The 72089-nt window shown below is 33.2% G+C and overlaps 2 pseudogenes; both read left to right on the forward strand.

Annotated features, from left to right (window-relative positions):
* Positions 1–2263: 2263 nt before the first annotated feature.
* LOC149563493 (putative disease resistance protein At5g04720) lies at positions 2264–38520 on the forward strand (annotated as a pseudogene).
* Positions 38521–38533: 13 nt separating this feature from the next.
* LOC149563494 (putative disease resistance protein At4g33300) lies at positions 38534–39524 on the forward strand (annotated as a pseudogene).
* The last annotated feature ends 32565 nt before the right edge of the window (positions 39525–72089 follow it).

Here is a 72089-nt window from a genome sequence, read left to right on the forward strand (position 1 = left end):
ATTTGTTTGATAACTGATATGACATTTGTCTAACATCAAAGACAACACACAATTAGACAATTGTATCCAATAGGAACGTGGATAGTATCTGACGTATTACTTTGCCCATTAAGGATATTTTTTCCATCCCTAACTGGTATGGCTTAGAATATGCCATATTATGACTGTGTTGAATGATTTTTGTTTCATTATTAAACCATTGACATGGGACTGGATAGGCAATGCTAAATTCTACTTAGCAATTGGGTTTTAAATGTTATGACGTTGAGATATTTGGACACATGACCTTTTTTCCAACTCTGTAGTTAATCTGATCACGGTATGGTCTTATCGAAAAAGTTTAGACTAATCTTATTTAATTAAAATCATTCTAGCATAAGCTCACATCCAGTTCACAAAGTAATTGAGTTTTTACTGTCAAAAGAAAGGTGATTTAGATTGTAGTAAGGATGTAGTTCCTACCCTCCTTCTCATCTTTTCTAGACTTATTGTTGCTATTATTAACAAACTATGTAGACTAGTTTTATGTTGATGGTTTAGTGGTGTTGTTTTGACACTATCAGATATTATGATAGGGATTCAATTGATATATGATGAGATCATTTAGACTTTACATTTCATGATCATTACATTGTTTTCAGTTATTAATGATGATTAGTTAGATGGTTTATTATCTCATGTGTTTTATTATGGTTACTTACCCCATACTTGCATGTGTATGGTGTGTGTGTTTTCTTATTGTATGGCATATCTGATGTGGTTAAAGAAGGGAGTCGTAGTCACCTGCTTAGTCGGGATCTACACGATGCACCACTTCCTGCCATTGTCTGTTTAGCTTAGCATTATATATTGTATGTACATGCATGGTTTTTCTGCAGGTTGTAGGCATCGGGTATCGACTTCCCTGAATTGCCAGGATGAGCGTACCCTATTATACTATCTCGATGATAAGAGAAGGGAGATAAATTCTCAAGTCCAAATCCCAAACCTAAAAACCATTTGTCCTAGTGAGTTAGGACAAGTATCAGAGTTGAATACCCACGAAATGTGTCAGATGACATATTTCGTGATTTTTAACCCTTTAGATTTATTTTGTATGATTTGTTCTATGATGGGTTTTCATATTTTATCTTGAAGGTCTATGGTGAATTTTCTATTAATTAAGTCTTAATAAATAGATTTAATTAATAAATTAATTATTTGAGAAAATTAATAAAATATCATGGTCTTTGATATTTTGATTGTGATTAATTAAATGTGAATTATTGAGGAAAGGAATTAAATAAAAGAAAACTAGAAATTAAAATTAATAATAATTATAAAATAATAATAAAGTAATAAATAAAATAATAATAATAAAAGTTATAAAAATTAAAATGAAAGTTATAAAATTTAAATAGAAATTATTTGAAAAGTAAATTGGAGTTACAAGCTTGCATGGGAATTAACATGTGTCAACAACACGGGGGTTAGTGCATCAATTAAGCACAAGGTGTCTACAATTCTCTGACTCATCAAAAAGAATTGGAAAAGACCCATGCTTAGTTGGTGACACCTTTCAGCGGTTTCAAGAAGCATTCCAAAGGTTTCTTGAGAGTTCTTTATATTCAAGCATTCATAGCAGCTTAGAGAGAGAGGGCAGAGAGCAATTAGAGCATTGGAGGACTCAAAAACTTTGAAGAAGGGAGCTTGCTCTGCGGGTTTTCTAAGGAAAAGTGAATTAGCATCAGAATCCAGGTAGATTCTTGTGATTTTTCTTATGCTATTTTCGCATCATGCATTCATGTCTTCTTCGTGTCTTCCATATGTCTTTTGAAGAATTTCATATTTTTATTCTATGCATTCTCAATATGTGCAATGGAATGTATGTGGAAATCTTTATATGCATAGATCTGCAAAAAAAAAAAAAAAAAATGGGGCTAGGGTTTAAATTCATAGCCAAACCCATTAGATTATTTATTGGAAAAAAAAATTTGGTATTAAAAGTTTATAAGAAAATTTTGAGAATTAGAATTTATATATATTGTGCATATGTATGTTTATATCTGCACACACACACACACACACACACACACACACATATGTATGTTCATACATACATACATATATATATATATATATATATATATACATGTGTATATATTTAATTAAGGAATCAAATTTAATAATCGCAGTGAAAATATATATATATACAAAATCGCATTGCGATTTGTATTTGTGTTTTTGAAAAATGCTATAAAACTAAACATTATATGTATTGACCATGGGTCGGGCGGACATACCAGCCCGTCTGTCCATCGTATGCAGACCCGTGCGCACGACACCTGCACTTGACAGAGTGTCGACGTTGCAGGCTGCACGGCTTATGTGTGGCGACAGTGTATTAACCATTGAGTATGGTCACCGCTGGTTGTAATATGTGAAGCGCTTAACTTATAATATATGTCATCCATCGAATTTGAATAATTCAATTTTTATATTTCGCTTTTTTTTAAAAATGCGATAATTATTATTATTTATATATATGTATATATATATATATATATATATATATATATATATATATATATATATATATATATATATATATATATATATATATATATATATATATGTAATATGTAAATATGTAATTAATAAATCTGAATTATTATTATTTGATAAAAGATTTAAGAATTCATCTTTTATAATGATGAATAATTTTATAATTTTATAATTTAACTATTAAGATTTAATTAATAGTTTTAAATTATAAAATATATAAAGTATATGAAATTTAATTAAAATATTGGTGGGGAACGATTTCAATAAAATATTGTAATTGAAAATTGGATTTATAAAGGAAAACTTTTTATCCATCCAAAAACAATACATGGAAAAACGTACAAAATGTTCCTTCAAATTCTTTCTCTAAACTTGGAAACGTAAACCGTGCACTTAGTTAATTATGTTTGATCTTTATGATGGATGTATATGTATTCTATGATGATGTATCATGTGATTATCTCTACTTTGATGTATCATGGATTAGAATAGGATGATGTACCTTATTTCACCTATGTATATTCTTTTAAGCCTTCATACCCTATGACATGTACAGTGGATGAATGAGCATTTGGAATGTAATATTTAAACATTGGACTTATCATTATTATTTCATGTGGATCTTTTACTAGATGGACTCATGTATGTTAGTTAATTTCGATGTAACTCAACATTAAGGGATTCTTAAAGAATGAAATCGGTTATGTATGTTATGTTTACTTTTAGATGGACATTGCTATTACTTCCGTTATTATGTACAAGTTATATGTGGTATTTACTTTCATGTTATTTAAAAAAAAGAAAAGGTTACCAAACTTAGTCAAATTCTAGGTTAATTCTTTGGATCCCTTGGTGGGGCATTACAAAGGAAGGCACACTTCACTAATTGCCAAAGTCACCTAGCCTAAGTGATGGGTGTGTATGTCCTATTAAAACCATTTATGCAACCAAGCTTTGAACTCTAGCAACTTCATAAGCATGGATTAGCAATCAAGCCCCAAAAGTCAACAAGTCAAATCAAAACCAATAGTCGCAGTCCCCAATATAAAGGATTTCCCCCTCTTCCATCGTGAGCTCAAACTAATGCCCAATATGAGTGTAGTTAGAAATGACCGACGCAATATAATTTTAGTGAATATTCTTCCCAGTTTTTGGACATTGAATATTTAATGTAGGTAGAGAAATTGAGCTAAGATAATCAGTTTTCTTTTCTTATGTAATTTGTAGTGATGCCTTTGCTATTTGAAAAAGACCAAAAGTTTCTTTCAAATGGGATTAGAATACTACATAGTTGTCATGTTATACAATAGGAATAATGTTGACATAGTTATGCAAAGATCTACAGTTAGTCTTTTACACATATCATATACACCAATGTTAGTGTGGGCCTTGGAGAACATAATAATAGTGGTGTGTGAAGGAACTTCAATAATTTAGGTGGATATAACTATAGAATCCAATATGTGTACAAAAAGATGATGTGATGGAAGTATAAGCTATGTCACTTGGGAAACTCACATTATCAAAGATATTGAATGAATTGATAGAAGTTGTAGAAGAGAGTAGAAGCATAAACATGTGGGAGGGTGATGAAGATCACATGGGCTTGGTGTTGACATGTTATTTGATTGATATAATAGGGTGGTATCAAGTGGACAATGTATTGCAATAGTTTATGATTGAGATACCCCCATCAAAATTGGAAATATTTTAATTTCACAATAATGAGGCACTTTCACTTCTAAAAGAGAGGTTTATGCAATTGAAAACTTTATAGTTGTATTTTATGACTTTATAGACGAAACATAGAGGCCCTCATATGATGCATAATCAAACACTGATAATCATATTTATTGCTTTTAGTTGAATCATCCAGTGTTATGATTCAAGAGAAAACTTTAGACAAGATACTAATTTTAATTTGTTGCTTATTTGAATTATGATACCTATTTAAGATGTCTTTAAAATGGTTTTCACTATATAGAAAAAGAAAAATTAAATTAATTTTTCCTCTTTAGATATTATTTTTAGATTTTTATATCAATTTTTTTGAAATTTTATAATTAGTTTTTATTTTCCTAATTCACATTTAGGAATGTTACACAAAGATCCAACAAAATTAACTCACTTTCTTCTTTTTAATTATAATTTTTTTTAAAGTTACCAACCCCTAGATCTAATGTGCATATCATAGTTGCAATATTACCAATTTCAATACTAATTAACTTAAAATGGAGTCATCACAGATTTCACTTAGAAATAAGTCTTAATGTTGAAGAAGACAAGGGAATAGGGAGTGGGACCAATATATTCATAGGGTACAATTGAAATAAAGATGTTGATCATAATCATATTTCATGTCATTGACAATATTTTCCTTAGATACTTATGCAAATTTTAATTCATAGCCCCATGTAAAGTGGTATCCATTGATGTCCAATGATTTTTAGCAAGAATCATTTCTGCCAATCTATCAATAAAAGAACATTTCCCACTTAAGAACTTTCTTATTATATTTTCCATCATTAGAATATCTCATTGGTAAAAAAATAATTTTGATTTATTTATTAAAAAAAACTTTCTCCAAATTCCTTTAAAAATAATAATAATAAAAATTCTAATGCCGACTATTATTTTTTTGAAAGTAAACCTATGAGCTCATATTTTCATGTTAATGATAATATGTACTACATCTTGAAAGTTTATTTATTTCTATAATAAATAAAACATAACAAAACAACACAAAACTAAAGATTATTATTGGACATCTTCTTGATTCTTCTCAATCATGAAAACTTGTGCTATAGAAAATACTTGCGACATTTTTGAGCAATTACTTCCTCTACTAAGAGAATTGTGCTAGTGACTAATATAACTAGCTTTATAAATTTCAAAGACTTTAGAATCTAACAATTAGAAAGTTGATAACAAGCTTTACAACTTGAAAATGGATAAGTATGTATTCCAAGGCCGTAGTGGGACTGTCCCATTATAGGACCAATTGAATCAACTACAATGTGGCATATCTTCATATGTGACTATTCATGTGTTGAGTAATCTCTAAGGACACTGATAGGTGAAGACTTTTTGAAAAATGCTTCATGAACAATCTTCTATGCTGATATTATTTCATGATTCTTATCGAATTATATGGACTTGGTACAAGAAGCAACAATCATTGAGAAACTAGCAAATTCTTATGTACGAGAGTACTTTGTGCCACAGACAGGATACCATGAAGCAATTTGTGCATATTGAGGAACTCAACGTGCATTTATTGCTGGTGGCCTCTTTTCCCATAAAGCACTTGAGAAGTGTGAGGCTGCATCATGTGTTTATAGTGTTGTGCATTTAGCTATTACTAATGAATGTGATCTTGTTTTAGTTCATGCATTAAATGCACACATTGCTCACTTGGGTGAACATCGTGTAACAAGAGTGACAAATGTGTACAATGCATTCATGTCTTTGTACATAGATCTACCCAAGGGAACTAGTGTTCCATGTGAACAAAATCATCCAAGTGAGAAATAACTCCCAACTGAAGCAGATCTGACTACTCCAACTCCTTCAACTACAAGCTCTTCATGAACTATTTGATTGTCTAGTAGTACTATAAATTGACTTCTACTCATAAATTGAAAATACTAATGTCCTAGTTCAATTATCACATTGTCCTTTTCCTATGGTTACATGTATGTATGAAGTGTGAAAAATAGCATAGAGACTATTGTCCTTTGCCTATTGTTACATGTATCTACAAAATATGTAGAATGCTACATAGACTAGGTGCTCTATCTAGGAACTTTATGCTATCAATAAACAAGTATGCATAAGTAATATGAGTATTGTATCGATATATATGAATAAAAAGATTATGAAAGTAATGTATCTTCTAGCTTTGCTATGAATCTAATTGGTTGTAAACTTAGGATACTATAATTACTATAGAGAACTTTTGAACTTGAATACTAATTATACTATTAGCATGTAATGAATAGTGGAATGCATTATCATTTAATAAATGCATTGATGCAAAATTAAACACTATAAATGATAGCCATCTGTTGCACATTTATTGAATAGTACGTATGGAATCATTTATATTAATGATATTTGTATGATTATTGCCATAAAAAATATATTGACAAAATAATGACACTAAGTTGAAGATATATCTTAGAACTGACTGATGCTTGGTAAATTCTAAAAAATGTTCCTCATTGCAAATAGGTTTTTCATTTCCACATTACACAAGTATGGATTTTCTTGATGCATTTGTTTCATTAGATTGTAATACAGATCACCTCTCTAAAAAGTCAAGAATCTAGTATTCTTGAAAAACTTCTAGAACTTCCAGATGAATGCCAAAGAAAAATATTGGAAAGATATTTTTATGATAAGCATGTTGTCATGTTCATATATAATGGATGGGGAGACATTCAGCCAATACCAAACACCAATCAAATTCGTGTTCTATCCCCATTCATCACTAATGGTGAATTAATTTACCTAAAACATTTGGTGCAACAATATTGGGAAGCCCATATCAAATTTCATTGTCAAGATATAATAAGACATTTCCCTCTTGGAAATCACACTCTTGAAGAATTGAAAATCATTTTTAATCCAGCATGCAAGACATTATTTTGTGAACTATCACCATTTAGCACGATTGTTGAAGATAAAACACTTTTATCCATAATAAACCTTGTGGTAACATATCCAACCTTTTCGCTCAAATGGATTATAAGACATGACAACACAAAGATTATTGGGCGATGGTATGATAATGATACAAGAGCCTTGGTAGCTAAGACCATAAAGCACCATTACTCATGTCATTTTTTGTTTGTATTTGAAAATAATTTCATGCCATTTGGCATTCATCTTGTAGTAGATATTGGGAGATGACACTTCCTTTAGTGATGAACTAATGATTACAAGATGACAACTGCCACAAGAATATAGTGATGATGTATAAGCTTATGCTTACTGTGAATGAAAGTTCGTAACTTGCATGTAAAAGCTATAATATTTTCCACTATGACATAGTATAATATGTATCTAGTCATTTCTATGTCATTTTTTTCTTAGTAAAGTATCTCTTTAGGCTTCAACAAATGTACTACAATATGTATCTAGTAATCTCCATCTCACTTTATAATATATTAGAAGTTGTTTTTAACTTTGACTATTGCAAATGTGTAGATAGCTTTGTTTAGCTAACCATGTTTTTGCAAAGTTTGCTAAGAACTAGTAATAGTTTGATCTACTACAGTTAATATGTGCACAATGATTATGCTACACAATAGATTATTTTGGCATATGTAAAATAAGAACTAGTGACCTAATTAATTACATCTAATGTTGTGAAGGTTTGATTATGTTTTTATTAATATGATACTTTGATTGCAAACTAGGAAAATCAACAAGGATCAAATACACAAGCTTGGCAATTCACAAAATAGTAAGTAAAGTTATACATTTGATTAGAATCTAGAAATGTCAAAGTTACAAGTTTCCAAAATCTACTTGTTTCCTTCTATATTATTTCCTTAACATCCATGTTAGAATTTCATAAGATCTCTATTGACATAAGTTTCTATGTTCAAAATAATGATTGCTAACGAAAAAAGTCAAAGAAGTGGTGTCCTTGAATAGATCTTAGACATGCAAACTTACTAATTGTATTGTCTTCTTGAAAAGCTTACAAAATCTACAATTAGAACCTCATAGAATAGATTAGAATGTATATATACATTTGTAGGTCGAGACCACCTATAATCTAGGAATTTGTTTTAAGTTTTTGAATTGTCTCTGGATTGGTGACCCCTTACAGTGAATGGAGCATATCCATAGAACATGATGACTAAGTTGGCTGAGAACAAAACTAAGCATGTGCCTACCTATGATGAACTTGTAACAAAGGCATGGATGGTACTAATATTGATAATATTGATAAATTATACATTATTCCTCATAGTAAATAATACTTTGTGGTTTGTAACGTTAATTGTAGTGAGTATGGTAATCATTTTGAATGCATTTGGTACATAACCTAGCAACGTACAATGATAGTAATGTCACTAGTCATGACAATAGTAATGACACTTGGTATTTATTAGCTAGTAGTGTTGTGATTGATCATAGTACGAAAATAATGTTTATAATGAATATAAGCTACAAGTACTTATTGACAAAAGATGATTATGAAGAATATGCTACTATTTTTTGGAATTGCATATGGTTTTCATTTAACTTTATAATTGAAATTATTGTTTGAAAGGATTGTTCATTTGTAGTAAATATGTGCATATTGCAACATGTCTTAACAAAAGTTTAATTGTGATATAGAAACACAAAAGAAGAAATGAAGAAGACATATAGGGGTGTTTGCAAGAAAACATATGATATTCTTGCATTCTCTCATCCTGATGATGGATCATAGAGTGTGATCCGAAATGTTGATGCTAAAAATTATGCACACAATCAAATCCAAAAATAGATTACATGTAGAAAGAATCTGGTCGATTTTCAGCAAAGATAACATTGCCCAAGCTATGAAGACAAAAATGACAACAATTTAAGCAACCTTTGCATATGACATGGCCAACATGTCAATGAGAGGAAGTAATGCATACACCAACTTTTTACATGTCAACTGTACACCTCATAATCAACACTGCAATGTGCAAAGCACTCAGATCTCAACTGTAATGAGATCAAATAGGAAGAAAACTAAATTCATGAAGTTGTCTGAATTGCAAGAATGTACTGAAAAAGTTGAAGAAAGAAAAGGATATATGTCATTTAGCAATGGATCTAAAAATTTTCCAAAAGAAAAGTCATATCAAGGTGTTTGGAAACGTTCAAGTGGTCATTATGTTGCACAAGTGTGGAATCCTATACAAAAAAATAAAAAATGGCTAGGAACATTTGATACCAAAGAGGAAGCTACTATCACATATGATATGGCTATAATTTCCTTCAATGGATACAAAGTCATTACAAATATTTTGTGTCCAGATACAAAGATCATGAAACAAAAAGTATCTCTCACTTAGAGAAAGATCAACTTGGATTGACCCTTCAAGTTGAATGATGTCCAATAGAAATAGAAAGAAATGTTCCATTGTGAATTGTCTATACAAATGATCATTTTGGTCATACAATACCTATTACTAAGAAGCAACACTTTCTAACTATGATGCACATGAAACCTAACATCCTTGAAAGTTTTCATAGAAATCTAATACAAGATCTTTCATGGAAAGACCATATCAATTCCATATATGCTGCTACCATAGATAACATGTGTTCTTTAGAAAGTGACAAAAATTCACTATCCATTATCTGAATCAACTTATCCTTGTGCAACTAGACTACCCAATTTTTAAATGAGTTATCAGAATATACATTCCTCAAATTTTGTAAAATCATGCCCATTCCAACTATTGCAACAAGATGTTTCCCCATGCACCTATCTCATGAAAAATGGAATGTTGTAGTTCTTAACATGGATTCATTTATAGAAAAATATGCTAGTAATGTTTCCACTGAAAATGTTCCTTCATTTCTAAACAATCTTGCTACCAATCTGAATAATATAGACATGTATGGTGTTAACCATGACACATTTGACTTCTCCAATTTCCATGTGACATCATAATATACATGCCATGAATGTCATGGTCTAAGTGATAATAATGTCATTGAGCTTCATCATTGAATTTATGATTCAAATGGTATAGACATAGAGCAATCTCAACATTATTTCTATTGCTTGATGACATAGTCAGCATATCGTATTTGATGTAGAGATATGAAGAGAAGGTGAAAAAAACATAAAGATAACATGGATACATGATCAAATAAAATAATAGTAGCAATTTTCGTATTTTCTACTTGTGTTTTGTATTAGCATTTTTCTTTTTTGAATATTTCATCGATGACTGTTTAATATTGTGGTGGTGATGTGAAGAGGAAAGGTGAAAAAAACATAAAGATAACATGGAGACATGACCAAAGAACAAGAGTATTAATTTTTGTATTCAATACTTGTGTTTTCTATTCGCATTTTGTTTTTTAAATACTTCATCAATGAATTCTAATGATGTGACATGTTATGTGTTTTTTAGTCTAGTATCATAATCTATCTTTTTCTAATATGCGATAGTAGAAGAAATAAGAAGTATAAGTTTGTGTACAGCCTACATGTCTTCAGGTTAACATTTATCATTGTGAAATGGTGTATGCAATTATTCCTCAATAAAAATATCAATGTGGAAGTACACTTTTCTTGTCATGATGACCATAGTGCGAATCTAAATCATTCTATGAAAGTTGAATTGTGTCATACTAGATACTTGTGAATAAATGAGACTAAATATTGTAATGTATAGTATAGTTTCTTATGGAATGTGTAATTTTAAAGAATAGAAAAATCAAACTAAATAATCTAAGATAACTAAAAATAGTATATTGAAAAGATGCATCTTGTCATATAGGAAAGAAATCCCACATGTAGAAAAGAAACATTGCGTAAGTATATAAGTGACAAGAAAACTAAGGTGGTACTAGTCCTTCCTGAAACATAAAATGATACAAAATTAAATAGAAATCATAGACCTAGAGCATTACAAGCGAACAGGTCAAGATAAAACTTGCAGTATTGACATTGTACTAAAGAACAAAGGACTATGCAGAGTACCAACATTTAAGTACAACATAGGAGACTGCTTATTTGACTCCTTGGAATTCCTACTAAATTATAGATATACATCACTTGAGCTAAGAAATGGGACCATTGATTTCTTCTTATGATAATCTATCACTTTTTTATCGAACCCGATGCCTCCCTTGCTCCTTGTTTTCGGTGCACATGATTTGTCCTCTTTTTCTAGGAAACCCGACGATTATCCCTCTTAAATATCATGCTCATTACTTTGATAAGACACGATCTCTCACTCATGTCAGTAGTGATGTTATTCATTTCGTGTTTTAATGGTGTCAATTTAGTAATCAATTTATTTATTGTGTTTGATATAATAATTAGTGATTCCAATAGAAAATTACTATGTATTTATGTAATTAGGTCAAAATCTTTATATTCTAATAATAGATGTCTATGTATTGGATTAATATTTAAATAAGTGTCTACAATAGTAATGCAATCGGTTTAGGCATTATAATGATGGGTCTATATACAAGATATATATTATTAATAATACTTATAATTATGATTATTATAAATTTATGAATGGATTATAAATATTTATCTATATAGTTATCAATAATGTTTCTTTTGTGAAATAATTAATGATAGTATATATTGTAATCATATAATTTTATTCAATTATACTTATAGGATTCCCTTTTAGAAGGGGTCATGATAGTCTCCCCTTATCAAAATTTCTTGTCCTCAAGCAATACAAAACTCCTTCATAGACACACAATATATCTGCACACAAAAGTCCTAGAAGATTTATGAGATATACATCTTTAATAAATGAAAACATGAAGCAGACAAAAGTAGTCCTATGAATGCATGAACACACAAAGCATACATGATGTAGATAGATGAAAACATGAAGCGGACACATCATATATCTTTGATTGATTCTTTATAATTTATTTCTCACAATGAAATAGAGAAAAGGGAACGATTTACAAAATATATTTCCCTAGTACGTCTTATTGATCATGAATCCTGCAAGAACAAGTAATCATTAGCATGCACATGTATATAATATCTCGAAAGAAAAGATAAGTCATGATAAATTAGTTCTAAAATAATATCCTACCAAGCCTAAGAGCAAAACTGTGGCCCCCTTGGCCTCAATGGAAGACATCAATCATCCAATGAGTTGGTCTACTTGGTAGATTCTTAATTGAATTAAGTTGACATGATGTCAATTTTTTCTTAACTTGACCAATCTAAGCCTAAGAGTGAAACTTTGGCCCTCCTAGCCTTGATGAAAATATTCTACCATTCCATCAAGGTAGTCTACTTAGATGTCCATCTTAACATTATTTTCCCAATCTAAGTCCAAGAGCAAAACTTTGGCCCTCTTGGCCTTGATGGCAGCACTTTGGCATCCATCAAGATGATTTACTTAGATGGTAATCATATTCTCCTTAAATATCCTACCTAAGCCTAAGAGCAAAACTTTGCCCCTCTTGGCCTTGATGGCAACACTTTGACATCCATCAAGGTAGTCTACTTAGGAGGTAATTTGATTCACTAATTATTATAATTATATATATATATATATATATATATATATATCACTACTAAAATTGTAGCTCATCTAATTCTTGTCAGTCCTTCGCATCTTCATTACTTTCCTGATTATATTTAGGCCCCTTATTCATCTTTCCCTTTGCTCCCCCATCAAGCGTGGTGTCCATTTTTTGAACTTGGCTTCCCTTTCCATATATGTGTCCTGGTTCCCAACTCTCTTTGCAATGAAAGCATACATTTTTTCTTTTTAGTTTGTCACGATAGTTGTTGAGCTCTCTTTTGCATTTATCATGAATCTCTAAGTAGGAAGGGGGGTCTCGTGGGTCTATGTAGTTGATTTAATATCTTCATAGTGGTGAGAGTTTGTATCTCCCACATTTTTGTTTATATTACCAAGGGCTTCTAAGAGGAGTCAGTTCGTTTCACTTTGCTCAGTTATAGCTCAAGCATTTCTTTCAGTTTGTTCCATGAGTCGGTTCATTTGTTCCATGAAAGCTTTTAATTCATTACTTATTTGATTGTTCATTTTGGTGGACTATTTCCTTCCTTACCTTTCCAATGCTCTCTGATCCCTTTGGTGTTTTTGCATTAACTTCTTTCCATGGGTTGGCAAGAAAGAGGCTCTGATACCACTTGTAATGTCCCATTTTGGATGACCTTTAAATCATTCTTCGTTTCCAATTTATAGTCTTATAAATGACTTCAAGTACCCATTCTATACTCGGACATATATGAAATTGTATTTTATATATATAATACATATATATAATAAATATTTTGTTATAAAATTAATATTTTTGTATATAAGATAAAATATAATTGAAATTAGGAATCTATTCTAATAACATATCATTTCAGGCCTCTTAATATATTGGTAATTCAATTTATAAATTGTTTATCAATTCTTCTTTACTCGCGGCCTTCCTTAATACATTATCCACTAACGTTCTATCAATAGTACTTTGCTCCATGGTTTCAGCTCAAGGATGGTTGGGCTTTAATGCAACCGCATGTTTCAAGTTCCACACTTTGCCAACAATATCGACGTGGAATTGAGTTGGATGTCGTACCTCCTTGTGGTTCAATGAGTGTGATTTGATCAATGTCGTTTTGATTGATATCGTTGTGAAATCAAGGTTAGACGCTTTGGCTGATGTAGTTCAGTGATAAACTACCACTTTTTTATCGAACCCGATGCCTCCCTTGCTCCACATTTTTTATGCACGTGATCTGTCCTCCTCCTTTTCTAGGAAACTTGATGATTATCCCTCTTAAATATGATCCTCATTAATTCGATAAGACATGATCTCTCACTCATTTCGGCAGTGACATTATTTGTTTCATGTTTTAATGGTGTTGATTTAGTAATCAATTTATTTATTGTGTTTGATTTAATAATTAGTGATTCCAATAGACAATTATTATGTATTTATCTAATTAAGTCAAAATCTTTTTATTCTAATAATAGATGTCTATGTATTGGATTAATATTTAAATAAGTTTCTACAATATTAATGCAATCAACTTAGGCATTATAATGATGGGTCTATAGATAAGATATATATTATTAATAATACTTATAATTATGATTATTATAAATTTATAAATGGATTATAAATATTTATCTATATAGTTATCAATAATGTTTCTTTTTTGAAATAATTAATGATAGTATATATTTTAATCATATAATGAACTATCATCATATAATTTTATTCAATTATACTTATAGGATTCCCTTTTAGAAGGGGTCATGACATCATAATTGGTTTGGCACCCTCCTTGAGTTCAATAACATGCTCTATCCCTCTGTCAGGAGGAACACTATGCAGAATCTTGCCAAAAAAATTTAGCATGCCTATCAAGTATCTCCTAAATATCTACTAGATGACTCTTCACCTATGGTTCCTGTGAGACTGGTATAGTAAAATATTCTATCACCCACTCTACATCATCATGCAGAAATAGTCTCTGCATTCTCCTCGAGGAGATTACTTTGTAACTCCCATCTAAAAGTCCTCTAAGTACAATATTTCTTCCCTCACGTTGAAACCTCATCTCCAATTTTTCTAGGTTGAGTGTGAACTCGACTAGCGAAGCCATCCATGTCATGCCAAGGATGACATCATAGTCTCCCATTTCTACTACATAGAACTCATCCTCCAACTCATAGCCATATCCAAACCTGATGTGAAGATTATATATCTTTTGAGTGCATAATAATTTGTCACCGTCAGCTACCATGACTCTAAACCCAGTGTGCTCCTCGGTCTGTAAACCTCTCTTGGATACCAATCTTGCATCTATGAAATTATGTGTAGCCCTAGTGTTAATTAGTGAGATTACTTTTTGCCCTTGGATAGTACCCCTAACCTTAAATGTGATTGCCTTCTGAGCCTCCGTTAATCACCAATGACTTCTCATCCTTAGGAATGTTGCTCTCCTCACTAGTGTTATCTGAATCAGAGTGTTGATCCTCCCTCTTTGACTGTGACTCCTCTATTGAGAAATGCTCCATTTGATTTACCTTAGCCTTGAGAGGACACTTATGAGATAAGTCCAAAGGCTCTGTGTAATGAAAACATAGCTTCTTCTTCCTCAACTCATTCAGCGTGTCATTATCCAACTTATTATCCCTTTTTAGCTGAGCATCCTTGTGAAAAGAATTTTTATCCTTCTCTATGTCCTTTTTCATTTATTAATCCCTATGCTAGAATTTGCTCCTAAAAGAAGAAGGTGCTAAGTCACGAGCCCTTTTAGTGGCCTCCTGTAACATAGCTAGGTCATGCCCCTTAACCCAACGCCTCAAGGGATCTGAGAGTCTATCTATAAAGAACACTACTAACCTCCTCTCTAAAATATCTATGACCAACACAACTAACCTCTAAAATTCACTAATATATGCTTCAATTGATCCCCACTGCTTGAGTTCTGCAAATTCCTTAAATTGTAACTCATAATCTTTAGTATCAAATCTCTCTATAAGTCTCTCGGTGAACTCCTTGTAAGATGTGATTTGATTATGTCCCAAGGTTACCATGCCATGATGCTACCACTAATGGGATGGACCATCTAAGTGAATAGTCGTATACCTGATAGCCTCCTCCTTAGGCATAGGATTCAATTGGAAGTATGTATCTACTTTTTGCACCCAAGCTCGTGTAGTCATCTTCCTTGAAGCATCATAATAAGGTAAAGAAAGTTTTTCAACTTTCTTTCTCATCTCAAAGTTTTGATTTCTCCCTCCCGATCTAGGCATGTGTCTCATCCTCAAGTCTATAAAATCTCTGAGGGAAATATTTGCCTAAAATCCTAGTCCACTAGCCTCCTAGTCTCTCCTAAATTGATCTTGTAACTCAGTAATCTATGGTTCATTTATTGGTTGAATCAGATCTTTGGGTGGGAAGGTGGGTAAAAGAGGTCTCAAGCTTGTTGTTCGAGCTAGGTGTGCAACATGTCTAAAGTTATTAGCCTCATTCCCATTATTTCCATGTCCATTATCACCATTAATGTTATTGTCACGACTATTGTTGTTGCCTCGACCTCCATTATTCTCATTGCCCCTATTGTTATCATTTCCCCCAATGTTATTATTTCCATTGTTGGCATCACCTGGATTAATATTAATGCCCATCTATCTAGCCATAAGCTAAATCATCATATCCATTCACCTATTTTTCTCTTGTTGCATACATTGCCCCTCCTCTAATGTACCCAATAATCATCTGAATATTACCTCCTCCTAATCTAGACCTATATTCTTGCCTCCACCTGATCTTGTATTCCTGTCATCTTAGTCACCCATACTACTATCTTGTTCAAAGAATATCTCCTCTATGTCTGTATGACTGGATTGTATGTCCCTTTGCATGGATGAACTAGACTATTCTCTCTGCAAGTCTGAACTCCTACTTTGTCTTGCTTTGATATTGCGGAAATTATAAAGCCCCTATAGTATGTTCAAAAATAAATGCTTAGCCTTTTTAATTTCTTCTTTTAGTGTTTTGACATTTTGTCAAATACTTTTCTCTCTATCTGGCTGTTCCAAATTCCCTATAAGAGCTCCACAGGATGGCATGACTTATAGCTTTGATACCACTATAATGGGCACCTTGGAAATGCCCAAGAACTGAACCAACTGTTGATAAAGATTTTAATGTTTTTGCACAGATTTTGAAACCACATAACATAAACAAGAAGGAATTTATGCAAACTGAAGATTGAACTACTACTGAAATAATATTAATTTTCAAACTAATAAAATTAAATACATAGAAAACTCACTAATTACTCCACCATTATAACATGATATTCTAATAATGACTTCCCATCTTGCTGCTATAGTAATATGAATAGTGTCATGCTAGAATGCTACTACAATAAGAATTTGCCTTCAACTTGTCCATGACCCTCATAAAATCATCCCTCCACAATGGCACAAGTATTGGAAAAGGAGTGAGAATGATATGAACAAGCACCCAATCTATCTGTAGCTGGAAATGCACCCCCGCTACCTATTAATGAAACTAATAGCAATGTATTCTAAAGGCCAAACCCTAAGGGAACGACGTCTAGAATATTACAAGAGAGGATAGACATCTTCTAATGCCCAAAATAGATTTGAACTCACACATGTATTTTCTTCTCATATCCAACTTTCCTAACAATAGCCATAAGCTCTCCTTTTATTCCTACTTCATAGGGTTGACCACTTTTTACAAGCAATGCGGGATAAAAAATAAAAATAAAAATAAAATAAAAGGCTAATGGTCACACAACTGGACAACTGCTAAAGTGAGGACATTACATAGATTGAATAAGGTTGATGTAAAATAATTTACTTAATATTAGATTGAGTAATTCTAATGTAAAAGAGTTTAGAGTAAGTAATCTTCATATTATTTATAAGAATATGTCCTTTGAAATTGCTATGCTATATAGGAATGTTAGGTTAAATAGCCCTCATATAATATTAACGAAAACTTAATATGTTAGAATAGTGTCTTTCATCATCATAAAGTAAAGTAAAACAGAGTAATTTGATATTGTTGCAATCAAATATTAATATAGTTGGAAATATGTAAAGGATATGAGTAAATTTTTAGTCTTACTTCTATGATTTTCTATTCTAATTTTTTTTCGTCCTCCTCTTCTTTATTTCATTGTTTTGACATAAAGACTCCATTATATGCACAGTAGTTTACAAGATTTAGATTTTTGCTTGAAATAAATACTTAAAAAACCTAAAGCAATAATGATTCAAAAAGTTGAGTTAAAAAGAAAATTAGAATAAAGTGGGGTAAATTTTTTATTAAATACCTAAGAGAACAAAACAACAGAGGAAACAAAGAGCACTAGAGAGCTTTATCCTGGTCAACCAATTGAGCCAACTTATGAGATAAGTTAGGGGGAAGCATCCTATGATCAACAATGTTCCAATCCGACACATGCTCAGAGGCCCATTTAGCCAAGCAAGTAGATTAGACAAGATTATCTCCTAAATAAGTTTAAATATGGAAGATAGTTGATAGAGATGAATAGGAGGAATTTGGTACCTTAAGTTTTCCTCCATATGCTGATAGAGATGAATATGAGGAATTTTGTACCTTAAGTTTTCCTCCATACGCATGAGATAAGATGCAAGAAAATAAATATCATCGGAGGGATTTTTGTGGCTTTACTCATTTCCATCTATTCTACAAGGTTAAAAAAAATTTAGAAAACATTTGAAAACTTCCCTCTTGGAGAATAACAAGGTGTAATTCATTCGCTGATTAAGAACTAACAAATGTTTTAAGAAATATGTGCCAAGTTTTTAGTATAAATTGATTTCAGTAAACACATTGTTTTGCCGTGATCATTTAGTGATTATTAGTTCCTACTATTGGTAGGAAATCTTATGGAATTGTTAAGTTTTATTAAAAACTTGTTATTATTCAATAAAATGAAAGAATTTTTCAACCTTCAAACTATTTTCTAAAGTTTGAATTTTGTGTATTTTTAAAAGTTAAAAAATATTATTTATCTGATGTCTTATTGGTTCTTATGAAAAAATGCAAGGAATAAAAATCAATTTTAAACAAGAAAAATAGAAATAAAATTATGGAGTACTTTACGAGCCAACATAATGATGCAAAGTTATTATTAAATGTTTTGTCCTCTTGAAAAAGAGAACATTTAATATAGTGGGTCATGCAGAAAATTTTATATTGTCCACCTCTAGGTATAGAAAATTCTAGATTGTCCACCCGTAGGTATAGAAATAATTTTTTTTTAGAGATGCAAGAGGTGCAGTAATCCAGAAGCGAAAGTGCTTGTCAAAACAACTACTCTCTTTTTGAGTTTGCAGTAAGATGTTCCATTTTTGCATTGAAGGATACTTGCCGGTTGTCAATTGAATTTTCAATATCACCATGAGCCAATATCTATAAATTAAGGCTCTGTGGTTCCTCCCCCAGGTGCCAATAGATTTGCCCACGCCATTACTATAGCATGGTGGGCATCTAAACGGTGAGGTGGCCATACTCTACCTCTGTCCCTAGATATGCAGCAGATTGTCATTTCATCCACTGGCCAGTACCAATTTTCCCTCCTGTAATCTCTGCAAAGAGAGAGATATAAATGTCATAGGTGAGACGAATTTCCAGTGCTTCTATTTTATTCGTGTTCAACATATTCAGCTCTAGGTTGGTATTTGACTTCCAGTGGAAGCAAACATGGAAGTCTCGAAGATGAGAATCCATTAGAAGTGTGTGTTTGAACCTTAGACGAGCCACTAGTTGACCAAGTGGCTGAGGGATATTGTTCTTCTAGTGAGAATAAATTTACCTGTTGCCAAATGTTGCATATGTCTCCCAACGGTCAATTCTATCCCGTTAAAATAGTGGACTCTACTTATCCCTCTTTCTCATCTTAAACCTTGGTTTTTCCTTTTCTAGAAGTTGACGAAATAGTCTACTAATATCTCATAAACCAGTAAGTAATGGAAAGATATGTTCATCAGGGTGAGGGCCAGCTAGATATTGGGGGCCTTATATATGTCATCTGCAAAGTCTATGTTTGCTCGAGAGAATGAGCGATCCTTATGATTATCCACCGACTCAAAACTTCAACTTGTATAATTTAATGCTTGATTCGGCCATCTGTATGGCAAAAGAAAATCAGTGTGCATTTAGTGTCATTCTGTCTGACCTTCTAGATTGTCACATGCCTGCATAACACTGATTGCGGACGTGCAAAATCATGCTTCACATCACTAATTCTCATCTCTAAAAGCCATTTTGGGCATACGCTACAATCGTTGTATTCTATGATAGCACGTCTCTCTCAAGAATATTATCAAACAACTGGTGACCAATCTCCACACACCCACACTTAGAATACGTGAATGTGAATGCCTTCCCCATAAATAAAGACTCAAAACTATTTCTGATTATATGATCATGAATATCTTTTCCCTCTTCTAAATTAGAAAGAAAAGCACACATCTTGAGCACACACAAAGGTAAAGCTGAAATTATCAGCATGTACACCTTCATTTTGCATTTGACAATATAGTCTAAGAGCTTCCTCATAGATCGCGATTCACAATACAGCTATAACCTATGATCATGGTGTTCCATAAAAAGACATTTAGTTGGGGCATTTTGTCAAACAATTGACATGCTTCAATCCTGCCGCCACACATTTCATACATTGCATCGAACTTAGATTCGAAAAAGATGTGTTGATGTAGTCCAGTGATTAATAAATGAGAGTGCTATCTTTCCTTGAGATAGCGACCTTTTTTTTTTTTGAAAGAATCCAACAAGAGGGAAGCATAAGATTACATAGTTATTCATGTAATTTATAGATATATATTTTTTGGGTTGTGAAGAATCCCAATTTTGCGAAGCTTTCAGAAAAAAGAAGCAATGACATGAACAAACAAGCAGTCATTATTCAATTCAAAATAGATCTTATACATCTAACATGATTCAATAGTAAATTTATAAACCTTGGGAATTGAGTGGGAAGGTGAACCATGTAACTCGTCCCGGGACTTGGTCTTGCCAAAATCTTTCACAGCAATGTTTTTGCTTTTCTTCATGACCGACCACTTTGTACTCTCCGGAATGGCAAAGCACGCCCATCCCCTAGAAAAGAAGAGACAACAACCTAAACCGAAATGTGCAAGGAGGAACAGGGGAAAACAATAGCAACGGACAGGAAAAACAAACAAATGAAATTTAGCTCTTCCCAGTAGGAAAACAAAATGACCTCTGTCTAGTTTCAAAGTGTTAAAAACATGTATTGAATGAAATCAACTAATCACATTTGCACTGTGCTTAAAAAAAAATGTTAATTTTTTTTTTGTGAAACAAAATTTTGTTTGTAGGTTAGAAAACATCACCGCACATTTGATTTTCGTATATACCCTTTCCAACTTCACATGAGCAATACCAGTAATTATGTATCTTACTGGAAAAAAAGCCTAAAGCAGAGATATGCAGCCAACCTTCCGTATTCTGATTCACTAGATTTACGGTTTGAGATAATATCCGCTTCAACTTAGGACAAATCTTCCCATTTTTTATGAAACGACCAATGCTACAAGAGCTCAGCTATTGACAACATCCCATTAAAATGTGGTAGTGCATGGAAGGGACATGAAGTGTGTTTTTGTATGTGGTGGTTACTGCCCTAGTAGACACGTATACCAAATGTGACAAAATACAAAATGTTGCCAAATTTTATTATTCTTTTGACCAAGAAAACTTTGCAACGTATTCTTTTATACAGAAAGAAATTTATCGCTTACTTTTTGTATTTATTTTAAATAATTTTAAAAAATATTTAGAATTTAGAGATGATTATTTTTTCCATGTGAACTGGCACATCATCCAGTAAAATACCACTTTTCAACTAAGGTTCCACCTCTCCTTCCCCCTAACAATTAATGTTTTTCTAATATATTTTAAGATTGAAATCTGCAAATATATTTTTACTGACAAATCTGAAGTTTCAAAATGATGATCTGTCTATCTATTTAATTATATTTGTTTTATTTCTATCATGCTATTAATTCTTGAATTTATTTTTGAAATTTAAATGTCTATAGTATGTACATCTATGAAGGTAGGAACTTTTGCCACTGCACCTCTTGTTAAGAATGTGTGTGAAATAGGCATACCTTAATTGCACTTGTATCGATAGTTGTAATTGATATTAAATATTCATTTTTTCCTTCTTTTTATAGTCGTCCCTAACTTTTCCATATGCAGCTTCGAATCTTAGCTAGTGAAAAAAGTGGCGAATGACATAATAAAGACTCTTGATAAGGTGTCCTTACAAGTTGCCAAATATCCAGTGGGATTAGAAATCATGAAAAAAGCTCTCATTCAAAAATTACATCTCAATTTAGCTCAAACAGCGGTTAGATTTGTAATATGGGGGTATAGTGGTATTGGGAAGACCACATCTACGAAAGCCATGTATAATGAAATTTATGGTGATTTTGATGTTGCTTCTTCCTTTTTGATGTCTGCGACGCTAGTCTCATTAAATTGCAGGGGCAAATTCTCAAAGACTTGGTGTACTATGAAGAAGAAGTGCATAGTGTGAAAAGGGGCAAATCTTTGTTGACAGATAGTTTGCAAGGAATCTGTGCGCTTGTCATCTTGGATGACATAGATGATTGCATTATAATTGGATGCCTTGGCTAGGGATTGTCTGGCCCTTGGAAGCCGTTTAATCATAACTTGTAGAGATCACCACATTCTCAATGCAGCCCACATCCAAATCGCAAACATTGTAAAAATGAGCGGATTGGAAGAAAGTGTAGGTATATAGTTGTTCTGTTGGGACACCTTTCTTAGACCATTTCTAGCGCCCGGTTATGAGGAGTTCTCGAAAAGAATAGTGGAGGCTTGCAAGGGGCACCCTCATTCTCTTGAAATCATCAGAGCTTTCTTGCATGACGAATAGGATGACACTGACATTGATTGCTGGTTTGATACTATTCGCAACACTACAATGAGTAGAGACATTTTTGACAGAGTCAAGATTAGTTACAGTGGTCTTAGTGCTGAGGAAAGGAAAATATTTATGGACATTGCTTGCTTTTATATTGGAGAACACACAACTTCTTATCAGAAATTTGAAAAGACAATGGTCTGTTGTTCATGGAGCCAAACGCCCAACTACTTGGGTAAGTGCATCAAGTTGTGGTGTCAAAAAGGTGACATATTTTTTTTAAAAAAAATTTCAAATTTTCAATAGCCCATACATGCTTTATAAAAAACTAAAATATTATAAATGGGATGCATACCCGTAGCCCATTCATTTCTCCTCTATTTTTCAGTTTGCCCTCCTCACAACGCATATGTGGATTGAGAGAATACAAGATTTTCACCACCCGCATTGCCAATATGCCTCCTCACCGTCGAAGTTCGAGATCTTATGTTATCTAACTTTCTTTTTGCATTGTTTTATATTTTTTTTTATTGTTTTATAGGTTTTTTTCAATTTTTCTTTAAATTTGTTTATTTATTTAGATTTCAATTGATTTCTTATAAGGAAATGTGAATAATGAACTGGCAAATCCTTAGGAAGGTCAAAACCAAAACCCTCAACAAGATCCAAACCAAAACCCTCAAGAAGATCAAAACCAAAACCCTTTACAACAAGAACAACAAATTTTGCAACCTGAACCAATTGCAAGACCTCCTCCTAGCACACAAGAAAATATTTTAAATGAAATAGAAAGAGGCAAAACTGAATTAGAAGCACTCATTGGTAGGTTGAAAGCTTGTGGACAAACCAATCCAATGAGAGCTCAATTGGCATCCTCCATGAAGTCCATTAAGACCCACATAGCTTCTGTTACTGGTTAGTTAGATGTTTGGTGGGTTAAGAGGGTGATCTAGGTGGATTTTGAAGACCCCAAAAATTCAGCCCACTCAAAATCTCCCAAAATTTGCATCAATGTATAAAGCATGACAAAACAATCTTGAAACAATTTAAAGTGCATCAAAAGGAGTCTGTTTGCTCAAGATATGTTTGGTTAAATAGGTTGACTAAAAAGGTGAAATTTGACCATCTCCAAAGTGGTCAACAATGTGTTTCAAATTAAAGATCTCATTGAGGGCTTTCTAATGGTGTTCATCTCATTAAAAATAGAGTTCATATGTGAAAGTTATGGTCATTTGAAAATTAGAGGAAAAATACAAGTTTTGATGACATCATCATGATGCCATCTTCCTCATTTCATGCTCTTAATAATATAACAAGTTTTAAAATAACGTATCCTGAATATAATATGTGGTTAATATGAACCATATATTATTATGATTGTTATTTTTATAAAATAGGGATACATATTGTTATTTGTTAAGGGGTTGGTTTATTTTGTACGTCTTCAAATTATAAAAGCCAAAAAGGGAGGTTATTTATTTGGATATAATTTTGAACAAGTTCCCATATTTTTTGGACATTATATTGTAAGCCGAAAATTATAAGGGCCATTATTTTCAAGAAAAGTAATAAAATTGGGAGATTTGGGTTATTTGGTTATTTTAAATAAGAAAAATAGTAATTATATTGGTTATATGGTTTTAAGCCAAATATAGCCAATATCAAGTATAAAAGGGGAATTATTTTCCTTTGAAAGACAAGCCTAAAGAGTAGAAAACTCTAAGGAGAAAATTCTTGTAAGAAGAGAGAGTATTCTTATTTCTTAAATTCTTGGAAATTTATTTTACTCTTGATAAAGAGTTTTGGGGAAATGAGAGTTTTTCTTGTAAGTAAGCTAAGTGGTCTCTTGAGAGATAAAAACTTGGTGAGTTCCTTGAGAGAGTTTTCATGACTTTTAAAGTTATTTTTATAAAGGCTTAATGCCCATTGTGAGAGAGTTGTAGTTTTATTGCTTAGCATTGTAAAAAGTTGCGAAGAAGCTATGCATGAACATGTTGCTAGCAAGTTCCTGTCATCCCAATGTGGAAGCAAGAAGCAGATTGTAACTCCATGGAAGACCATGGTGATGTATGAGTTTTGCATCATAATAATGGCATCGATCTTGCGAGTTTGCAAATTTGAAGATGTAACTAGAATTCTGGTGAACTTCGAAATCAAATTTTTTGTCTCTTGTTCTTTTTGATGCATGTTTTTTCTACTTAGTTATTTTTCACATTTCTAGGTATTATTTGCTTAGTGCACAAGAAACGTCAGTTATGATCTTTCTATTATATTTGTATCCTAGTGACTCTTCAAATTCTAAGTGATTCATAATAAGGAGTTTACAGATCAGATGGATAAAAAAAAAAGATATTATGCAAATAAATGATCATATCAAGATGTTAAAAAAAAGTTATACCAAAAGGTAGGATTTGTGCATTATTTAGAAAGCCTAGTGAACAAGCTACTATTATAGAGGGTACTAAACAGTTCCCCATCCATTGGTGCATACACGATGGTATTAGAAATAATTTTTGGGATAGATGGTGGATGGTTTTTGATGCCCCTCCTTGCAATAATCATGAGGTCCCAATGTATTTCTTAAGAAAATTGTATTGTGAGTTTTTCCTTGGGGATATCCCCAATTACTTTGATATATTAGACTCTCAGGGTAGAGGTGGGGGGTCATCATTTGAGAGGTCGGGGGCATGTCATGACCCTAATGTAGTTAGGGCACCTGTGGTCAAGCCATAGGGTGAGCATGTGACTATTCCTTCAGTTGTGAAGGAACATGTAGAGGCCAACACTCTAGGGACTATTAACGCTTTCATGCAGACCCTCATTCATTGCACAAGTCCATTAGTTGAGGAAGAGCCTTCTGGCACATCACAGTCACATGTGCACATAATGTCGATACTTATGCACATTTGGCAATCATGTTGAAGATGGTGCAGATGATGGGCTAGTGACTGATCAGTTCCTAAATGAGACATTTGGCATTGACACAAAGGTAAATTACAATTATAATAAACTAATTTGTTCACATTTCATATGTATAGTGAATGACTAATTAATTAACATGTATTGACATTGTTCAAAGTTCAGGGTTAGAGTGTTGGTGGCCCTAGTAGCGATCGCTTGGCCCAATTTTTTTTTTCGTCGATGAGTCCAGAGGTATGTATCAATTTAATCATTTAAATGAATACATGTATTTATTAAGTAATCATATGAAGGATTGACAAAAAAATTTATGCATGTGCATTAGTTCTTTACAGGACCATTGACATTCACTACAGACTCCGAGCCTAGAAGTGACACGAGCTTCGTAGAGGTACATTTGTTTCATGTTAATTCAATTCATTTGATTATATTTGTTTCATGTTTCATGTTACATTTAATGTGTATTGTATGACATGCAACTCTTGGCATCTGAGACTCCTCCTCATCTTTGATAGTCTGTCAATCGTGGAGTGGCTGTAGCTATGGCTAGTTCACAACTATTGACTGAGGTATGAAAGAATTTTCTTTGTTTTAGTTGTTGTTTATAATAGTTAGTATCAAAATTTCTAATGTTATTTATAAGTGATTATATTGATTCAATTGTTGTAGGGTCTTGTCACACTCGATCATCCACGAGCCTTCAAGGTGGACTTGCATAGTGACTGTATGATGGCGGTAAGAAAATAATTAATTTTGATTGTACATATATTTGATTTCAATATATAATAATTATAGATTCATATCTATTTTGTTTGTATTAGCTCGAGTTAGAGAAGAGCCTCAACAAGAGGATGAGCGAGCATGTGAGGAAGACCCCATCATCGCCATTGTCTCCCTCCACATGACGATCGAAGACCTCTAGAGATCTATTTCCTTCCCCTCATGGGAAGGAGAAGATATAGTTGATAGACATACATGTATAGGCATGAGTGGACATATATGTTGGATTTTATGGCAGTGGACATATTTGATATACATTTGATTTATATATGACATTTTGTATTTGATGTATGACATTTATTTGATGCATGAAATTATTAGACTTATGACATTGGGTCAGTGCAAGAAGTTGGGTTTCACTTTTGGCCAAAAAGTGAAAATGTTTTTCTTGTTTTTGAAATTTTTTGTCAATTGATGTTAAAATTTGAGGTATTTAGAGGTTGAATATAAAATAACTATAGAAATAAAACTTTTAGTGTTCGGAATTTAGTTTTAGAATATGTAATTTATTTGTGTACCCATATGATCGATTATTATTTTGGTATGGATCTTTAAAAACCACATGACCATACCATGCTCATGTACGGACACCATAATTTGACACAAATAAATGAATTTTCACAAATCCTTTTAAAGGGAGTTACCTGATACACCTAAGATTGATGACAATATTTTTTCTTAATTTTTTATTGAATTTTTTTTTTATTATTAATTATTAATTGACTATAAAGGTAAATTTTAAAACCTCTCATGTACGAACCACATAATTTGATCAAAATATCACTTTTTTCAAAAAAAAAAAATTTAACATCAAAAGAATTGTATGTAGATTGATGACATAAATTAATTTAAGAAAAATTATAAAATAAAAAAGTTATTAAAGTTTTAGTGAATGTCACTTTTTAACATTCAAGAGATAGTTTTGATTAATAAATAATGGAAAAATAAAAAATAAACTAATAACACTATAAAATTTACAGTTTTGGAATTAGAACAATAAGACCTATAATGGGTTTTTGTCTCATCAAAAAATTCAATGGGGACGACTATGAAAAAATTACGACAATACCAGAAATTGTCGATTAAATGCCTTAGAAAAAAATAGATCATAAAGGCATGGCTTGGTGGGACCAAGCCTATGCCATGCCTTTCCCCAAGGCAAAACCCCATGCAAAATTTGGGAGCCATACCAAATTCCCGCTCATGTCTCAAGAATCGGGCGCCTGATTTGTAATTCAAAAATCGGGTGCTCGATTGCTTTCAACCATTGTACCCAATTGTTTAAAAATTGGGTCCCTGATTTATAAATGGGTACCCGATTTTTAAGCAATTGGGTACTTGTTTCTACCGTTGGGCCCCAAATAGCTGCCCCACAGACCGAGTTTCAATGATTGAAATGATTGAATAATAGTTTCGATCTGCAACAACGAATTCTGTCATGCTTATTCTATTTTTTTGTCCTCTTAAACAATTTGCAAGCTACTGATTCAAATTCAAAATTGGTGCAAACATGAGATCAAAACAATGAAGAAAGAAGAAAGCATAAGTTCTGATAGATGAGGAGATTGCAGCAAATAAAGAGGATGAAACACGACGTCAATGAGAGAGAAGACAGAGAATTAGAGACTTGAAAAATATTTCAAAGGAGAAAGACATTGAAGATACCATGATGGATGAAAAGGTCAAAGAAGAGAACCCCATACAAGAAAATTTAGGTGCACATTCTAATCATGCATTCAATACAGGTGTGTCTCCAAACCCTCAAATTTTCTCTCGTGATGAAATTGGTGATTTTTTAGAAGCAGGTTACGATTTAAACAATTTAGATTTTCTTCATGAGAAACAATTGTCAAACGATCATGCACAAAAAATTCCAATTGAAATGCATGCCCCGAAAGAAATACTAAGAAATTTTGAAAATGATATTCAAATCTCAAATAACAGTGAAAATAGTAAAGTGTCCAAAAATAAAAATTGCATGAATGTAGACATAGAAACACCAACTACTGAACAAATATGTCAGAATGATAGTAAAGTGTTTGAACATAATTTTCATATTCCTAATGATGTGTTAGATAATCTTAATGGATTGGTTTCATGGAGATAAATTAGGACACAAGCTAATAGATAGTATAGGCATTTTTTTTTATAATAAAAAAATTGGGTTTCAATGTCAGCTAATGTTGCAACTAATTAAAATATCTAAAATGTAAAAAGTAATGAGAAGATTGGGAATGTATGCAAAACCCAAGAATAAAAATGAGTCTTTAAAACAAGTTGTATCCACTGTTGCTAGTGCCTTTGATGTTATCAGAAAGAGAAGTCGGTCTAAAGATAAGAATGCAACACAATGAGCAATAACAACAGCTTTAGTTAACAAATCAACATCTGACAAAAGATTGATTAGCAACATAAGTGGATATCTTAATGTGAATCATAAGACTTTAGAAAGAGCTGTAAAGAGAAGGGTTAACTTTGAATGTGATCCAACAAATATTTTATGGACTTCTAGTGGTAGACTCCCAAGATGTGATATGAGACTTACTAGTGAAGTCAAAAGTTTGATTGAATTTTTTTGGCATGATAATACAAGAGTATCACCTAATTCAAGAGATGTTCTTAAATTGAAAATTGGATCAAAAATACGTGATCGACATCCTAAACACCTTTTGGACATGACTCAAACTAAATTGTTTAAAAAAATTGTAGATGGTAAGGTATTAAATATTACCATTAGTCAAAGATCTTTTGAAAAGTGTAAACCATGGTATGTAAGGATTAACAAGGAAAGAATCACATGTTGTTGTAAAACTCATATTCAATTTCGTTACCATTATGATGTATTTCAATCTATACATGGTACCATGCATAGTAAAGAAATGTTTCAAAAATGTGGTATAAAAATACCACTTCAAACTATAAAAGATTTCATATCAGGTTTATTTTGTAAGCCACCTAATGATCAATACTTTCTTTTCAATGCATGTCTCTCTAGTACATGTGATGTATGTGGCAATCTTTCTTTGTTAGATGAATGTTTGCATGAAAATGATTTGACTACTTTTGGACAACAATTAGTTGAGGTAAAAAGATTCAAAACTATTGAATATCCATTTAAGGATGGGAAGATTAGAAGAAGGTGTGATCTAGTTATAGATAAAGTTAGTTGTCATGCATTTATGGATGAGTTTAAGAGTGTGATCATACCAAAATATGTTAAACACTCTCAATATTTTAGATGGCTTGATGAACAATTTCGCATATGTAAGAATACATTTCCAATTGGTACTATACTTTCAGTTGTTGACTTTGCAAAGAACTACATGCTTGCACCGCAAGAAGAGGTACAACCACAAATTACAATTTAGTGCAAGTAACAATTTATGTTAATATAGTTTATAAGCATGCACCTGATAGTACAGAGGAGGATCGAAAAATATTGAGAGAGTACCATTTTTATTTAAGTGATAATAAACTCCATTCATCTGAGTTTGTCCAATATTGTTCCAAGATCTTTTATGATAATTTGAAAGAGAGAAAAAATCAAATGACACAACATTGGATATGGTTAGATAATTGTACAGGACAATTCAAGAATGCTAGAATATTCTATTGGTTGAGTAGGACACATAGGCAAACTAACATCCAACATGTGTAGAGTTTTTTTGAGGCTGGACATGGTAAAGGAGAACATGATGGTGCTAGTGAATGCGTGAAGAGAGCCCTTAGTAGAGAGCAATTAAAATTTGAGGAAAAAGCTAAATTCAAAAATGCACATGAGATTGTCGAATGGTGTAACAAATATTTATACACAGGATCAAGTTAGAACTCTACAATCAAACATTTCTTCTACCTAGTTGAAGAAAATAATATCCCTTCAAGATATGACTATGATACAATTAGTGGGTTAGCTAAATGGAATTCATTTAGGAGTTCAAATTCTAACACTTGGACTATATGGACTAGGGAGCTTGCTTGTTTTTGTCAATTTTGTCTTGCAGGTGAATGGGAAGAATGTGAGAATACAGAATGGGTTGAAGATTGGCAGCAAAGATCATTAGCACCTGCTGACACACATTTTGAAGATGATATAGTAAATGAAGGCCAGAATGTTACTTTTGCATTAGAAGACTATGATCGTATTCAAAAGCTCATGGAACCTAGTATGCACAATTTAATTAGATTTTTTTGTGATCTCATGCTTCAATTTATATAATTTCCATATGTACACTCATGTGATTAAAGTGTTTCTATACTTTATCTTATCTTATAGGACATGTTTATGTTGTTATTGCACCCACTAGTACAAAAACAACAATATATTACTAAATAAACTACTCAAAATTGTAGATATGTGACTAATTTTGATCACGTGACCAATGGTAGTTTATTGCCAGACATTTATCTCTCAACCAAATTTATGACTAAAGTATTTTATCATTGATTAGGTCATTGATTTAGTCATTTATTGTTGTTAGTTGATAGTTTATTTGGTAATTTTTTTGGTAATATGTATGGTAGTTGATTTGGTAGTTAATTTGGTAGTATATTTGGTCATTGATTTGGTAGATGATGTGGTAATAAATTTGGTAGTTTCTTGGGTAGTATATATGGTAGTATAGTTGGTAGTTTATTTGATAGTTTTTTTAATCATTAATTTAGTCATATTGGGGCACGATGGAATTGAATCACCATCCTCCTACTTATAAAGCAAGTGCTCTTCCATTGAGCTAGTACCCTTTAAAGAATAATGCAAAAAATTGACAAAGTTGTCTTCCCAACATTAGATCTACCATGATCACGGTCACTATAACATGATACACTCTTCTCAAAGAATACAAATTTTAGTTATTATGAAAAATAATAACATAAATCTTTATCAATAACAATTCAACAATTTTCAATTCTTCTATTCAAGCATTTTAAAATTATTTTTCATGTCAATTACACTTCTCTAAATTATTGTAGTGATAGATTCTTATAAAATATAATTTGGAGCACTTTGGCCACACATAAGTATTGTTTCTTGTGCTAACTTCTCAGAAAAAAGGATACAGATGATTGTGCAATTTATTTCAAAAAAATAGACCTTTGCATTAAATAAAAATGTCAAATCCCGTTAAAAAATCACATCTATTAAAAACTATGAAACACAATCAATTGAAATACTCACTGTTTAACATATGGAGGTGTTAAAGGATCAAATATTTCCTCTTCCTTATGCTCAGGTGGGTGCTAAAAGTGTTCATTACACCAAAATCATGATATGGTGAAACAAAAACAATGGTGCTATTATTAATTTTAGATCGTGTGTATGTCCAATACTCACGTTGTACCATGATATGCCATATATATGCTCTTTTTCTTACTGAGGGTATATAATGAGAAGATATCCTTGAACCAAAAGGTTATGTGGTGGAAGGCAAAGAGTCAAGTGTTGCAAAAGCAACTACAACCATTAAAGAACAAATTGTTGACAGTATTAAGAGCCACCTAGTTATGTCAATCATTGTGCTCACAAAGCATAGACATCCAGCTCAGCAGATAAGATGACATATCTAATATGTCTTCGAGAAATAACAAAATGTTCAACCCCAACACAGGAGGGCAATGGCTAAATCATAAACTAAACTGTAATGTGGTTATGCATGTAGATGTCTAACATACCATGCCAACGCTATACGACATCTAATGAATGTGACATACGAAGACATCCCATTGAAAGTGTAATATTCTATATTTTCCTACATAAAGTGATAAAACCAAAGATTACTACACGTTATTGAAAAAAATAACATTCTAATTTTTAAAAATAAATTTCAAACAATGTTTTAACAACTAATTTAAAGATGTATATATCTATTTAAATATTAATAAGAATTAGTATTTTATTTCAATTATAATTTATAGATATTATTATTAAATTTTAATAATTTAAAATCTAACTTAATATTTTTGTACTATTATATAATATTAGACATCATTAATATTATATTTATTTTAAAATAATAATTTAAAAATCACAATTTTTAATTATTATTTTAATATGTTAAGAATTCATTTCAATTATTATTAACAAATATGTAAAATTTACTTATCAAATTTAAACTTCAAACATAATTTAAAAATTATATATTATCAAGATTAATATGTTTGGCAAATAATTTTTAATCAATAAGTAAACAAGGTATTATTAAAAACATCTATTATCTATAAATATTAACAGTATCTATAAAATAATATATACATACCTATTGAACTTCAAATATTGTTTAATTTTTCAAATAATAAATCAATATTATTAACATTAATAAAAAAATAACCTATCAAATATATTAATCTGAATAATATTAATATATAAATATATATATTCTCTATTTTTAGTTAAGTTCATTAGTTAAAAATTTATTAATTTTAAACTTCAAATATAATTTAATTTTTAATACTATTACTTATTTACTTATTTTAATAAAAGATCTATTTAAAAATTTAACACTATTATATATTAGACATCACCAATATTATATTTATTTTAAAATAACATTGTAGAAATCAATAAAAATTATTACTTTGATATCTTAATAATTCATTTCAATTGTTATTAACAAATATACGAAATTTATTTATTAAGTTGTAATTTCAAATACAATTTTATTTTTATAATTAATAAAATAATATTATTTATATTAATTAACTAATTGCCTACCAAATATATTAATCTTAATAATATTAAAAAATCTTATAATACATATAATTGTTGTTAATCGTATTTATTTATTGATTAAAACAATACCTACCAAACACATTAATCTTAATAATATTTAAAAAATAAAACTTATTAATAAAATAAGTAATCAAGTTTAACGTGCCAAAATAACTATATGTATTCTTGTGGAAGTTAACTATAGCCTCAAGTAGGAAATCAAGAAGAAGACCAAGTTGAACATGGATGTGGTATCACAAATCTAGGATGGAAAGAACATCGTTCGGATGGAAGGCCTTTAGGCTAGACCACTTGGGTTGACACTTTCAAGGATGTTCTTCATTAGCTTCACCCATTATCTCTTTGATGATCTTTGTATATGAACTCTTTCCATGGAATATTTTGACGAGGTTGGGCCTCCTATTCTGAACTTTCGATATCTCCTTCTTTTTTATCTCTCTATATATAAAATAAAAAAGATTGTAAATTGAATTATGCAAGTATTTTTCTTTCTTTTGAACTATTCAATTTTCAATCTTATAATCCAAGAAACAATTCTAAGATCTCATATATTGTTTGATCTCATTTTTAAAAAGTAAAAAAGTAAGAACGCAATATATCATTTTATAAAAAATAATCTATAACTATCTTTTAAAATTACCTTTATTATTTTTTAAATACCATGGGAATGGCACAAAATTAATGTCCTTGCAGTATTGGAAACGTCACATTCACATCATTGCAGATGTCATATGACATTAGCATGGTATGTTAGACATCTACATTCATAACACATTACAGTTTAGTTTATGATTTAGCCATTGCCCTGAATATTTCAATTTTATCCTAAAAAATAAAACTTACAAACAAAAATCAATGTTTAAAAAAAGAGAAAATGCATTCCTTATATTAGTGTAAACAAACATTTCCATAAAACTAAAGCTAAAGACATCATTCTTCTAATATTGCTATCAAGATTTAACTGTTTGATCAAGAAAAATTCACACAATTAAATCCTCATAGCAATATCACAATTTGACTTGCTGTGGAAATTATCTCCTACTTATCGACATCATTCTTGATCAAATAAAACAATTCTTGTTATTAAACTTTTAAAATCTATATTCTTTATTTGATCAAGAATGTTGGCATAGCTTAGAGGTGTTGTTTAAAGCAAAAGCCAGCATTCTTGATCAGATAAAGAATATAGATTTTAAAAGTTTAATAACAAGAATTGTTTTATTTGATCAAGAATGATGTCTTCAGCTTTAGTTTTATGGAAATGTTTGTTTATACTATTATAAGGAATGTGTTTTCTCTTTTTTTTTTAAACTTTGTTTTTTGTTTGTAAGCTTTATTTTTTTAGGATAAAATTGAAATATTCAGTGCTGCATGTTTTAGTACATTCTCTATTTTCTTTTCAACATCTTAGATTAACTTCTAGGCCCATTCTTAAATTACAGTCTTGAAGTTATCAAAGTCCCAAAATGATATCTAAAAATCTCAAAGATTTAATTGTCAAAATTGATTTGTTCAATTAAGAAGAGCAATCTCTGTTCACGTTCCTGGAAAAATCTGGTCTAATGAATCATTGTCATTTCTAAGTCTAAATTTGAACAATGGTGCTACATTTTGGACATACTACATCCAATGTATAATTCATTCAATTTCAGAATTTGGAAATTAGATAAATGTACCAAAATGTTTACCTTTGGGAATCTCAAATATCTTACTCCAAGACTTCTCTTATTTCTTTGAGGATATATGTTTAAATTTCAGAAAAAAATAATTTTGCAAGGGAGCCTTTTTTTAGTGGAGTTGAAATATGGGCTTAGGTGTTGCATATTCTTTTGTATTTTTGAAGACGATTTGTAATAATGATTTCCATGATCTTGGTTTCAAGTGAAGCATTACGCTTCCTCTTGTTAAGTTTTTGTTCTTGGATTTAGTTTGAATTGTGGATGAGTAAGATGGTGTTTGTTAGGAGTTGTCTAAAATCTAATTCAATATTTGACAAACATAGCTATTTTGATCATTAAATAGAATGAACTCTTGGGCGCAAAGATGTTTGTTGTAGTTCAATGCATAACATTGGCAATTCAGTGACATCTATTTTAAACTCTTTAGTCTAAAATGATTTTGCGGATTTGTTTTGTAACTTCGAGTAAAAGATTTGATAGGGTTTTTGTGCTGCAGAGGTGCTGAGGCAAGGATGATGTTTACTTATGTATTGAAGTACATCAAATCAAAAATATTCTGTCAGATTGTTCTGGAGTCAATATTATCTGTGGTATTTTTCCTTTGTAGACTTAGTGAATATGATTTTTGGAGACAGACGGATCCTTGCATGAAATTTTTGTATATCCAGTTCTGATCATTTTTGTACTAGCATCTAGAAGGATATTCTTCTTGCTAGATACATGGCGCTATTTAATACAAAGTTCACTCTATAGAGATCTTTTACCAATTCAATGAATCTTGATTTAATTTAGAACCTTTGGCTCCTAAAATTTGTATCAAAACCAAAGCAGGATGCTGAAATCGAGACAGTCAATAGCCTTAGGTCATCAAACAACTTAAATGAAAATGGAGATAGCTGTAAGTCTCTTGAGTTAGAGTTTGGCATCTGGGAACAATTTTGGTTCAGATGTCAATTTAAGAAAGTTGTCATTCCTAAGCCAAAATTTTGTGGTACGTTAAAAACAATGATCCTAGTAAGCATCCCAAATAGGGATTCAGTGACTGACATCTTCCCTAGAAATTGTTATGGCAGAAACGAGAATTTGGAAAAGCTATTAAGCCTAGGCTAGAACAACATGGAAATTTTAGAAAACTAGAGACTAATAATTGTATGAAAGAGGAGGGACTTGATGTTTGGTCACTGTCTTGGATGGTAAGTCCTTTTGTAGACACAAGCATCCTTAGACCAAGAAACAATAGCATTAACTATAATGGAAAATTAGAGATCGGGAAACATCAACAGAATAGACGTCAGACCTTCAAGCTCGGTTTTAGAGATGCTCTTTGGTGGATAAATAAAAAAGAAGTGGTGAGCATCTCCAGTACCAACAAAAGTGACTCTATTGGAAGAGTAGCTAACAAGAACCAACAGGTTTTGTTTCCTTTTTGGGGGATAAATCAAGCTGACATAGCAAGAATCCACAGATTTGAAAATTAGAACAATGCCAGAACAATAGAGAACAATAAGTTTAGAAGTGTTAAGTCTTGGTTTGACAAGTTAAATATTTGGGATCTATTCCAGTCAATAAGTCAAACTGAAACATTGAGTACCCCTTAATCCTATAATAATAAAAATGCTTCAAAAATAGAAAACGAGCCAAAAAGTTAGGTCTCACTGGGTGGTTTTGCCCTGGATAAATCAAACTGAAGGAGCAACTATCCGTGGATTAGAAAAGAAGAGAAATGACAGAAACTCAGAGAACAGAAAGTCTCTTAATGGTAGGTCTCTAAAAGATAGCTTTTGTGTTTGGGAACTTTTTTGGCAGAAAGATGACACTCACAGAGTGAAGCTTTTAAAACCAAATTACAATAATAGAAAAATAGGGAGTAGCAAGCCACTTCTAGACAGGTCTTCCGAAGGTAGAATTGGTGTTTGGGAAATTTTTGGTAAATTTATTGAAGGGAAAGAGGAGTCATCTCTGAATTAGAAAATGTTACCAATAAAGAAAAATTAGAGACTATGGAGCCTCTGAATGACAGGTTTGGTGTTTGGAATGTTTTTTTTGACAGATAAGTCAAAATGGAACTGCGAGAAACTCTGGAGTAGAAAAAAATGGAATGACAGAGAACAATAAGCCTCTACAGGATCTGTTGAGAGTTTGGGAAAATGTCCAGCAAATATAACTTCCATGGAATGTTAAACAAGCTAAAAATGCTGAAACAAATAAGCTTGAATTTGAAACATTGGAATCTGGATGTACTGTTCCTAAATTCACCCCTTACATGGCCAGTATACCTTGGCACACAGGTCCTGGGGCTTTTCTTTCTCATATTTTTCCTCGATATGGTAATTATTGTGGACCAAACTAGTCTAGTGGGAAAGATAATAGTGGTGTTCTTTGGGATAAAAAACCAATTGATTGGCTAGACATGGATCGCCAAGTTAAGGAACACATATGGATCACATATGAGGTTAATAATGCAACTAGAACTCTTTCACTAAAAAGGCAACTAAATCATATAAAAATAAGGAAGGGTGAATCTATGAATTCATACTTCTTAAGGGTGGCTAGTCTAAGAGATGAACTTACAAGCATTGGGTACATAATTGATGATAAAAAACAAACATTAGTGGCAATGGATGGATTACCAAATTCATGGGAAATATTCTCACAAGGAGTAAGTGCTAGAGACAATCTTCTAGACTTCAATAGACTTGTTGCCTTCAAGAAGAATCTAGGCAACTCAAGAAAGGAGGGAAATTGAAAACTAAAGATGAAGAACTTCATGTTCTCAACACAAATTCCTATGAAGGTAAGAAGAAGCAAAAGAAGATGGATCATAAAAGAAATGATAAACTTAAGAGAGATTTATCCAAAGTAAAATACTTTAAATGTGCTAAATTTGGACACTATAAAGCAAGCCTAGAAAGAGGAAAATTATGATTCGTGTATTTTCTTATTATTTTCTCATTTTCAAGATGTATTTTCTCTTGCATTGAAAATTTTGCAGCAAGAGTGGGTCATCTTTTTAGCATTCATCTTCGAGAAGCTTACCCATTCTTGAAGTAACAGTTACAGAACCACCCCTTACAGAACTATCCCTTCCAGAATTACCCAACAACCCTATGGGTTTGGATCAGTATAGGAGTTGAAAAGATGATGATTTGATTGTAACTTTAACAAGGTGGGAGTGACCGCAATGGGAGGCAGTGGCAAAACAACTTTGGCAACTTCTCTTTACAAGGATTGCCAAGTCAAGGAACACTTTGGAAACAAGATAATATTTCAAAAAGTTTCATAGTCTCTAGATATTCAAAATGTTCTTAGTCTCTAGATATTCAAAATGTTCTTAAGAGCATATGGATGGGGAGGTTTTTGGTCTCAACCAGTGCCTAATCTTTAGAGCATTCAAGATGGTCATAGACAGATTAATGAATGACTTGGTAGCAATGAGCCACAAAATATTCCTGTCACGCTAGATGATTTTTGGTTGGAAGATAACAATCTTAAAAATTTGTTTTTTGAAGCAAAGGGCTACAAGACTAGTTACAGCCAAAGACACTTGTAGATGGCTTGATGAGACTTATGATTTGCCTTTACTCAAAGAGATAGATGCCCTGTCCCTCTTTTGTTATGAAGCCTTTAAGAAACAAAGCATTCCTGATAGAGGATATAACAAGACACTAGTGAAACAAATAACACTTAGGGATTAATGAAGGTAGTGCTTGTGAGCTATATGTGATTCAACGTGATATTTTGTGACACTTGGCTATTTATTTGGTGGGGAAAAATTGACCTGAAAGCATATACAAAAGGCTGAGATTAGGCTCACTCTATAGCTGGAAAAACCACTCACATGAAATTATTAAAGCTACTAAGATTATTGCTATTCGCACAGATCCAAAGAAAGAGAATTGATTGCCTAAGTTGAAGTTTCCAAATGCTCGGGCTCTTGTATTAGTATTCATTAAAAATGAAGTTCTCCTCACTGGATTTTTGTAGACAATGCCTGAATTGATAGTTCTCATCATAATCAACCTCAAATCCATAAATAGTAAACTTGGTGGTATGTCAGCCTTTAGTTGGTTGGCTCGGTTTAAGAGTCGTAGGCTTCAAAAACTGACTGTACCTCCACTTGAAGATTACAATGTACATTAAAGAAATCTTAGAAAACTATCATTACTTTTATGCAAAAGTGATTATGAGGCATTAGACCTAGAAGTTTGTTCACAGTTGAGTACACTATAAGAGATTAATGTTAGCTGATGTGTGCCTAATAGCATTTGTAATTTAGCTTACCTATAGAAACTATCACTAACTGCCATGAGCTTAACAAGATACCTGGAAATATCGGGGAAGTTGGAGGATCTTTGGTAAGACTAACGTTAAGTGCTTGTCCAACACTAGAAGAATTGCCTGAGTCAATATGTAACTTTGGAAACCTAAAATTTCTTGATATTTCAGAGTGTTAATGCTTGGAGACACTTCCATCCAAATTGGGTAATCTCAACAAACTACAATATCTTGACATGAGGAAGTGCAAAAACCTATTAGGGTTCCTCAATCGGCTGATGGGCTTACATCTTTGTGGCATGTGATATGTGTTGATGATTTGGCGAGACAACTGTCTGGAATCTGCCCTAACATTGAAGTGACAATTGCAGAACAAAAATTCGACTTGAAGTGGTTGGAATGATAATTTTGCTTCAGTAATTAGTTCTATAATAGAGTTTAATATCAAGAGATGAGTAATTTTATGATGAGTAACTTTATTTGTTTATTCTTATAGTGGAGTTTGAAACGAAGACCAGCAAAAGGGTTTTAGATTTAGTTGATGTGTAATATAAGTTAGAAGGATTTGAGTTGCCTCTATTATTAAATTATTTAGTTTACACAAAAAAAAGATGAATCCTATCAAATGCCAGCCTTAATTACATGTATCAATGATGTTAGAATAATATTTATTTAATAGTACAGTAGTAGCTGGGCATTTATTAGAATATCTGGAAACATCCAATTACAAGGAAGACTCTAGAAGTTTTCTCAACCGTAACTTATACAGAATTCTCCAGAAGGCTGCATAGATCTATAAATATATCAGCCTTCCCTCACATATATATTGAATAAAATTGATAGTATATTTGTTGAATATAACTACAGGTTTTAGTGTGTATGTCTGCTATATTTAGTCTTGTTCCTGCTGATCTGTGATGCTCTGTTTTGCCCTATTTTTGCTGTCATATTCTGTTTTATCTCTCCCTGCTCATTTCAATAAATGAACTCTCATGTATCCACTTATAAGCCCTTGTTGCATGATGGCCAAGAACACGGGACTCACCAGAGGAGGATATATATTATACAAAATTAGTAGTTTTTAAAATTTGATCAACTTTCCTAAAAATTCAAAGCTTTAAGCCAATTTAATTCACCACTAATGACTTGACACATCTGGTAGAATGCTGATAATTCTTATCATCTTGAAATAGTTCACATCAATTTGAGTTAAATGATAGATAAATTGCAAAGACTAATGGAGTATGGGCTGTAGAAAGTCTTCTTCAGTAATAGCCAAAAATTTGAGATCATAAATTTGAGATCATCATATCATCTGCACCCAGTCAGTCAGTATTATCTTTATCCTTCTAACCTCAATTCATAGTTTCTTAGAGAATTGAAGTGGGGTAAATAAATAGTAATAGAATCTAATTCATTTCAACCTATTTTGCTACAAATTTTAGATTGCCAGCTCATTTTTGTGGGGCATTTACAGCCTATCATTTTATTATTAGTTTTGCATATGTCATTATATGTTGAAAGTGAGCTGCCAATTTTGTGTGCGATTAAATGGGATGACTACAACAAATTTCACCAGGAAGAAGTGCAAATTAGATATGGATCAATAGAATCTTTTTTTTTTTTTTTTTTGGTAAATTGACAAAATCAATTTAGGTTCGTGAACTTTTTCAAAGATTACAATTTAAAGAATAATACATGAACAAATGTAATCAAAATTTGGAGGGAATTCAAACATATTTTTATGAAATTTCTGAAAAATTTACAAATCGAACATTAATTCAAGTTCATCTATGTTTGATATCTCACTTTGAACCTAAAAGATACATGGAAGCAAGCACAAATTAGCTTTGGGTAAAAACTATGCTGGAAGAACTTGATCAGATTGAATTGAATAAAATTTAGGAGCTTGCTTTTAGACCTACAGATATAAAAAAATGTAATTGGTTCTAAGCCAGCCCTAACTATTGTTTTTTTATTTTGACTATTTTTATTACTATTGTCATCGCCACTACTGCTGTTGATGTTTATATTATTTCTATTATTGTTCTTAGTAATGATGAGATAATCCACAGCTGCCACAAATAACACAAAGGAGTCACCAAACTCCATGCACTATGGCCGTGATCCATATCATAAGGAAATTAAGCCCTTCTTATCCTAATTAATAATATTACACACTCTCAGTAATCCCTACTATTATCACTGCCACTATTAAAACTATAAAATCGTGATAACTTGATCATATAAAATCTCATCATTTGCAAATTACAGTAAAAATAAATGTACCTCATTGACAGCCACGCAGATAATCGCTCCCTTCTCTTCCTTCCTGCTCCTCCACTTTCCCCCCCCCCACCAATTATCCCCTCTTACAAATCATTACCTATCATTTGTGGGAATCAATCTCGTGATCTGGTGAATTCAAGGGGTTCACGGATTACAGAGAAGAGGTATACGCTACATGCTATTTTCCATAGCATCCAAATCAATCCAAATGACTTACAGATTTATTAGGTCTAAGGATGCCTATTTAGGATTTAAAACTTGGGTCTACTATTCGTGGTTTTGGATATTTTACTTAGTTTTGTTCAATTTCCATGAATGGAAAAGAAAAGCCTAGAAGCTGAGATTAAGGAATTTTTAATATTTTACTTGTTCACGATCTGTTTCTCTTTTCTCATATATCTTGTATTTTGTAAGGGAAGAGTATGATTTTTATTTTCTTATTTGTGTGGGTCATGTAAGGGGATGTATTAATAGCATGGCCAATTTCGGGAATGTACATCATTCATTTGGTAAAGTTAGTATTACAGTAGTTTTGAAAGTTGCAAAAAAAAAATTGATTAGGGGGATAAAGATAATATCTAGGTAAATTGTTTTAGTCTTTGATCAATAAAAAATTACAATAAATAATATGTTTTAGGTGATGCATAAGTGATGTCATATTTATTTGTTTTTTATGTGTTAATTTTATCTTAGACATCTTAAACTTTTGAAATATTTTTTGGAGTTGGAGTAGTTCTCGGATGGGTACCGACTTCCCAGATATTCTTGGTGATTCATTCGCTATGTAAGTGTTGCATACATCCAATGAGTGTTAGGTAGCATATTATTCATTCCCATGAGATATGGATTCATGTGAACCAATACTCATTAAACATGGGTCAATGAGTTTGATGCAAAAACTAGATAGTTCAATCCTCAAAGTAATATCTCAACTTTTAAACACTTCACCCTAACAAATATGCTTGTGTCGAATATGCACCTCCATAATGCTTATGTTCAAATTAGTTGTAGTATTATCTGATGATCAAATTGGCCATTTATTTAGTCATTTATACAAGTGAGTTACAAAAATTGGTAAAATTTGATCAGTTTTAGTCATATGACTAAATATTTTAGTCACGTGACTAAATGTTTTAGTCACATAGTCATTTATTTGTCAAATTTCTACAAGTGACCTAGTGATAATGATGAATAGACTGAGTATTGGCTAGCTAGATGTGTGGAACCTAAGAAAAAATTGACATGTCATCAAGTAGACGATGATGGTTTTGAGTATCCAATTGGGTCTGTCGTTGTAGCTAGCACTTGGCTACGTAGATACCGAACAAGAAGAAATAGTTTGCCAGCATTTGAAGACTACCAAATTGAAAAGAAGATTTTACACTATTCTCATTTGGTTGTGGCAACAAATATCAAATTAGAAAGATACAAAGGGAGACTTGCTAATAAGGTATTATGGACAATTTCAATGGACGAGCACGAGACAATCATAAATGCATTGCAAAAGAGAGAGGATGCAGATGGTACAGTGGGATGACTACATTTAAATCAAACACATGTAAGTTCTTTTTAATTGTATTATTTATGTACTTATCTAATTTAATTATATGTATGTTTGTGTTGTCAATACCAATTTAGAGAACTTATATACCTCTTATTTAGGTCTCAATTACAATTTATGCAAATTTAAATGTTAAAGTGGATCGAACATCAACATCTTGTGCAATTTTTGATAGTAAGTACATACAAATTACACATATATTTACATAGTTCATATACCTTGAATATTAATTTATGTGTTTATTAACATGTGTTTTTGTTTTACAATTTTATTTTACAAGACCTCATTTGAAGAGATGTGTTGAACCAATTTTATGTTTTGAGTTCACTGAACTATAAATATATCATTGACATTGTCTTACATATATTGTGAAATATGTTGTACAAACTAATTCAAAAATGAGAGTTTACTTCTATTTGAAAGTTAAAGGTATGCACTTGATAAATTATAAATTAATTGTCAAATTAAGTAATGACCTCCTATTTTGTTCCATTACTTTTACATTCAAGCATGTTTAAATTAATGTTTGTTTGAAGTTTCAAATTACTATTGATTGTAATATTAAAAACAAGTCACTTGTACATGATAATTTAAAGATCATTACTCATTGTATTGGTTATATGTTAGATCATTACTCATTATATTCATTTTATTGATTATATCTTACATTACCAAACAACACATTAAGATCACTTATGATACATTGTTAGGTACGCTATCCATACATGTGTGTCTTAAGGGGACATGGGAGTCCTAATAGGTCATAATAATTTCTATACATTTTAATAAGTCTTAATATGTTTACTAGCACATAATAGGTCTTATTAGGTGATAATGAGTCTTACATTACCAAACAACACATTAAGATTACTTATGATACATTGTTAGGTATGTTATCCATACATGTGTGTCTTAAGGGGACATGAGAGTCCTAATAGGTCATTATGTCTATTATAGGTTATGATAGGTATTCATATGTTTACTAGCACATAATAGGTCTTATTAGGTGATAATGAGTCTTACATTACCAAACAACACATTAAGATCACTTATGATACATTGTTAGGTACGTTATCCATACATGTGTATCTTAAGGGGACATAGGAGTCCTAATAGGTCATTATGTCTATTATAAGTTATGATAGTTATTCATATGTTTACTAGCACATAATAGGTCTTATTAGGTGATAATGAGTCTTACATTACCAAACAACACATTAAGATCACTTATGATACATTGTTAGGTACATTATCCATACATGTGTGTCTTAAGGGGACATGAGAGTCCTAATAGGTCATTATGTCTGTTATAGGTTATGATAGGTATTCATATGTTTACTAGCACATAATAGGTCTTATTAGGTGATAATGAGTCTTACATTACCAAACAACACATTACGATCACTTATGATACATTGTTAGGTACGTTATCCATACATGTGTGTCTTAAGGGGACATAGGAGTCCTAATAGGTCATTATGTCTCTTATAAGTTATGATAGTTATTCATATGTTTAGTAGCACATAATAGGTCTTATTAGGTGATAATGAGTCTTACATTACCAAACAACACATTAAGATCACTTATGATACATTGTTAGGTACGTTATCCATACATGTGTGTCTTGAGGGCACATAGGAGTCCAAATAGGTCATTATGTCTATTATAGGTTATGATAGGTATTCATATGTTTACTACTACATAATAGGTCTTATTAGGTGATAATGAGTCTTATATTACCAAACAACACATTAAGATCACTTATGATACATTGTTAGGTACATTATCCATACATGTGTGTCTTAAGGGGACATAGAAGTCCTAATAGGTCATTATGTCTGTTATAAGTTATGATAGGTATTCATATGTTTACCAACATATAATAGGTATTGTTAGATGATAATTAGTCTTACATTACCAAACAATACATTAAGATCAAATATGATACATTGTTAAGTACGTTTTCAATACATTTTTTAATATAGTAGGTCAATTTTATTTGTATGAATCTCAATGCATAAATTTGATGTGATATTTATCCAATAATGCTCTATAGATAGTTAAAATTGTTGTTCATCTTGCATATATACTTACAAAATGTGTCATATGTTCATGAATAAAATATGTCAGAATAAAGAAAATGGTTTGAATATACTTAAAACATGATGAAACGTAATAATATATACTACATACACAAGCATGATAAGAAGTCATAAAAAAATAGTACATGGTCTAACATACATTATAACATGATCTATGAAGTGAAAAAATACATGGTCTAACATACAATTTTAACTATCCTAACACAAAGTGTATACATCATAAAAACACAATCTATAGGTGCCAACAAGACCTAATCTATCTAATCGAATGTCCTCTTTACTCCATGTGAAGAGGACTTGGATGGGTCATCATGTGTAATATGAATCGTCTCATCATGTTAGACACCCTGTGAGGTAGATGGATCACCCTGTGTAACATGAGGCATGTCCAATCATGTACATGCTTAATTGAAATGGGTCTCAATATCTAGCATGCAAATAAATTAAATATTCAATAGATAATAAAATAAATACCACATGAGATGGGTGTCCCTCAATAACGGGAGGAGGTGCACTGTCAAAACTACCAAATGTAGTAGTGGCGAGGTCCTATAATTTACAATACATGCATTTTTATAATTTGATTTTAGAGAATAATGAACTATACATTATGTACATAAATCACAATACTAACCTCAAATGATGATGTACATACCTCCATCTAGCTAAGTCCTATGCTCTCAGCAACACTTGTGGTGACGTAGTCCTAAAATTATCGATACATAAACATTTAGTCAAAATTAAATATACATGAATAATTATAAAGTACATAATTTGTACACTACATTTTTTATACACTATAAATTTAACATATATATATATATATCATACCTGAGTGTTAGCCAATGTCACAGATGTGCCTATAGGTATGCTAGCAAAATAATCATAAGATGGAGTCGAAAATAGACTATACTAAGGCTTGTATGGATGAGTATGATATGGCTCCTGTTCGTAAAATCAAAACACATAAAATATATATACATGTGAGTCAAAATTGTTTAGATTATAAGTTAATAATAATGTACATACATAAAAATAATACAAATTATTTGTCTTCAGTCAAAAGTTCATACCGCATGTATTTGAGGCTGTGCCTTAGTGGTAACTGGAGTAGGACTTGTACTAACATCAATCTATGTAGATGCGAACAATCCCTACAAAATCAAATAAAATGAACAAATGAGCACATGTTATTATTTATTCGAGTTTGAATGTACATTTTTTTAGCGTAATTCAAAGTGCATACCATATAAGGGATGCCAATGTCTGTAGGTCTCAAAAAAAGACTATACTACCTCCTAGGAGGAATAGTATCATCCATCCTCTATTATTTCAAAAGTACAAATTAATATAGTTAATATAATTACACATGTATGTAGAAAGTAAATAATTATGTGTACTTTATATTTATATTAAAATTAAAATTTTACCTGCTGCTCTTGACTCTCTCTAGGCTCTCCTTGTTGCATGAGGTCAACAAATGATGAACAATCAACCTCTTAAGCGAGAAATGGTCGATCGGCCCCTTTGGGTGGGGATAATGCGCGAAGTGAACTCACTTGCAGGTCTTTAGAAAGTATTAGGGGCTGAAGCATTAACCAAATGCTTGATTAGTTTTCTTTGTCAGCTCAGAGAATGTGTTCCGTGGGGGCCCTCAGTATTCCAAGCCCGAACTCAGCTGCCTCCCCGATTATAAGTCCCGATGGGCCTTTCTTGGGGCGATAGCTCGCTTTGAACAACCGACTTGACTTGATTGAGTAACTAAGTGGTCTTTTATTCACAACGAGCTTGTTTTACCCCATTAAGGGCTAAATCGACCTGGGTGGTGCGCTCACCTCTTGGGGTACCACCCATTAACTACCTTGTTGAAGGCAAGGGAGGGATTCGATTGAACTGTGCCAGCCATCATAGATCTCAAAGCTAGGCTCTTCACCTTTGTAGCCCCGTAATTACCCTAAGGCTGGTTTATGATGGTTAGCCTTAAAGCGGGAATGGAGAGGGGACCCGCAGCATAGTTTGGAATCAAAGCCACAGTGACAGCAAGGGTCCGATCCTAGTGTCGAACGACAGAGATGTTGACATTTCGGTAGGCATGATTGACTAGGGAACGGTAGGGGAGGTGAACTAGTCACTGGATCCATCATTTATGATTGCTTTTGCAACTGCTCGGCTCACAGCTCATGCTAGTATCAAGCAGACACAACTCAACAACAAAAGGTTGTGTCTGTGACCCATTTGGGGGAGTAACACCCTCTAGGTAGTGCATTCCCTAATGTGAGCTCTTTGAGCTTACCCATGATCTAGAGAATAAACCTTTGAGTTGAGGAGGCGATCCTCCCTTTGCATCTCGCCAATATATAGAAAGGGCGAATTGTGCATGCATGGGCCTTAGTTCTCAAAGTTGGTGGGTGGGAGGAGGTTCCGGTATAGTGGGTTGGAAGGAGATCGAATAAGACCAAAGAAAGAAGGTGATGGCCTGGTTCTCTTCCATGGTTCGAGTATTCCCCGTTGGGAGGCCTGGCCCTCCGATGTTTGTTGCCTGATCGGCCTTTGCATGCACACTCACATCTATCTCGTCACTACCATCACCATGGGCAACGTATACATCATCATCAAAATCTGCACCCTTAGCATAATGGCCATCATGTGCTACATCAAGATCGTTCTGGGGGCTTGTGCATATGCCTCCATAGCCAATAAAAACATGTCCAAGTGGAGGAGCATGTACTGCTTGCATCCACTGCTGTACTAAATTTCCTGAAAGGCAACTCAAATGGGTAAAAGAAGATGAAATTTCTTGATGATGGTGAGGAGCAGGCACACCAGGCACAGGAAGAGGTACAAGGGGCTCAGCTCACCTGCGGTTTCTCATTCTATTGCTCATCTTTGCCCTAGGCCTATCCTGAGGCATCCCTCTACCAGCTCCCTGAAATGCTTTCATATCAAAATAGTTGGGTTTCAAACCCAACTCAAACTCAACCCATAATTCCTAAGGAAGTACATGGGCACCTCATGGTTAGTGTATGGTGGATTGTCAAATACCATCCACCACCATTCCCAAAAATGTGCTATTATACATGGATGTGTACACCACCTAATGGAAATACAATGCTTCTTATCATTAATTTCTTCATTTGTCTTAGGGTTTACAAAATAATGTTTAAAATTCCTTTTACCTATATGCAGGTTATAAACCTCTTTGTATGATAAGCCGTCAGAGTAGAAGGTACACATGCTTTCCCTCCATGATCTAAACGAATCAATGTTTGAATCAAAATGATGGATGGAGTCAATCACACCTTGCATGCTATCTGCAAGACATAGTAGGTGAGGGGGGGGGGGGGTGCCTCTCATGTTGAATAGCCTCTATATCACACATGAGGTCATTGAGGTTACACCTCATGGTCTCGCAGAGCTCATCTACGGTGGGTGGTGGAGGTGTGGGTGGAGGTAGAGGTGGAGATGGAGGAGGTGGAGGTAGGGGTATGGGAGGGGGAGGGGGTGGTGGTGGGTCCATCAAATATAATCTGCATATATGTTTAAACAACATAAAACATAAAACATGACAAAAATACATCACAACATAGAACATGACAAAATTACTATTTAATAAAATTTAAATCTAAAATTTATTAACTAGATCTATATAAATGTGCATATCTTTATTAAAATCATATCAATTAAATAAATAAAGTTAAACACTTAAGAATTAAACATTAAATACCAAAATTTTAAGTCTAATCATAAAATAATACTCCAAAACACTATATCTAGGTTAGTTCAAGGTTTCTTTTCTTAAAACAGGAGCCACCAAGCTAATTTTTCTTTCATGTACACTTATTTTGTGACATTGGGGGATTGTATGAACTCATTATGGATTATACGTTCATCTCAGAATGAAACAAAGTTAAGATTATGACAAGGTTATGGTTTACAATTTTGTTATGTTAACAGTTTTCATGATGGCTAAGCTTAAGATTATTATAATGATTATGGTCCTTTAATGTTAGGGAACTTACCTAGGATTATGGTTTTAGTTAGAATAATATTTAGGTTTTGAAGATTTATTATGGTCTTATTGTTTATAGGATATATAATAGATGGTTTTAGGATGAGAGTTAAGGTTACAATTAGAATGAAAGCTTAGAGATAGAATTATAATTTGATTAAAAATTATTTATGATTGTATTTTGAATCCTAAATATTATCCACTTTTTAATGCAAATTATAAGTGTAGATCATGTCAGGTAATGAACTAATACACATGAACCCTATCCCTAACCATATAATAATCCTCATTCTAATCATAATCCATAATTCATTACCTTATGAAGCTTTGGCTATCCATTTTATTGCCAGAGTAATCCCTTGAACTTTCTTAAAGTTTTCATTCCAACTTACTAATCTCCTTTCTCTATGTGAACTACTCCTAGTAGCATGATTCTTCATATTTCCTTTTCCATGTGACCACAAAATGTTCCTAATAGATTTATATAGAAGACCAAATTGATTTAAATAAAATAAGCAGGAAGAAGAGAAGTACACCCAATATGAGGAGAGAATCTTTTAACATACTTGAATTCTACCAACCAAAGTGAGATAATTAGAGTTCAAGTTGTTGAGTTTTCCAAAGATTTTCTTGTTGATATAAAGACACATTTCATTTATATGTTAGGGTTTACTAAAAATGGAATCCCTAGGTACCTAACCACTTAATTATGAAATCTCCATCCAATACCATATTTACTACACAAGGTAGTGGACTCAATATTTAGCCCCAATAAGATAGATGTAGAGACATAAACCTTACCACCTCATACAAAGAAAAGAGGTCCAATTTGATCATTAAATGACTCATGTTGCACTCTTCTAGCTTAAAAAGAATATAAATATTATCAACAAACTATACATTAGATACTTATTAATTATTTGGAGAGTAGATCCTCTAACTTTTAGAGACAACTTTATCTCTAAGGAGATAATGTAATGAGTCAACAACAATAAAAAATAAAGAGGATGCAAGAGGAAACCCTTTCATAATTGATCTAGAGAGTCCTAAAATTATGATCTAACAACATTAATTTCTTTACAAAAACCTTGACACCAATCATAAGAGAGGACACCATTTGTCAACATAATATTGGATAGAATCATGGGCTTGCAACATCATCATAGTGAAAGTCCATGCCACCCTTTTGTAGACATTTTCATAATCAATTACTTGAGCATGCCTACACTCTATCCTAGAAATATTTCCCAATCTAAAGTCTTCCAATAGGTTATCAATTTCTCCAATATGTATAAATATCCTTAACAAAACACTTTTGTGTAGGGTTAATGATCTTGGGTAGGATATCTTCTAGTCTTGAGGCTAAGACCTTGGCAAGAATTTTGTATGATATGTATTTAGGAGTTTCCTATCTCTAATTTTTAATGAGATTGTTATCTCCCCTTAGGGATCAATTTTATAAGCCCTCCATTGATTGCTTGACCTAGGGATTTTATAAGCCCTCCATTGATCACTTGATCAATTTTATGAGCCCTCTATTGATTATTTGACGTAGGGATTTCTCATTACTAATTTTTTGGATGGAGGAGCTGATTTATGATAGAAATGGGTTTATCAAGGAATAATGCATCTTCATTCTAGGAATGATGGTTCTCATTTTATCCCTATCTTCTAACCAAAAAAATTGATAGTAAAATTAGGAAAAAGATCTTACTATATATCACTAGGGGATGGGTATTTCTTTTTACAGAATAAGGCAATATTTTGTTATGTGGCCTTCCATTCTGCAAAGGAAATAAACATTTATGCTACCCATACAAGAAAATAAGAAACAAATAGGGGAATCTCCAGTCTCCAAAAAAGAACTTTTAGGCACTTCCAACCCAAGATAAATAGAAATTAGTCCGCCCTAACATAATTATCTAGTTAGGGATTGGGGTGTTAGAGTGCTTCAATACCCTCCTAATTAGATATTACATGATGAATACTCACTTAGGATATAAAGGTTTAGGCATCTAGTGGAAAGACAAGTTATTCACTTCTTTAGATATATTCTTAGGCATCCAAGGGTGTAGTCTGGACTCCTACTCGCACTGATGTTCCACCTTCACCTCTTGATGGTGAGCGAGGGTTACTTAATTAGATGCTTGATTCGTTCAAGTCTCTTCTAATTTTTTTATGATGTATCATTTTGAGACCTTGATATCAATGTTTAATTAGTTTTAGGATTAGGGTTCAATTTGGTTTGTACTATTTGATTAGGTTTACATTCTTAGATTTCAATTAGGACAAGAGTTAATAAATTGAATAAAGTTTTAAAGTGCTGAATTTGGTTTTAGATATAGAATTATAGTTAGAGATTTTAGATTAAAAACCAACATTAATTCAAAATATATTATTGAGTTCTAGTTTAGGGTGATTTGGTTTAGTCTTAAGGTCAACGTTTAACTTGGTTCAATCTTAGGGTAACGATTCAATTTGGTTAATGGTTGGGGAAAGGATTCAAGGTTAAATTCAAGGTTTCTACTATTAAGTTGGAATATATAATTAGGTTTATGATCATGGTTTAATTAAATTTGGTTTATAAGTATAATATTAATTAGTTAAGGGCCAGGGTTACCTTTCAATCTAGTTTGATATATTCAATTTGGTTTACAGTTACCCAGGGGTTAGTTTATTTTAGTGTTAAATATTAAGATATAATGCTTTGATATCACTCATTTTTTGATATTTTGATTATATCACCCCTATACATTGATAACTTATATGCGATGAATCATACAAATATTATTTGATCTCATTATATGTGTCATGGTAATGTTTTTTAGTTTATGTACATGAGATGCTCCTATATATGGTGTTTTTCTTTTCTTATAATATATAGTGTTATATATATATATACCTAAGTACCCTTCTTTATTATCTATGATGGACATGTCGTAAATGACATATCTCTATATGATTCTTTTGATATGATATGCATGGATAATATATATAATCAAAATTTTAAATCCTTCCTATGCAATAAATGATGTAATTAGATATGTAAAAATGTTTTTAGATTCACATGTACATGACATGTAGATGTAGATATGATGCTCCTCTAGGATAATTTAGTTTATCATAAATAAGGTTACTATTTTAGGGTTTGACATTTATAAAATTAGTACTCAAGATAAGATAGGAAAGTTATTTAATTATTTATATATTACCTAGTGTAGGTTTTAGCAAATTAAGATTAAGGTTAAGATGATAGTAAGGGTTATGGTTAGAGTTAAATTCAATACAAATTGACATTATAGTTAATCCTAAATGATGCCCAACCAAGGGATCCAAAGAACTAATCAAAAGTTTTCCTAAGCAAGCAATAACATACATACAATAATTTACATTTATAAAAAACATAAGAAATTGCATTCCTTAATTAGCACATTTACATTAAATTTTTAAATAATTATAAGTACTAAAAGTAAAATAAATAACACATCCACATGAAAGAATATTAACTACTTCAGTTCAATCCATTTAAATAATATATACATTTGTTCTGAATGCCACAATCATCCACTGTACATGTCACATGGTATGAAAGGCTGAAAGAATATACATTTATAAAATAGTTTACATCATCCATTTTCAATCCATGAAACAAAGTACAATATAATTTAAGTAAAATCATTTTAAATACTAAGTTTTTTGTTTGGATCCCTTGGCAAGCTATTATGTGATTAAGTCCTTAGTTATATATGTTTAGGGTTTTATTGTACATAACTATATGGTTAGGTCGAGATTGTAGTTTAAGCAATGAATTTAGGTTGAGGTTATAGTTTAAACAAGGTCGAGGTTATATGGTTCTAGGTCAAGGTTATATTTATTTGTAATTACATGTTTAAACAATAAATTTACATCTAATCTAATCATTCAACATTGTAATAAATACGTAAATTAAATACATTTCAAAACATCTAAAATAATAATTTTTAAAATAAACATTTACAAAATTATATTTTAATTAACAGATATAGAAATTTAAACATCTACTCATTAACAATGTAAATTTACAATTTTACGTATATTAAAATTGAAATAATAATAATAAATTAACATACATATAAAATTGAAAATTAAAAAAAAAAAAAGAAGTAAAATAGTACAAAACATATCAAAATACCTGGTATATTGAAAACTAGCAGCAAGGGGGTGGTCTGTAGAGTTGAAAATTGAGCTCCCGTATGCATCTCTAATCGGGCTCCCATTTTTGAGGTCATGAAAATGACTTCAAAAATGCCAAAAAAAGGGGTTTAATAAAGTCTTTCAAATTAGGTACCCGATTTCTTAAAAATTGAGTATGTAATTTTTAAGAAATCAGGTACCCGATTCTGAAAGCAATCGAGCACCTGATATTTGAGTGCCTCGGGCACCTGATTTGCTTTTACATATTGGGTACCCAATTTTTGAATTTCATCTCAGGTGCCCAAAGCTTGATTTTAGAAATGGGTACCCAATTTTGTAAAAATTAGGTACCTGTTTCTAAGAAGTACAATTTCACAGATTTGACTTCCGCAGAATTGTGACCCAACTTCTTGCGGTCACCCCATTATTGGTTAATATATGATATGTTTGTTCATGTACGACATTATTGGTTATCATAATATATTATGTGTTTGTTAATGTATGACATTATTGTTTATCATTTTATATTATATGTTTGTTCATGTATGACATTATTGGTTATCTGTTGCAGAGCCCTCCATTATCACCTTAAGTAGGCTAACTCAACTCGAGGATTCAACAAGAAACTTGGAATCAACTCAAGGAATTAGTCCTACTCAAAGGTCAAACAGAGTTCTTTGACTTTGTAAATCACTCCCACAACCATACCAATCAAGTTCACCTTCCCACTTCCTTATTCCAAACTCTCAAGTAGTAATACCATTCTCGGCCACCTAGTGTACCTAGTGCCTCCAACATACCAAAACTCAATCCAGACCTCATACATTGATCATAACACCTTAGACAATCTTAACATAGTATATTTTCCATGTTACAACTCCTCATAAACTTCCATCCTCTCATCTTTCATCATTCTTCTATTACAGCCTTTCCAGACCTACCTAGTAGCCCTTCTCAACTTGAAATCAGTAGTTAATTCCCAAAATTCTCAAAAAATCTATCAATGTTTTGACACTTTTAGATACCCTTTTTGAAATTATTGAATGGCTAACAACCTCAGGTTCCCACCATGTGATTGGTGAACACTTTCATCACCCACTACCTCTTCAATTAGGCCTAATTAGCCCTTGCCTAACAAAGAAATTCCTATATCCCTTTACTTCCAAGACTTTCCAACCAAAATATTCTCTCTAGACCTTTTTAAGACTTAGTATTATCAAACTTTCAAGGCCCCACTAAAAAACAAGGATGAAGTACAACTTATGCTAAGATCATACTTGGTAGTCACTGTTACCTCAATGTCATACCTCTGATTAGCTCATCATCGCCTTTTTCTCCCCCCCCCATCTCCACCACAGGGCATGTCCTAACAAACCCTTGTTTCTAGGGTCATTAACCAAGGGTTTTAGAGAACACACTCTTCCATATAATACACTACCTCAACACTAGTTCTATGAGCACAAAATGCACCCCAATAGATCATTTGAACCATCATTTACCTTGTCCATCCATCATTTCATTCCCAGCTATGACTGGTGTAGGACTCGTTTCCATTAATTAGTAATTTCCCACCATTTTTGGTGCTTCAAACACTTATTCTTCAACCCCTGCACATGTTCATTGTATCACAAGGATTTATTTTGCATTTGACTCACCACACCAATTACAAAAGAAACATCGGTGGGTGAATCAAAGCATTTGATGAAAACCTTGCACTAGTGTCTACAATCACAAGACAGACACAGTCACATTTAACAATGAATTCCTTAGTCTTGTCACCAATAAGAAAAACTCAAAGAATTGCAATAACTTGTATTAGAAACCAAAATAATAATGTTCACATTGAGATCTACTCAATATCACATTGCCAAGTATGTTTACAGTCTATTTATGTTGACTGTACCCTGGCGGAGACCTCCAAAATTGCAGAGAATTAACTTTTATTGCTCATAAACTTCATTTTTAGTCTCATACATTATTAATCATATTCCTCTCCACACCACCCCATGGATTCCATCCAAAATAGACATAAAAATCCAAAACCAATTGAGAATAACCACTAACTACTTCTAACTACCCCCAACAGTCATAACAGATTGTTCACTAACAAAACATATGAAAATGTTGTCAAGTTGACAACAAAGTTGTTAAATCGACAACTCAACATTTCTAAACTAGTCTAAAAACTATAAAAAGGTTTTAAAGACAACCTTTACTAACTTCCTACTTCTACTCTATAATCCCATCCTTTAGCCATTTGTGGCTATATTGACAATATTTTGTCCATTTTGTAATTTACATCTTTTTGTGCGACATTTATGCATATTTTGTATATTAACCTTGAATGACCTATTACTCCTCCATACTATGACTTTGATGAACCAAATACATTACATTTGACTATGACATTAACATTAAATGACTTTTAACTCCTTAAACCTCACTTGTGCCATTTTGGCCTAAGTTTTCCCATTCTTGGCAATGTATTACAAATTTGACGATTTCATGCTTCCCTTACATTTTGATGGCTTTAATAGCCATGGTTCATCAGCAAATGACTTTACATATATTCATTAGGCATTGATTGCGTTTGGTACCATCCTGGTGTACCTTGTAGTTTTGTGTGTCCACTTGGTGCCCCTGCACCATTATCATAATATATTATATGTTCCTTCATGTATGACATTATTTTTTAACATAATATATTATATATTCATTCATATATGACATTATTGGTCAGCAATAAACTTTATTAGAGTTTTAGCCAAAAATTTATCATTCGCAATATGTCATTGTCATATGATTTATGATCTTCTTGTTCATGTTTAAAGCCTATCTTTTATGTTATGCATTTAAACATTTATCATAAATTATTATTACAAACATATAAAAAATCTAAAAATGAAAACAATACATTACATTTGCAAACTTTATCACTGTTCTTGACTTGAAAAATCATTGTCATGATTTATAAATTTAGGTGGGTATGTGCAGGATCATGGTGTGCCAAAAAGTGGCGATGTAAAAATAATAGAGTTTGAAGACGTCTAAAAGAGCTTCAAAATCTGCTCTAACTTTTTTTCACCTATCTAGGTACCAAACCTAGAAAGTAAGGCCCGAGCCTTATCGTATATTTGATCTAATATCGAATACCCGATAACATGGGGAAATATATATGAAATAATAAATTATTTATTACATTATATAATTATAAAATAATAAATATATATTATATTATTTACGAAGATTAATACAAGTAAAATATAATATAATAGTATAAATATAATATAATTTAGTATAATATTATAATATGATATAATATAATATAATATAATAGTATAAGATATTACATAATATATTATACAATAGTATAATATAAAAATATTATATTATAATAGTATAATATATTATAAATTATAATAATATAATATAATACATTACCTAATATATAGTATTATAATATTAAATATAATATATAGTAATGTAATATAATATATATAAAATATATTATAATATAATATATAATATATATAGTAATATATGAACCATGAAAATATCAGATATTCGATATCTATCCAACACTATAAAAAAAGAACAGAGCACGTGGGCTCATTTCAACAGTATTTCTGCAACACTTTTATGCTGGTGATCAGATATCGGATACCAATTTGGATATACAATATTACGGTTTTTTTTTTTTTTGTTATTATTATTATTTTTAATATAAATTCAATAGATTTTATCATGATTTTGTTAGTTTTAGTTGAATCTAGGGTTTTTTTGATAAAAATTGTTAAAATTAAGGTTTTTTTAATATATATTATGTTTTGCAATTTAATAGGAATGACTGATCAAAATGATGACACTAAGGCAAGGAATAATATTCTTTGTAACCCCCCACCAAACGATCGAGTGCCCCTGCAAAACTGTCCACCAAATAATCCTCTACCCCCTCAAAACCCTTCTCGAATCAAGGATTTAATAAGTGAAAATCTCATTGAATTGAGGGGTTTGCAAAGAACATATAATAATGTACCCACATTGGCTCCTACGTTATCCACGTTAAACACCATAGGGGATAACATTGAATCCCTTACCAACCAACAAAATTCCACTCTTCATTGGTGTGATGAAATGCATGAGATGTTTGATGATGGTTTGGACTATGATGAGGTTACGACCCTCAACATAACCAAAGAGGATTTGGCAAGCCTTTTTGCAAACCCAGAAACGGGTATACCAATCAACCCAAAAAAATCCAAACTATTGATTAAATGGTGCACAAATGATGTCATACGTGCAAACTTTTGGGATCATTGGTGGATGGTTTTTGATATCCCTCCACATAGCAATTTAGATGTGCTATTTTATTTCCTTAGAAAATTATATGCAGAACTTGTGTTGAAACTTAAAGTGAACTATTAGAGCATGAAGCCCAACATGGGTGTAGGACTAGGAGCTCCTCAGGATAGACCCTCTTTCCAGCAGAAAAAAGATGGCACTTTTGTCCCCCCAACTGATATTTTCCCCCCTCCTTGAGTGTAGCATCCTAATATTATGGCAGAGGCTAGCTTTTAGACCATCAGAGTCATTCATAGGCTAAGTAGTCTAATGATATCTTAGGCTAGGTCAGTCCTGCCTCCCCATGTTGATGTTGTTGGTGCTAGTTCATTATCGGCTAGCTCATCACACATTTGTGTGCCTCACACTTGCATTATGTGCAAGAATATTTACCTAGGTCCCATAGGTGATCTTCCTAAGTATCATTTTGTATTAGATGAGGATGCACTAGACACACACACATAGGCTATAGACCCTGATGCAAGAGAGGAGGGGAATGCAGAGGCATGGAATCCTTTAGTGTCAGTACATATATACATTTTTTTTTTATGACATGCAATTTAAAGTTAATTAGAGTAATTTTAATTTTTAAACCATACTGACGTATACATGTATGTGATCTTCATTCATGTTTAGTTGATGATCGAGGAGGAGCTTAGACAGATTGATTATGCCACGCTCTTGTCCATTTCATTTGGCCTTAAGACATCTATGGTACATTATGTTGTGTTCACATTGTTTTTTCTATTTGATATTGTAGCATATATGGTTACTAATCTTTCTTTTATCTTGTAGGTACCACTTGTCCTGCGGGGACAAAGTGTGGTGGATGAGCCGGCACGCATTGACAAAGGAAAGGTAATTAGGTGATTTCTATTTTATTAAATATTGATGCATTCTTGTAAAAAAATTTTGGTAATGAAATTTAATTACATTCTTTATTGCATATATGGTGTGGCTACTGGTGATGAGCCTATACAAATTCCACGTCATAAACAATTAGGCATTTCCATTTGCACCAAGAGCCCCATTGTATGTATAAGTATTATATATTATTTATTTTCCTTATCTTCATAAATCAATTCAAAACTGATTTCTGTGATATTAACAACAACTATTTTGTATCTCATAGGAGACTCCTAGAGCACATGAGGTTCGACGGGAGAGTTATATAGATCTGATGATGCAGCCACTCTATCCTGAGGAGGAGCCTACAATAGTAAGTTGTAGTTTGAATTCATGATTAAATATGTTATAAATTTAGCATTTTATGAATTATAATGTTATAGTTTAAGTTGTAGATTCATCTAACAAATGTATTTGAACATACACAGCCCATAATTAGTGAGGTACAAGCATTGTTGAGGGGCATACAAGAGGACTCCTGACTGGCGCAGGAGGTCGATGAGAGAGGTATTTATTATGAAATTTTAATAGTATAAATATTCATTACAAAAAGATCATTATGTATTTGATTAATTTAATGTTAGATACAAAGAATCATTTAAATTTAGTAGTCTAACTTTGGGTTTTCCTTTTTTGTTCATGTAGGAGGCATCTGATCCACCTAGTGTAGCGAAGACATTCCATTTTGATCATCCACTAGTACCCTAGGATAGTATAGTTGTCATAGGATGCATCATGAGACATTTTGAGATGGCATATGCCACATTGTTTACAGAAACATTGATATTATACGCATTCTGATGGCATGATCAGCCACATTTTGTATATGGATCTATGTATTTTGATATATTTTTGAGTACTTTGTCTATGGATACATGATCTTTGATATATATTTTTGTAAAATTTTGTCTATGGATATATGTATTTTGATATATATATTTTTCATTTATGTGCACAATGATATACATATTAATTTAGTATCTAGTATTGTTCAATTTATCGTGGATCATGTGTATTGTTCATGTTTATGGAATATCATTAATTTTGATTATGTTTTTTATATTCGATTCAAATGCAATATTTTGTGAATAAAATTTTAACAACCTTTATTATCAAATTTGGATGCAATTTTTAATTTGAAGTGTTATCATGACATAAACACACTTGTTAACCTCCTACACAAGGTTTAGATAACCCCAAATCTGATTTTAAACTCCATCTTCAACATTGAAACTAACTCTTGGCTTCAAATCTAATCTCAACATAGTTAAGGACTCCACTCCTCAACCATGGATTCTATTCCCAACCATGAACTCATTAATAGACTCATAATCTTTGATAACTAGCACTTCACTTTGTTACTATCCTCATACTACAACTTTTCAATTTCAACATAACCTCAAAATATCTAAACTTAAGAGACTTGATTGGATCAAACCTTTTTCATTTTGCTACTATCTCTTAAAAATGAGATAGGTTATTTTAGGCTTTAGCATCACTATCCTTTAGCATTCAATGGTTCGTCGATAGCCTTCACGAGCTCAGAGTTATGACCCTTGGAAGATCAACCTCGAAATGCACTTAGAGGACCTTGGAGACTCCTTAGTATGGGGTGGCCGCGGATGATGGATGGTCTTCGTGGCTGGAAGAAGGGTGTCACTAGGGTTCACCCATGCAAGAGCATCTGGAGGTATAAGGGCAATCCTGTGTCACCCAAAAAAATGTACTTAGACTTAGTTTCAGTTTCATGTGTTTTCATTTTTGGACACCCATTTGGGTCAAATAAAGGTTCCAACTCTCACAGCTCCACTATTAGTGTGCTAGAAAATCCCAAAAAAAAGGATCATGTAATTGGGCCATCATTTTGGTAAATTAGAAGGTGTGAATTGGCTAGATAAATGTAATTGTGATTTAGAACATTCTATAAAAAGAATCAGGTCAAAAGGCCCCACAGTTTGAAAGTTATTGCAATTTTTCGAGGTTTGGAGACCTCCTAGGAATGCTTCAAAGTCAATTTAGGGGCATTAAATGACCTCAAAAAGGGCCAAAAAATGGGGGACGAGTGAAGCTGGTCCATAGTGCTATAGAGAGCTTTGAGAGCTTTTCGGAAATGTAAACGGTTCATCAATCGGAGCTACGGTTCAAAAGTTATGCCTCTCAGAAGTTCGGTTACCATTTTTGGATTCTTCTAGATTTGTGCCGACTTCTAACGCAGCTTCTAGAGCCTTCTATTTGGTTGGTGGATGCCTACTAGCACCTTCTATAATGTATTCCTAGTCCTTAACCCTTCGAGGTCTATTTAAGGAGATTCCTGGGATTATAAAAGGCAGTTCAGAGTGGAGTTTGAGAGGAGGTACTGAAAGGAGAAATTATCTCCACATTTATGCTATTGTAAGTCCTTAGGGCATGTTTTGAAGTTTATTTTCTCTGTACTAAATGTACTAGCTTATTTTTCAGTTAATAAAATTTCCCTTTTCTGTTGTGTCCATTCTGTTCTTGGGTTGTGTCCCCATCAAGTGGTATTAGAGAAGGTTTTCCTGAGTGTGTAGACAAAGCGCCGATTGTGAGGCAGTTTGCACCAGGACTATGTGGTTGTGGATTCGAGTTAGAAGATGCCTCCACAAAGAGAGCATGGAAAAAGGGCCAGAGCTATTAATCCTGAGGAGGTTAGAGCCCTCCAAGGGCAGGTACAGGCATTGCAAGAGGAGCTCCGTAGAGGAGCAAATGTTGCCGCAAGTGACGACAGTGAGGATGACAATGAAGAAGAAGAAATGGGACCAGAAGGGGAATTTGATAGGGAAGTTTTGAATCATGCAGAGGAAAGGCTTTTTAGGGCCATTACTAAGTTTGGGAAAAGACCTACAATTGAAGTGGGTGTATTTTTAGGAAATTTGAAACCAGATGAGTTGATCGATTGGATCAATGAACTGGAAGAATACTTTGAGTATGAGGATATCAAGGACCCAGATAGGGTTAAGTTTGCAAAGGCCAAACAAAAAGGCCATGCCAAAATCTGGTGGCAAGAGATTCAATTGGAAAGAAATAGAAGAGGAAAGGAGAAGATCACAAGATGGGATCGCATGGTGGACAAATTGAAGAAGCAGTTCATTCCTGTGGACTACGAGCTTGATTTGTTTAAGATGATGCATGGGTTAAAGCAAGCAGGAAGATCAATCCAAGAATATACAGAGGAATTTTACCGACTCTTGATTAGAGTAGGGCATGCAGAAGAAAATAAGGAGAAGGTTTCTCGTTATATCAGTGGGTTGTGACCTAGCATCCAGGAGGAACTAAGTCTAGTAAGAATGACCAGCATTGAAGAGGCATACCAATTTGCCCTACGAGTTGAAGAGAAGCAGAATAAAAGGTTTGAAGGAAGACAAAGAGGGCACGGTCAAGGAGGAAGGGGAAGCGGTAGATCATCTAGAGGCTGCAATGAAACCCAAAAGAAAAATGAAGATGTGGGTACTAGCAGAAACCAAAGGAATGAGGGTTTCAACCGCTCCCATGATCAACACTTTGGAAATCAGAGAGGAAGAGGTAGAGGACATGGACAAGGAAGAGGCGGCTTCCGTGGTACCTTTTTCCATTGCAATGAAGAAGGTCATCGTGCCTTTGAATGCCCTCAACGACAAGGAAGGACAGATAGGAGAGCTGAGGGACAAGCTAGGGTTGCTCATGTGGATGAGGATGCACAATCATCACATTCAGAGAATGCAGAAAGAGGAGAGACCTTGGTAAATGAAAGAGTCCTACTAAGTGGTGAGATTGAACTAGGACAATGAAGGAGTTTGTTTCGTACCAGATGCAAGTGTGAGGATAAATGTTGTGACGTGATCATTGATGGTGGTAGCACTGATAACTTGGTATCAGAAGAGATGGTTTCTAAGCTGAAGCTCAAGAGGGAGAAACATCCCCAGCCCTATTGGATTGCTTGGGTAAAAGATGATCATAAGGTCCTGGTAAGTGAACAATGTTTAATGAAATTCAAAATTGGGAGTTACCATGATGAAGTTCTCTATGATGTTATTCCGATGGATGTTTTCCATATATTGTTGGGTAGACCATGGTAGTTTGATAGACATGCAGTACATGATGGGCATGCAAACACATACTCTTTGACAAAGGATGGAGTTCACCACAAATTGAAGCCCATGAAAAAGGAAGGTGAAAAGGTATGTAGTAGTGCTAGGATTTGTCTTGTTGATGGAGGGAAGTTTTTAGATGGCATGAAACATCAGCATATGTGCTATGCTTTGATTCCTAGGAAAGATAAAGAAGGTAGTAGTGAAATACCACTTGAAGTTTTAGATTTACTAGGAGAATTTGGAGATATTATCTCTAATAATGTTCCAGATGGATTGCCACCAGTAAGGAAAATTAGTCATCAGATAGATCTAATTCCTGGAGCTAGTTTTCCTAACAAGGCTACTCACAAGATGACTCCTGCTGAAATAGAGGAGCTAAATAGATAGGTTTAGGAGCTGTTGAGGAAGGGCTTGATTCGAGAGAGCCTTAGTTCATGTGCAGTACCTGCAATACTTGCACCAAAGAAGGATGGAGAGTGGAGGATGTGTACAGATTCTCGAGCTATAAATAGGATAACCATCAAGTACCGATTTCCTTTGCCAAGGATGGATGATCTTATGGACTGCTTGAGTGGAGCTCAGTACTTCACAAAGATAGATCTCAAGAGTGGCTATCATTAGATACAAATTCAAGAAGGAGATGAGTGGAAAACAACCTTCAAGACCAAGGAGGGTCTTTATGAGTGGTTAGTCATGCCCTTTGGATTGACGAACGCCCCAAGCACCTTCATGCGGCTCATGAATGAGGTACTTAAGAAGTTCTTGGGAAAATTTGTTATTGTCTATTTGGATTATATTTTGATTTTTAGAAAGACTTTGGAAGAACATTTATTGCATATTCAAAGTGTCCTTGAAAGGCTAAGGGAAGAGAAACTGTTAATTAATCTGAAGAAGTGTATCTTTGCAAAAAGGGAGTTAGTCTATTTGGGGTTTGTTATATCACCTGAAGGTCTCAAAATGGATCCAGAGAAGGTAAAAGCCATCTTGGAATGACCTACTCCAAGGTTTGCTACTGAGGTAAGATCATTTCATGGTCTTGTTAGTTTTTACAGGAAGTTTATTAAGAATTTCAGTGGCATATGTGCACCCCTAACTGATACAATAAGAGGGGATAGAAAAGAGTTCAAATGGACTGCAGCAGCTGCGAGAAGTTTTGAATTCCTAAAGAAGAAGGTAACAGAACAACCTATGTTGGCACTTATAGATTTTAGAAAGGTTTTCTAGGTGGATTGTGATGCCAGTGGCAGTGCTATTGGGGCTGTATTAAGCCAAGAAGGTAAGCCTATTGCATATTTTAGTGAAAAATTGAATGATGCAAAGAAGAAGTATTCTGTTTATGATCAAGAGTTCTATGCAATAGTTCAGGCCTTAAAGAAATGGAGGCATTATTTATTGCCAAAAGAATTTGTATTGTATATTGATCATCAGGCATTACAGTACCTAAATAGCCAAGGTAAATTGAATCAGAGGCATATGAAGTGGATAGAATTCTTGCAGAGTTATACATTTGTGTTGAAGCATAAAATTGGAAAATCTAACAGGGTTGCAGATGCACTAAGTAGGAGACAGTTGTTGCTTACAATAATGTAGGTTGAAGTAGTTGGGTTTGATGAACTCAAGAATTTGTACCCCGAGGATCCTGATTTTGCTGAAGCATGGAAAGCTTGTAAAGAACCTGTTGTTGTAGATAGAACCAAGTGGTTAGACTATTTGATTCAGGATGGTATGTTGTTCAAGGGTAGTCAATTGTGCATTCCAAGGAGTTCCACGAGGGAAAATCTGATTAAGGAGAAACACAGTGGAGGGATGGCAGGACATTTTGGTTGAGATAAGACCATTGCCATTCTTAGAGAACATTATTTTTGGCCTCAAATTTCATAGGATGTGAAGAAGTTTGTACAGAGTTGCTAGGTTTGTCAAGTTTCTAAGGGGTTTAGTCACAATACTAGCCTATATCAACCATTGCCTATTCCATCAAGGCCATAGGAGGACATAAGTATGGATTTTGTTCTTGGATTGCCAAGGACACAAAGGGGTAATGACTCAGTATTTGTGGTGGTTGATAGGCTCTCCAAAATGGCACATTTCATTCCATGCCACAAAACTCATGATGTTGTCCATATTGTAGACTTGTTTTTCAAAGAGGTGGTAAGACTGCATGGACTTCCAAGGAGTATAGTTTCTAACAGAGATACTAAATTTTTGGGGTATTTCTGGAGGACATTATGGAAAAAGTTAAGAACAGACTTGAAATTTAGTTCCACGCATCACCCACAAACTGATGGCCAAACAAAAGTGGTAAACAGAAGTCTGGGCAATTTGTTGAGATGTTTAGTTAGGGATAAGCCCAAGGGATGGGATTTGATTCTACCACAAGTAGAGTTTGCTTACAATAACTCTATAAATAGGAGTACTAGAAAATCACCATTCCAAATTGTGTATGGGAATAGCCCAAGGACTGCACCAGAATTGAGGAAGATAGAGCAAGGGGAGAGGACAAGTGCTGAAGTGGAAGAATTTGCTGAACATATCAAGCGTCTACATGAGGAGGTTTAGGCACACATTACCAATATGAATCAAGAGTATAAAGCTATGGCTGATCAAAGGAGAAGACATAAGGAATTCCAAGTAGGGGATCTAGTCATGGTGCACTTACAAAAAGAAAGATTTCCAACCAGTACTTACAACAAGCTGAGAATGAAGAAATTTGGCCCCTGCAAAATTTTGAAGAAACATGACTCAGGAAATGCATATGAGGTGGAGCTACCAAATGGTATTCACATTTCTCCCATTTTCAACATTGCAGATTTAACAGAGTATCATGATGATGGTGCAGATGAGGAGCTGGTGTTATAGCCATGTCCAATTCCTGCTTCTAAGAAGGAGGAGATAGAAAACATTCTAGATCATCGTGTGGGTAGGAGTACCAAAAACAGGCAGTATGAAGAGTATTTGGTCAAATGGAAAGGACGACCGATTGAGGACTCAACTTGGATTTCAGCAGCTGAGGTTTCCCATTTGGGATTTCCTCTACCATTCATAAAGTGACATGGTCACTTTTCAATCTACCCTGGGTGTCTAATGCAGGAGCATCTAGAGGTATAAGGGCAATCCTGTGTCACCCAAAAAAATGTACTTATACTTAGTTTCATTTTCATGTGTTTTCATTTTTGGACACCCATTTGGGTCAAATAAAGGTTCCAACTCTCACAGTTCCACTATCAGTGTGCTAGAAAATCCCAAAAAAATAGGAGCATGTAATTGGGCCATCATTTTGGTAAATTAGAAGGTGTGAATTGGCCAGATAAATGTAATTGTGATTTGGAACATTTTAGAAAAAGAATCAGGTCAAAAGGCCCCACGGTTTGAAAGTTATTGCAGTTTTTTGAGTTTTGGAGACCTCCTAAGAATGCTTCAAAGTCAAGTTAGGGGCATTAAATGACCTCAAAAAGGGCCAAAAAATGGGGGATGAGTAAAGCTATCCATAGGGCTATAGAGCTATTTGAGAACTTTTCAAAAATGTAAATGGTTCATCAATCGGAGCTATGGTTCAAAAGTTATGCCTCTCAGAAGTTCGGTTACCATTTCTGGATTCTTCTAGATTTGTGCCGACTTCTAACGCAGCTTCTGGAGCCTTCTATTTGGTCGGTGGATGCCTACTAGCACCTTCTAGAATGTATTCCTAGTCCTTAACCCTTTGAGGTCTATTTAAGGAGATTCCTAGCATTGTAAAAGGCAGTTCGGAGTGGAGTTTGAGACGAGGTATTGAAAGGAGAAATTATCTCCACATTTATGCTATTGTAAGCCCTTAGGGCATGTTTTGAAGTTTATTTTCTCTGTACTAAATGTACTAGCTTATTTTCTAGTTAATACAATTTCCCTTTTCTATTGTGTCCATTCTGTTCTTGGGTTGTGTCCCCATCACCCACTTGGAGCTAATGGCACTGACGATTTGATGCCAAGATTAGCGGTTTCAAAGTTACACTGTGGTGCACCTATGAATTGAGGCACACTATGAGTTTTGGCATTCAGTGAGATTGTTGTGCCGAATCCAAATAGAATGTGATCTCTCAAAAATGAGATAGGTTATTTTAGGTCTCATCATCACCGTCATGTAGCATTCAATAGTTCATAGATATCCCTCATGAGCTCCAAGTTATGAGCCTCAAAAGATCGACCTCGAAATGTACTTAGAGCACCTTGGAGCTCCTTGGTACGGGGTGGCTGTGGATGATGGATGATCTCTCTGGCTAAAAAAATGGTGTCACTAAGGTTCACCCTTCCACCCAAAGCTAATGTCACTGACGATTCAATGCCAAGATCAGTAGTTTCAAAGTTATGTTGTGGTGTACCTATGAACTGAGGTAGACTATGAGTTTTTGAATCAAGTGAGATTACTGTACTGAATCCAAATGGAATGTGATCGCTCAAAAATGAGATAGGTTATTTTTTATCTCAATATCACCATCTTGTAGCATTTGACAGTTTATTGATAATCCTCATGAGCTCTGAGTTATGACCCTTGGATTATTGACCTCGAAACACACTTAGAGCACCTTGGAGACTCCTTGGTACAGAGTGGCTGCAGACGATGGATGGTCTCCATGGTTAGAACAAGGGTGTCACTAGGGTTCACCTACCCACCCAGAGCTAATAGTACTGATGATTCGATGCCAAGATCAATGGTTTCAAAGTTACACTATGGTGCACCTATGAACTCAGGCACATTGTGAGTTTTGGCATCGAGTGAGATCACTATGCCAAATCCAAACAGAATGTGATCTCTCAAAAATGAGATAGGTTATTTTAGGCCTCAGCATCACCATCTTGCAACATTCAATAGTTCATCGATAGCCCTTACGAGCTTTGAGTTATAACCCTCAGGAGATCAACCTCAAAATATGCTTAGAGAACCTTGGAGACTCCTCAGTACGGGGTGGCCATAAATGATGGATGGTCTCCATGGCTAGAACAAGGGTATCACTAGGGTTTAGCCTCCCACTCGAAGCTAATGGCGCTGACAATTCAATGCCAAGATTGACGGTTTAAAAGTTACCCTATGGTGCACCTATGAACTGAGGCATACTGCGAGTTTTGGCATCGAGTGAGATCGTTGTGCCAAATCCAAATGGAATGTGATCTCTCAAAAATGAGATTTTTTATTTTAGGTTTTAGCATCACCATCTTGTAGCATTTGATAGTTCATCGATACCCTCACGAGCTCCAAGTTAAGATCCTTGGAAGATCAACCTAGAAATGCACTTAGAGCACCTTGGAGACTCCTTGGTATGGGGTGGCCGTGGATGATGGATTATCTCTATGGCTGAAACAAGGGTGTCACTAGGGTTCACCTACCCACCTGGAGCTAATGGCATTGATGATTCGATGCCAAGATCAACAGTTTCAAAGTTACATTGTGGTGCACTTATGAACTGAGGCACACTGTGAGTTTTGGCATCAAGCGAGATTGTTGTGCCGAATCCATAAGAAATGTGGTTACTTAAAAATGAGATAGGTTATTTTAGATCTTAGCATTACCATCCTATAGCATTTGATAGTTCATTGATAGCCCTGATGAGCTCTGAGTTATGACCATTCGAAGATTGACCTTAGAACGCACTTAGAGCACCTTGGAGGATCCTCGGTACTGGGTGGCCATAGATGATGGATGGTCTTTGTGGCTAGAACAAGGGTGTCAAGAGGGTTCACCTGCCCACCTAGAGCTAATGGAACTGATGATTCAATGCCAAGATTAGTGGTTTTAAAGTTACACTGTGGTGCACCTATGAACTGAGGCACACTACGAGTTTTGGCATCAAGCGAGATCACTATGCCAATTCCAAATGAAATGTGATATCTCAAAAATGAGATAGGTTATTCTAGGTCTTAGCATCACCATCCTATAGCATTTTATAGTTCATTGATAGCCCTCACAAGCTCCAAGTTATGACCCTCAGAATATTAACCTCGAAATGCACTTAGAGAACCTTAGAGACTCCTTGGTACGGGGTGGCCGCAGATGATGGATGGTCTTTGTGGCTAGAACAAGGGTGTCACTAGGGTTCACTGACCCACCTAGAGCTAATGGAATAGACGATTCAATGCCAAGATCAACAGTTTCAAAGTTACATTGTGGTGCACCTATGAACTGAGGCACACTGCGAGTTTTGGCACCGAGCGAGATCGCTGTGCTAAATCCAAATGGAATGTGATCTCTCAAAAATGAGATAGGTTATTTTAGGTCTCAACATCACCATCCTATAGCATTTGATAGTTCATCAATAGCCCTGACGAGCTTTGAGTTATGACCCTCAAAAGATCAACCTCGAAATGCACTTGGAACACCTTGGAGACTCCTCGGTACGGGGTGGCCACGGATGATGGATGATCTCTGTGGCCAAAAAAATGGTGTCACTAGGGTTCACTAGCCCACCCAAAGCTAATGGCATAGATGATTCGATGCCAAGATCAGTAGTTTCAAGGTTACACTGTGGTGCACCTATGAATTGAGGCACACTGCAAGTTTTGGCATCGAGCGAGATCGCTGTGCCAAATCCAAATGGAATGTGATCTCTCAAAAATGAGATAGGTTATTTTAGGTCTCAACATCACCATCTTGTAGGATTCAAAAATTCATTGATAGCCCTCACGAGTTCTGAGTTATGACCCTCAGAAGGTCGACCTTGAAACACACTTAGAGCACCTTGGAGACTCCTCAGTATGGGGTGGTTGCGAATGATGGATGGTCTCCATGGCTAGAAAAAGGGTTTCATTAGGGTTCACCCACCCACTTGGAGCCAATGGTGTTGGTGATTTGATGCCAAGATTAGCAATTTCAAAGTTATTCTCTAGTGCACCTATGAACTGAGGCACATTGTGAGTTTATGCGTCGAGTGAGATCACTATGCCGAATCCAAACAAAAGGTGATCTCTCAAAAATGAGATAGGTTATTTTAGGCCTTGGCATCACCATCCTATAAAATTTGAAATTTCATTGATAGCCCTCACGAGCTTTGAGTTATGACCCTTGGAAGATCAACCTCAAAATGGAAGGGCACCTTGGAGACTCCTTGGTACGAGGTGGTCGCAAATGATGGATGGTCTCCGTGGCTAGAACAAGGGTGTCACTAGGGTCCACCCATCTACTTGAAGCTAATGGTACTGATGATTTGATGCCAAGATCAATGGTTTCAATCTTATGCTCTGGTGCACCTATGAATTGAGGCACACTGCGAGTGTTGGCATCGAGCGACATCGCTGTGCCAAATCTAAATGGAATGTGATCTCTAAAAAATAAGATAGGTTATTTTAGGCCTCGACATCACTGTCCTATAGAGTTTTAAGTTTCATCAACAACCCTCACAAGCTCTAAGTTACGACCCTTAGAAGATCGACCTCAAAATGCACTTAGAGCACCTATGAGACTCCTTGGTATTGGGTGGCCGCAGATGATGGATGATCTCCGTGGCTGAAACAAGGGTGTTACTAGGGTTCACCCACCCACCCAGAGCTAATGGGACTAACGATTTGATGCCAAGATCAACAGTTTCAAAGTTACACTCAAGTGATCCTTTAATGTTAGAATATTATTTTTATGCACTTTTATGGATGTGTATTTGGAAATTGAATAACTTTTGCAAATTGAATGATTCAAAAACATGGAAACTAATGTTTTGTGTCTAAAAGACAGAGACTAATATGTATGAATCTAATCCTTAAGTAGTCTAGTCAGTTCAATATTATATTATAGATCTCTTTAGATAGGTGTATAGATCTGTTTAGGTGGGTGTATCAATAAAGACAGTGGCTATGACAACTTACAAAGGGGAATTTACTATGCTTATTTTTCTTCATGAAGAGAATAAACATTTCCCACATGCCGATTTCTTGAACTACTTACAAATTGAAGAAAACATCAGAAGTGTAATTTGATGACAACAATTCAACTCTTTAATTAAAGATTTAATAATATTAATATTATCTAATGTTTAATATTAAAAAGTGTAATTTTCTTTATTTTTTTGATATAATTGGATACTTACAAATGATTTGTGAATTCTAGATGTTTCTTTTGATGAATGCCCCTTTTATTGTTAAAGAACATTCAAAGCCAAAATTTTTGAGTAAAAATGGAGGATCTTATTTAATGAAGCTTGTGCATACTATGTTTTATTGTAAATTCTTTTAAAAAAATGTATGCATTGCGTCAATCTCTTGTGATACTACAAGAAATATTCTATAATTTTTTAGAACAAAATCTAGAGATTGTTACTTGCAATAAACATATTCTATAACAAATAATCACATACATTAATCATTTAGAGAGAAAGTTGTATAACATGTGGCTACAAAAGCATGGAGTTATAAGAAGGGAAAAAAAGAATATTTCAAAAATTTAATTTATGTTAACATCAACCCTAGCTTTGTGATCAAGTTGTCTTCAGAGCCATCATGGGTCTTGGCTAGGTTGGGTTACATTGGTGTTCACTAGGTTGGGGTCTTGGCTTATGTAAGCGACACAATTTTTTTGTATAGGGCTTAGGTTTCTAGCTTGGAGGGTGTCTTCATGTTGGAGTGCTTAAGATAGGTTTTGTGTTTCCAAATACAACCTAGCTCTATGTTCAATCTCTTGCTTCTTCTCTTAGTTGTGACTTTATTCTCTCTTACTTATGATTATTCTCTTTTCTTACCTATGGTGAATGGCTATGTTGATATGTGAGAGATCAAGATTCTATGCAGTTTCTTGGCCCCCTCTCTCTTTATCTTGGTGATGATATTTGAATACCCTTTGTTCTTCAAGGTTTATTCTTTTTTTAAATCTATGTTTGTGGTAGTTGGGATGCAACTTTAATAGTAAGTATGGCATAGTAGTATGTGTCTTTCTCCTCCATTTGATTTTTCTCCATGCAGATGTTGAGAATTGTTTGGGGATTCTCTATGAGGACTCTTCATTTCTTCTATAGTGTCTCTATTTCTCATCCTTGTTAGAAGATTAAATTTCTTATGGTTGTTTTTGGTGGATCATCTTACATGGTGGAGATCTCCTCTCTAAAGGGTGGGAAGTGTTCTATTTATTTAATAGTGGTTTTTTTTATGATATCTAGAGTTTGTATGGTTGAAGATAATTTTTTTTTTCCATGCTATGATTTTTGCACTAGGAAATTGGCTCAAAGAAGAGAAATAATGAGGTTTTCATGCTTCTCATTGAGTGATGGTATAACTTCTCTTTGGGGATCAATTATTGGTTCTGAAGATGACAAGGATTATTTTTGGGATGTGTCTGGAGGAGTTAAAAATACTTGTTATTTCCTTCTGGAATGGTTGTTGGCTCCCAATTTTTGAGCTTTAAAGTTCTTTTCTATTATTTTCTCTTTGTGTGTTTTTATGTTTAGGGGGTTTGTTTCTCTATATGACTTGTTTCCCTTTTGCGTTTCTATAAAAGGGAGAAATGTTTCCTTTGTATGGGTGGATATAGTTATTTTTTGTTTTTCTCTAGTTT

The sequence above is a fragment of the Cupressus sempervirens genome, chromosome 4 (genome assembly GCF_028749045.1).
Source record: "Cupressus sempervirens isolate cs-2001-9-10 chromosome 4, ASM2874904v1, whole genome shotgun sequence".
Lineage (NCBI taxonomy): Eukaryota > Viridiplantae > Streptophyta > Pinopsida > Cupressales > Cupressaceae > Cupressus > Cupressus sempervirens.